Below are 72,089 nucleotides of genomic sequence, written 5' to 3' on the forward strand. Positions count from 1 at the left end.
ACAACATACTAATCACTGTTTTTGACAAGTATTGTTTGTAGATTTTTATATTCGCAACTGAGGACAGTTGCTTTCCAACGGAGAGGTATGTTATAGAAATGATATTTTATGGTTTATTACAGCTGACAGGTAGAAAATACTAGACCCAGCTTGGCCTATGCAAATGTATTTGTATATCATGTACATTTTATTATTCAAGTGCTCTTTTATGAGATTTGGCCAATTATGACCGGCCGGCCAGTTTGTAACCAATTTGACCATTCAAGAAATCTATAAAACAAATACGTGCAAGAGGGAAAGGGTCACTCTTGCACGGGGGGAGATTGCACCCAGTGTTTGTGTCTTTCTTTTCCCTTCTCCTCTCTTCTCTCTCGCCGTGCTAGCGTAGCACTCCGCTCTCGGAGGTGCGCTTGCACGTTCTCCCTCGCTCTATTCTATTTTCTATCTCGCTATGTTCGTGTTGAGATCGATCATGTGCGTATGCGACGATTTAGGTATGTTGATCTATCGTTTTTATGGTATGTATTGTGCTATTATGAGTACTTTGCAGGGCAGCCACGCTCCCGTTTGTAGCAATAACAAACCCATATAGACTAATAGTAAAAGAGTTGAAAGTACACCTTCAAATAAAAACTACAATAAGATAGATATGGAGAAAAACAAAACAATACAGTATCCTCATATAGGTTCACGAACTTATTTCTCTAAAACTAGCTTCCTGCCACCATCGTTATTGTCATTGTTGGCTCCATTGGCTTGTCTTTGTGCAGCAATGCATGTCATCCATACTTCTACCCAAGCATCCACATGTCACTCAAAGGCTGCAAACTCTTGTGGGGTGCGATAACCATGTTCCCCCCAAACCATGATTACATTGTTGTCTATAGCGGTCAATATCCCCTTCGGTTGGATAGGCATTTAATTCAAGGCCATACATGGCATTGATTAGTGAAGTTGTGGCATCATTGGCTGCACGGAAAGCCAACGTGTAGTTGCATGCACTTTGAGCTATGCATAAATTATTCATTGCATACACATTGTTGAGATTGAAGCTAGCATGCACATTGTTGATGGAGTCAACATGGAGGGTGGTGGACCAAGTTGAGGGCCATGCCCACATTCTGCAGGTGGCCCACGTTGATATCGTTGTTCGCAGTTTGCCCTTGGCATGGTAAATGTGTGAATGTGAGAAGACTAAAGGAGAAGCTTGTGTAAAAAAACACAGAGAAACTTGCGAATGAACGAAACTAGTGATTTTTTGGCTATTTATAAAGAACCCTTGGTGACTTTACATCCAAGACCATTCACACCACGTCCTTAGTGATGGCAAGTACACATTGGTTTACTTGCACAAGCGGGCTCCTCAGTGATGAGTGCCAAGTGGTATGCTCTGACACGCCATGACTACCGCGCCATCCGGTAGTAAAAACTCTGCAATTAGGTTGAACACACTAGCAACGAGCTTGGTAAAGAATACATTCCATTGGGTTATGCCACCAATTCCAGCTTCAAGTTTTCAATGTGTGGATAGTTTTGCCCACACAAGCCGCACCCCTCTAAGCCGCTGATCAGGCTCCATTTTGTCGGAGTGTGAGAGAGACCCAATCAAACGATGGATCACGTGAAGGCTCCTGCAATGCATAATACCATGTGTAAGAAGATTAATTGAGTGGTCAACAACTTCAAATTTGAAATTAGATATTAAAGTGTCATAAACTTTCTCAAGATTGATTTTTAAATGTACTAGAGCCACTCTCACACTCACAATTTCTGCCATTTTTACATCAGAGTGAGCCGAAATTGCGTCACATCCAAAATTTAATTAAATTTTAGGCACCATTAAATTTTGAAAAAAGACGCATTGGTTTGTGGTTGCATTTTTTGCCTAGTGGAAAGGAAGCAAGTGGTTTGAGTGGCCTTGTCGAAAGTGGGTGGATGTCCTCGCTTTGCCAAGTAGTGATGGTTATGGTTCGCATCGAACCCCGGGATCTCAAATCACAAGGTGGACTAGGCTTGATTCCGAGCGTCAGTTGGAGTCACCCTGCTCATAATCTGACCCGCCACCTTGTTGTTCGTTCCTTTCACTCTGAAGCTCTTTCGACAACTCCTAAAATTCTTTGATGGTTAGTCATCCTCTCTTCTTACCTTGTCTAGGTCCACCAACTGCAACTTTTGGGCTTGGATGTCCCTTGGCCATGCTAGGGGAAACAACATCGTGTTGGGAGGTTGATTGATGGTGACAGTTCTGCTTTTGCCCTTTCCCCTAACCTTCTTGTGTAATGCTGCAAGTCCAAAAAAATAGTGATGACACTATACCATACCAAACCACATTAGTTTCACAAGAAAAACATAATTTACCGTTGTATTCTTTGGCTTTGTTTTTGGGGAACTCGCCATCAACATAGTCTAAGAACCATGGACAATCTCCCCACGTATCCTTACCATGGAGCTTGTCTATCCAATCATTGGGATAGATCCCACTTTCCTCTCTCTCAGACTCTACCCACATGTTGTTGGGATGCTCAAGGTATGGACTATAAAGACCTTTCTTAAGGGCGCCCAACCACCGTCTATAAATTAAAAGAGAAATAACTCCATCATTCAAAACACACAATTTGAATCATACATCCTAATAAAACTCTATAGTTTAATACTTGTATAGCAAGCATTAAACAATACATTTGAAATGTGATTGCTTCTTTGCACTATGTGTGGCTCGTATGGTTGGTTTCCACCACACAAAAGCCTTGCCAAAGTTCTCTTATCCAAAAGCCTGCATTGCCTCACTAAGAGACATGCCACAATTGTGTGTGGTGCGTGCATGTAGCTTCTTCACCGTGCAGTTCTCGGCCTCTATCTTCTTTGTCAAGCTCAATGGACCCCTACACTCCAAGCATTAGTAATGTTGCAATAGTAGACATGATCCCGTACTCTAATATTACTATGCTCACCTTTCTAGATGCCACAATAAACGTGCATTCTCAACCAGTGCAGAAATGGCTACTCTTGAGTTGGAATAGATGCCTTCATTAATGACACATTGCCCTTGGCCAATATGTCGACCAAATGTTATTTTTTGCAGTTTTTCATTGGACACCATGTTAGATAATTAAATAAAACAAATAGTGCATTCAAAAGCTAGTACTTACTCTACAAGACTAATGTGTGATCGTGCAACCTCGGACACTTTGAATGGGGCCATTTTGCAACCCTTCTCTCCAACCCACAAAAATTTGCATTTTTTGGAAAACTCCGCGCCATTCTTGGGATTGGCTATGAACACTATCTCCAATCCCTTACACACAAAAAAGTTATCGGTCTCTTTTACCACCAAATCATAGCTTGCCTTGTAATCATCTTTGTTTGAAAGATACTCTCTACTCCCCTTGGTCGGAAAATTCTGTGTTTTGAGCCGATATATTGCATCGAGCTCTTCCTACAATACAAATCGCAAAGACAAAGTGATTTTCAAGCAAAACCAGTTGTACTCACCTAATGCATGTGTATTTTATATTTACAATTACCTTCCATAGTAGTTGTGCTAGCAAAGACATAGGTAGTTTTGTCATGCCGCCACGAAGCGCCATCTCAGCTTTCGCCCTATCCTCTTCATTGAAATTTTCCAATAAAGACTATGGGTCAGCAAGCGCTAGCTTTTGCATCATAAAGATGTCACGGGCAATGGTCTAAGGCACATGGACTCATGTAACCCTATTTTAAAATGTAAAATTTTACTAACAACTCATAACTCAAGTGCACCAATAGAATTGTGAAGGAACTTACTTGTTGATCATGCGGAGCACTAACAGAAATTTTTCCATCTCCTTTGGGTGGGGTGGAGATTTCATCTAACTGCTCCCGCAATGCCCAATCTTTCCACGCATGGAGCCGATGATTGTCGTCCCATACAATGAACATTTTTTCCTCCATGTGAGAGAAATGGTATAAGATCTTGCCCGAAAAAAGCTTTAGACACAATGAAACGAGCCATTGTGGGGTGGTAACCTCTTTCAACTATAGAGGTCTTGAGTTCTGCCACATAATCATCGTTCATTCTAATGGTTTGGATTAATTCCGTCACAATCCATGTTATTAGCCATATTCCATTACAATTTACAAAGTAATTCACTTTTTCTCTTATTTGATTCAGAGGACTCTTGAGTGAAATTTTCCCCTCTCCTTTGGGAAGTCATTGGCGAACCAAATATTGCATCCTCTTGGTTTGCATGAGTTGTTAGGTCTACAAGGAGTGGTTTTCTCTAGATAAGACCATCCTAATCCTACTAGTCATTCAAATTATAATTTCCTTTTTCACATATATAAATAGCTCCATCTGTATAAATGAGAGTATTTACTAGTGTATCTATGCTCTCTTGTTAGATTAATGCTATCATGTATCAATTATATCCATTAATATAACTGTGGTGCTTTCCATCCATATCTAGTCTATCATGTTCTCTTAAATCTAGCATGGTATTAGAGCAAATGTGATCCTATTTCTACTTTTAGCATTTGCTAATTTTTGACAACCATACACACCCATGGATGCATAGAGGCTTGCCCTCAACACCCTCTTTAAGCCTTTGCATTATCATCTCGGGGGGGTCACTATATGTAAGACCTACGTATCACGTGTGTTCAAGGACTATTTATAAAACCTCTTAGCTTTGAAATTTTCACTAATAAAAGGAACCCTTTTATTATTCAGTCTGTAAGTTTTTTTTTCAAGATCATTTTTTGGACACACTTTTGTATGTAAGTCTGTGAGAAAATATAGAATAAAATAATCCCTACTGTTGAACCCACGTGGTAGGCATTTTTTATTATAGTGCCCCCCCCCGAGGTTATCATTGTCGGCTCCACAAGGCTCCCAAAAGGTTCACTACTTTCATCATCTTTTGGCTGAAATTTTCACCTCACTTTCAATTACGGCAAGGATCTTCTCTTGACTACATGGAAGGCTCCACCATGGGCCGGACAAAATCGACTACAGCGAGATCCTTAACACAACATTAGGTTCTCTTTTTTTTTTGGGATGTCTGAGTTTGCTACCACTTATTGCCCTTTCTAGAAGTACATCAAAATTTTTAAAATATAAAATATTAAAGATAATAAAAATTACTGTCTTTTTATGTATTTGAGCAATAGACGAAGGATTCTTTCCCACAAGGTTTTTCCTATGACTTGTAGCTATTCATGTAGCTTTTTGTGTTCACAAGTTTTAGACACTACCCATACTACTAGCATGCCCATTTGCATCCAATAAACTGTAATCACTTGGTCATTTATCAAAGTCTGTATTGAGGGGGGTAATTTTTCCCTTTTGGTCTAGGAGACATTTCGTATGGATTTTCTTTGAAGATCATATGTACTCAACCGTTGAGCAAGGAACGCTTGTCTCTAAGCCATGAACACGTACCTTTGAGCCATGTGAACATTTGATCAACCTCTGAGCCATGCACATGCCTTGTGATGGACATCATCTTCTTTAAAATTTGTCTAACAAATTTACATCAGTTTCTTTATCATCAGACAGGGTGTACTTCCCCTTGTGAATCTAGAAAGATTCTTGTAGCACCCACACTTGTGGGTGCTATCCTGTCGTCCCTTCTTCAACAAGAAAGGAGAAATTGTGTTGCGATACCAATGTAACCTTAATAGACTTTTGCATAATTTCTTTTGAATTTTCTTTTGTTTAACCAATTATGTATATTATTTGACATTAGCACACCAAAGCATGTATGACACAACATAAAGGTTGGATTTTTGTAGGCCAACCCCCCCTCGAAAGGAATATTTCATTATGTCTTTGCTCATGATTACATGCATTTAGAAATTGAAATTTGTAGAGCTCTTTGATAATTGCTATGAATTGTAAAGTCTTAAACTCACAATCGCATAATGGCCAAAGATGTACATGGTATCTTTAACCCACTCTAAAAGGCATCCGATTACATGAATGGGTAAAGGCATCCTATTATATGAATGGGTATAGGCCTACCGAGAGTGAGACAGAAGCTTGCATGATATAGATGGCGACTCTTGTCATCAAAAACCATACTAGGAACATAGAAATCCATGGCTCTTCTTTGCAACAAAGAATATATGATCAACAACTACCTGATAGAGTAAGAAGAGAGTGCTTTGCAAACCCGAAGCATACTTAAGGAGAGCATCGTGTAAGAGGAGAACGGACTTACTCTACAACATAGAAAATCCTTGCTCTGTAGCAAATTTTTGAGCAGAACTCCCTCTTATGATCTTGTGATGAAAAAACTTTGAACATGAAAGTTGTTCCTTTTGATGTTTTTGATATGGAAGGTGGGCTTTATGTGTAGAGCGCCCTTCTTTTGTGTTATATTCCCTAGCCACTAATTTGGATAGACAACTTTGCTCCCCTCGCCTATATAAGTGTGCACTAGGATAAGGATATGCGGGAGTAGACCTTGAGGTGGGTGTGGGTTCAAAAGCCAAAATCATGAGTATAAATCATGATACTCCCTGCTACTCTATACCCTCCCTGCTACTCTATACCCTTGACACAACACCGTTGATGATCTAGCCTGCCACCATGAAATAGGAGAACGTGCTACTTTTCATATGGAGTTTTTGCGTGTGGTTGAATGTAACCACGCCATCCAATGACTTGAGAGCCTCCTGCATCCCCTCTATGGTCGATCATCCCCTTCTTCGACAGGAGGCCCCTACTTATGAATGTGTGGAATATAGTTAGCCATTGCCTCGCCTTCAACTTAACAAGGGAGTCAATGATAGTCTATTGAAATATTTATAGGACTTCCAACCTTGATGAAGAAAAAAAGCTAGATCAGCCTAGATTGCGATACGGCTCGAGCTTTCATGGCGAGCTTGGCCAATGAAGGGCACTTGGCTCTTTAATTCCCTCGTGCTTATTTTATTCTGGTTTTCCTTCCTGCTCTTCAACGTTGCGCTTTGCAATCAGGTAGAATGTAGTTCGTCGACAATTGCGCCTAGAGAGAGAGAGAGAGAGAGAGAGAGAGAGAGAGAGAGAGAGAGAGAGAGAGAGAGAGAGAGAGAGAGAGAGAGAGAGAGAGAGAGATTTTTCCTTTTTAACCTGCATCAGGAATCAAGGAAAGTCAGAAATATCCAAGGAGCCATGAGCAGTTCATGCAGAGAATTCTGTTATTAGGAGCAGGCCAGTAGGAGCGGTTGCAAGCAGAGATGGCGGCTATGCTAGTTGGGCAGCCAGTGACATCCTCAGCCGCTGCCCTCTATGTTGGAGACTTGGAACCTACTGTCACAGAGGCACAGCTTTATGAGCTGTTCACACAGGAGACTCCAGTGGCCTCCGTTCGTGTCTGTCGTAATTCAGCCGATCGCAGATCTTTAGGCTATGCATACGTAAATTTTGGTAGTGTCGATGATGGTAAGCTCCTTTTACATATTAATGGGTTGTTTTTTGTTTTTGAAATTGCACAAGGAAACATCTGTGTCTGTTGGGCACTGCTTGACACGAGGATGGCATTTTCGTTTTAAATATACGAAGGAGATTTACAGAAAAAATATAATGGAGGGACATAGCCTCAAAACCACACCTATTGTGCTTTATGAACATGTTACTAGTGAATGCAGTCCCTTAGGTAGGTACACAGCTAACCATCTTTTAGGAGTTTTCATCAGCGGAAGGCTTGGGCATTAAATAGCTTAGTCTATTGAGTAATGTTGAAGCTTGGTTCAGTGTGGTTGTGTGCTTGTGGAGAAGGCCGAATCCAAAGTTTACGCTATTTTAGATTTGTCCACCATATAGATTATTCATGGAGCCCTCGTAAGGAACTGTAGTTTTGAGGCTATATGCCCAAGTTGCCTGCTTAGAAATTGTCAGCTCTTACAAGACCCATCGAGGAGTGCTGTTTCACTAAAATTGTGCCTATTAGTATCACTAGTTGGAACTGTCTTTGTGGATACTTGTGGTTTGACTGTGCGGTAAATGTTTACAACTCACATCCTGCATTGTTTCAAGCTAGAGGAAATCTAGTATAACCATGCGGTGAATGTTTGCAAATCACATGCTGCAATGTTTTGAGCTTCACGAAATCCTTGCTTATGAGTTAATGTTTGTAGGTTTGAATTGAGTGTCTGAAGTCAATAAAAGTACGTATGAACATTATTTGTGAATTTTGAATGTGTTGTTTTACTGTAGTATTCATCAGCTTATCTAATATGTTAGTATCTTTTTATTAAATCCTTTAGATAGCCAAGATACATACTTTAATTGTAATCGGTAAAGAAAAGGATTTTTTAAAAAGTCTTTCAAGCTCCAAAATTTATTTGTCTTCTTGTTTTTTGTTCTGTTTTTCATGCATTAAAGAAAAGAGGTTTTTGACATATGCTGCTTGCTTTTGTTAAGTATAAAGTGCCACCCAAGCTTGATTTAAGAAATGTTTTTACCCAGCTCTTCAAGCATTGGAGAAGCTGAACTATACGGAATTGAATGGCAAGGCCATTCGGATCATGTGGTCACATCGAGATTCCACCGCTCGTAAAAGTGGCATAGGAAACTTATTCGTGAAGGTGGGTACAAGCATGATTATAGGATTGATGTTATAGACTTATAGTCTCCCATTTTTCGTGTAATGCTTATGTTGTGTGATGCTACATGCAGAATCTTCATGAATCCATTGACAATAAAAACCTACATCAGATTTTCAGTCCTTATGGCAAGATTCTTTCGTGCAAAGTTGCAATGCAAGATGGGAAGAGTCGTGGGCATGGTTTTGTAAGTTTTGAAAGAGAGGAAGATGCCATTGCAGCTATTGAACAATTGAATGGGATGACAATTGAAGACAAGAAAGTGTATGTATCCTTGCCTCGAATGTTTAAACTCTCAATGGTGAATTTATATTTGCTAGAGATATTTTTTGTTAATATATTCTTAATTGATTTTTGCATCATGAAAGGCATATGCATAAAGCCATGCTTATTTGAATCGAAATATGTTTTAAAATGCGTACAGATCATTCTATTAGTAAAGAAAATGCTTCTGACCGGCTACTTCTGTCCATGCACTGTTGGAGAACATACTCACTGTATTTTTTGTCAATTTATTCTAATTTATTGTTGCATCATGAAAGGCATATGTAGGCAGAAAGCTATGCGTATATTGATTTGAAATATATTTTGAAATGCATATAGGTTGTTCCTTTAATAAAGAAAACGCTCTGCATGCAACGTTGGAGTACATATCAGTATGAGCGTATATGCATCTAGTTCTTCTAAACCAAATAAACTAGGGTGGATGATGCCTAGGTGCAACCATCATGTCTGAGAGGTGTAGCTCAACCGAATTAGGTTCCAAGATAGATTAACTTGGGTCTCATAAACATGATCTTGAGACTTAGTGTGTGGTCACTAGTTCACAAGAGTACTATACTCTTGAGAAACTTGAATGATTTTGCATTGAGAATGAGGCTTCTTCACATAAGCCATATGCTTGGATACATTGCATGTGAGATTATGTGTTTTCTTATAGAGGCTTGACTTTTAGGCATCATATTTGCTATGAAAGGAAAGACACATATCAAGAGGCATGTCTGTTGATGAAGAGACATGACTCTAGACCAAAAGTTACCTCCTTCGACCAATAGTTGTGACCAGTTGCTATAGAGACATGACCATTTGGTGTAAGGGTGCAATCATTCGATGAAGAGGTGTAGCTGTTGGGCGAAGAGATGTACCCTTTCAAAGACGAGGGTTTCCATTTTGGTCCATCTTTATATGTGCAATAGGATCAAGTGTAAGAAGGTAACACATATGAAGTATACGTCACAATCGTGAGATTCCCTCCCATTTAAAAAGGAGAGCCTGGGTTAAACCAAGCATATCTGATATCGATAGAATTTTGGAAATGAATTAAATCTCCTAAAATTTTCAGTCATTGAGTTATCTAGAACCTTTGTTTTAACTTTTAGTTTTTTTACGAAACCTTTTTGCTTTGATTGCTAAATCCCTGGTCATTGCATCATTTGAAAATCTTGCACTAATTGTAAAACATCCGGCGAAGAGAAAATTTTCACAAGGTATTCTTCTAAGGGGTATGTAATGGGAAGGCACCATGTGCCAACGGAAAACAAACTTTTAAGCACTTCAAAATAACTGAACTAAAGAGATGCATGACACGCGAGACGCGGAGTTCCACCCCAAGAGAGCACTGGCCCCAAACCTTGGCGCCCCTTTCGGTGTTTCTTATTGCTTCAAGGTAGTACCGTACGTACGTACGGATGCAATCCGTACGGTACGTCAGTACAGTACGGATCCGTACCGTACGGATTGCATCCGTACGGTGCAGTATTTTTTTTAAAAAAATTTGGCCAGCGCGTGTGGCGTCCGTTGCAGCGATAGGGTAGCGTTTTATTTTTTCAGTAAAGCTCTTTACAGAGAGTGTGCTTCTGTAAAAGTTGCAGAGCAGGTGCAGAGCAAGTGCAGAGTAGGTCTGTGAGCGCCTTTCTTGCAAAGAAAACACCATGCCTCGCGAAGCCAACCCCCTCTGGAACATTCACACTAATGTCATTGAGATTGTGAAGACTCCAGGGCAATCCGGATCAGGTACACGACGTTGGCAATGCAAGTATTGTGGGATGCAGAAGACCAGTACGGTCACTCGTGTCGTCAGACACTTGACGGCAATAGGATGTACAGCCAATTGTGGAGCATGCAAGAAGGTGCCGCCTGCTGTAAAAGATCAACTGATTGTAGAAAAATTTCCAGCAATGGCAGGAGTAAACAAAGGTATGGGAAAACAATCTACACAAGATGCTCTTCATGATGCCCTTCTCGGAGACCTTGGGGAGACGGACACTCAAGATCAAACGGTGGGAAGTAGTGAACCTAGTGCACAGGCTCAGTCTAACAGGAAGAGGGCTCGTGTCATGCAAGATGTTGAGGATGTGTTTTCTGAGGATGTTAATGATACGGAGGATGTCACAGGGCCTAGGCAGACCACCTTGCCCTCGCGTGTGCATACTCAATCTTGGATCAAGGAGCGACAAAAGGTGGCGGAGATGGAGATTGCTCGCACTCTTATTGAGTGCAACATCTCCTTCAATGTATTGAGGATTGACCAATGGAAAAGGATGGTGAAGGCTATTGCTCAGGTTGGTCCCACAGATACATGGACTGGCTTAGAGTACAAGAAAATGCGCACGACAATGCTTGATGAGCAAAAGGCTTTGATTGACAGGGCTTTGGTTCCAGTGAAGGCAGGATGGAAACAATTTGGGTGCACAATCATTTCAGATGGTTGGAGTGACATACGTCGACGACACATCATCAACATTCTTGTGTCATCTTGCCTTGGCACATATTTTTTGCGAGCCGTGGATCAGACATTGGTCATGATTGCTATGTCATAATGTCATTCTCATTGGTCATGATTGATATGCCATTTTCATGCCGGGATGATTGTAGTGTTGAGTTTTGTATTTGCAGTATTTTAATCATCATTAGTCAATCTTTGGATCTTCATTCTTGTACGATCATTGATGTACATTGTCTCTTACCTTACAATGCTATGTTGCTTTTGAGATTATGGTATCGAGTCTGTCATACTATTACTGAAATCGGGTATTGTGTCCCATGTTCGTATATGGACCATAAATCGGGTATTGTGTCCCATGTTCGTATATGGACCATGGTAGGTCACTTGATTGATGTTTAAATTTTAATGCAGGTAGGCCTTTTCATTTAGCCATATAGATTGATAGTTTATATATTTGTGGGCTTCTTTTGTGAAATTTCAAATGTTTTTCCTAATTTTTAAGGGTTTTTTACCAATAGTGCGTATTTTTACGTACCTTAAACCTCAATCCATACAGGACTGCGTACCTTACATACCGAATACGTACAGTATTTTACGTTTGGTTCCACCTTGTATTGCTTCAACTTAGTACAAGACGGTACTCCTTGCTTTGCACCTCCAGGCGAGGAAACATGCGAGAATGAGCCCTTGGCACATATTTAAAGGCCCTAGGCCATGAAAAGCACTTTACAATGAAAAGCTTCAAACTCGAAAGCATCTGGTCCAAAAGCTTTTGCCTAAAAGTTGCCAGTGTGAAACCAAGAAATCCGTACAGTGCCATGTCATCTTGTCATCGCAAATTAGGAATTGTCCATACAGTCATGCCACGTCATTAGCCGTTGGAAAATTTCAAAATTCGTTTGTGTGGGTCTGCCTTTATTTTACTAGCTTGCGCGACCTGCCTACCGGCGGGTCTCGCCCGCTCTTACTATGACACAAATTAGTTTAATGACACACACGGTATTCATAAGTTGTGCTTGTATGATCTTAATTAGTTTTTTTCATGGTTCACACACACAAAGAAAGCAACATGGTTTTCATTCCAAATAGGGGCCAATAGTTCTGTTACAAAAAAGAGGCTTCTTGATAAGAGAGTAATCATCAGAAACATAAGGGATAAAACATAAGGAATCCCAAGCCCAAAAAGAGATCACCATCAAACCAAACCCATTGTAGAAGGCATCATTTAGGTTTAAAGCGAAGCTTGCGATAGACACGAGTTCGCACCTGTAACACCCAGGGCCCAATGTATCGCACACTTTGTCCAAGCCGCCTTGGAGTATCATCGACAACATACATTCTTACTTTCCAATTCTCTGTTTCAAATCCAAAGGAAGGTAGTGCATTTATGGGCCGTTGATACCCTATCTCTCTAAGAGAGACATGACCCCGTCCTGTTGCCTCATCTAGCTCTAAGGCAACATGATAGTATCCTATGAGTCCTAAATAGCACGTGGACTCATATAGACCTACCAATAGATGGACTCGATAATAGTGTTTTCTACAAAGAAGTAAGAGTATGTTAAGAAAAATCCAAACCTATTGCAAGACGTAAATAATAATAATTCAAAAGCCATACCTTATGAAATCAAAGTCTTCTAAGATATGGACAACATCATTTGCAGGTATGGGTCCCCTCCAAAAAGGTGGATCTATGCTTCATACAACACAGTTAGTATGCTTTACTCATTCAAACTTTAAAGTGAGGCTCATTTTTCTGTAAAGTTTCAATAAATTACCTCGAATATATTTAGATACCCTATCCATTGTGTATTTGACTATAGATCTGCTATGCAAGTGTATGTGATTGCATTGGAGAGACACCCTCGCTTCCCATCCACCAAAAACAAACCAAATATTCTTGGCCCTGTCCAACTTGAGCGTATCCAGCAATCAGCGCATTCCAAGAGACGACATCCTGCACATGAAGCTTCTCGAGCACTTTTTGTGCTTTATGAAGTGCACCACATTGGCATACATGTCGGCCAACGCATTGCCAAGCACGACGTTTTCTTTCAACAACCCCAGGCCAACAATATCATTGTGAACACTTTTGGCCATATGAGCAGGTGCAAGTGTACATGATTGCATCAGAGAGACACCCTCGCTTCACATCCACCAAAAACACCCCAGAGCTTCTTGGCCTTGTCCAAGTTGGTCACTTCAGATGACATCCCGCACAGGTTGCTCCTCAAACACTTTTTGTGCTTTATGAGGTACACCACATTTGGCATGGCATTTCCAAGCACTACATTTTCTTTCAACAATTCATTGTGAATTCTTTTGCATCGACCTGTACATGGCTCTCTCTCTCTCTCTCTCTCTCTCTAGAGTGAGCTGGTAGCCACCCCTCTAAAGCATTGCTTCGATGATGTTTGAGGTTTGTTGGGATTATTCCTGCAATCTAAAAAATTGTTCTCCCTTCTGTTTCGTTCAGTTCTATTGGGATTGTTCTTACAACAATAAAAACTCTCTCTCTCTCTCTCTCTCTCTCTTCCAAAACATGATTTGAGTTCCAAGCTCATGTTCCTCCGACAATAAAAACTTCTCTCTCTCTCTCTCTCTCTCTCTCTCTTCCAAGACATGATTTGAGTTTCAAGCTCATGTTCTCGGAAGTTTCGAATGCTGAGATTTCTACTCACTCTCTCTATGTGGCTAGATGTGTACACAATACATGACGTGTAACAACAAAGTGGGGATTGAATTTTTTTCAGGAAAATTACCAAAATATCCCTCTAATTTGTGCCCAAATACCCCCAAAACTTCAAAAACTACATAAATATCCTTGTATTTATTTTTCTAATCTTTATTCTTTTTTGAGTGACAATTAAGATCTAGTTTGAGTGCTTAGAAGTTAGCATGTAATTAGTCACAAATTACCTCGCAAAAAAGGGCAAATATTATGTCTAAAAATGAAGCAATTCATCTCGAGAGCCTACTTAACAGACTCAAATTCTAGTTTTAGCATCTTGTATTGATAGACAATTAAATCTCCTTAAGAATGTTTTTGTCTTTCGAGAAATTGAATCCCGCGACCATGGGTATTTTGGGAAGTTTGGAAAAATTGTAGGGTATTTTGGGAATTTGTGACAAAATAATGGGGGTGTTCTGGGACGTTTTGAAATTTAAGGGGTATTTTGGGAATTTCAAAGAACTCTGCGGGTCGCTGAAGAGAGAGGCTCCATGCTCTAGCTTGCCATCATCCGTGTTCAGCAGATAGTTGCAGATTGCAACTCGCGGAGACCATCGATGTTTGTCTGAGAGAGAGAGAGAGAGAGAGAGAGAGAGAGAGAGAGAGAGAGAGAGAGAGAGAGAGAGAGAGAGAGAGAGAGAGAGAGAGAGAGAGAGAGGATCCTCTTCTGTCTGCGCATGAAAGAGAGAGAATCACGCCCACTGTCGGCCAGTGCTTTGATGGATAAATGCTTTCAAGAGGCGGCGGCCTTGCTGTGGGAGCGCTTATTTGCGCGCACAATTTCAAAAAGAGTAGCTCGAGGCATGGGTAAGTGTGTAAATGTATGTCTGCATGCATGTGCGCAAAAGCTGTGATCCGAGAGGAAGCACTTGCACTCGCAAAGGGGAGCCCTAGCTTGAGCCCTCAAAGCAAGCTTATTAGTCCCACAGGGGATACATAGGTGTGTAATTATTTAGATTGCCATTACCATAAGTTACAGATTCTGACCCCCATCTCCATAGTAAAGTTCACCCTCTTGGATCTGCACACTGCCTGACTGCGAGAATGGAACATGGAGCAAGCTTGCATTCAACCTCTGGATCTTGTGGTAGAACCTCACATTCATGTCATGCATGTGGTGCTTGCAACTCATCTGCATAGCTAAGGCGGCCACTTGCCTTGTGTGTGCCAGGTAGCCCAAGCCCCTTCATAAACATGGAAAAAGATTTGCGAGGAGGTTCACCAACATTAGCACTTGTTGCGGTCGTTCTTGGCGTAATTGGGTCGGCGCCGGTGCTTGCAACTCATCTGCATCGCTAAGGTGGCCACTTGCCTTGTGTGTGCTAGGTAGCCCAAGCCCCTTCATCATCATGGAAAATGATTTGCGAGGAGGTTCACCAACATCGGCACTTGCTGCGGTCGTTCCTGGTGTAATTGGGTCGGCACCTCTTGTCAGAGTGCCGCCATAGCTAGGGTACCCATCAATGGATCTCCGCTTTTCAATCCAGCAGTAATTGTGATTGAGGTAGGCATGGTTGTTGTAGTGGTTGGTGGCGGGAGAGCAAGACCGATCGGGGGTGGGCATGCCTCTCGATCCCACATTCATATTCATATATCTCACATTCCAGCTACTTGTTGAAGAAGCCCACTTCTGTCATACTATTTTCTGTTGTACATGAATGGCTAGCTTAGTTTATGGAATCGTAGTGCAAGGAGTAACACACACACACACACACACACACACACACACACACAGAGAGAGAGAGAGAGAGAGAGAGAGAGAGAGAGAGAGAGAGAGAGAGAGAGAGAGAGAGAGAGAGAGAGAGAGAGAGAGAGAGAGAGAGAGAGAACCCACCTAGTTGCTCAAAACCTTCTAAATGCCTCAAAGTCCATGCATCATCTGCATCGAACCTTGTTGAATGTTGATTCTTCTGCTCTAGAGTTTAAGACTGCTGCTCTTACGTTGGTTGCTCCTACAACTGCGAGTAGTTTACTCACTGACCGTTGTGCATGAAGACACATGGTCTACCCATGGGCGCAGACTCTCTACATGATGTTCCCATCAACACTAAGTGCTTCTTTGGTCGTTGTTACATGCGGCGCCAAGCCCAGCCTGAATCCCTCCTGTTGAGGCTGTAGAGTTGTCGAGTGGAGATGCCATCCGAGCATATGTTGCATCTCTGCTCCTCATGTGAGGTTGTGCTGTAGAGTCGTTGCTTCCTCGCCCCCATCTCTCTCTCTCCCCCCATCTCCCTATCCACATGCTTCGTACCTGCTACACCTCTCTCTCTCTCTCTCTCTCTCTCTCTCTCTCACACCCCCATCCACATGGTTGGCCATTCAATGACTTCGTACCTGCTTCTCTCTCTCTCTCTCTCTCTCTCTCTCTCTCTCTCTCTCTCTCTCTCTCTCTCTCTCTCTCTCTCTCTCTCTCTCTCTCACACACACACACACACACACACACACACACACACACACACACACACACACACAACCCCGGATCACCCACTATCAAAGTTCTGTGCAATCCTCGCTTGCTGATTCTACTCCCATCGTTAAAAGCATGGACTCTCTCTCTCTCTCTCTCTCTCTCTCTCTCTCTCTCTCTCTCTCTCTCTCTCTCTCTCTTATGAACTCCACTCACACCACGTGACATGTTCATTTGGTCCCATAGGTTATATTTGACCTCCCAGGACGATAATAGAACTATCTATCTATCTATCTCTCGGATGCTCTGGCAGAGAGGATGTATGATGCTTTTGTACCAGTAAAATACATACATACCCAAATCTGGAAGCCCGTTGCCCACTTGCAAGAACCACCGCTCCTGCAGCGCTCCATCGAACCTCGCTAGCCTGAGTCGCTTGCAAGTAACCCACGCAGTCTCATCAGAGTCTCTCTCTCTCTCTCTCTCTCTCTCTCTCTCTCTTTTTGAATGCAAGAAAGGCAACCGTGTCAGGCACCTGGGTCCTGATAGTCGTTGGCAAAGAAGCTTCTCTCTCTCTCTCTCTCTCTCCTCGTACGTGTGTCTGCGGCACTGCGCTCTCTGTCTGTCTCTCTCTCTCTCTCGTACGTGTGTCTGCGGCACTGCTCTTTGGCACACTGTTTTGCTTTGTTGCAGGGGGCACTCACCGAACGTAGGATATGTTGACACGTGGCTAAGGAATTTGCCGGAATTCCTTTCTGCTTAATAGAGTAGTATAGATTATTATAGATCCTAGGCACTTCGGCCCCATTGGATGGGGTCCCATAGGGGTCCCATGAGTTGGTGGGAACTCTTCTTTAAAAATTAGGCCACTTGGTAAGACTTTGCAAGTTGGTAAAACTTTTTCTGCTGCTTCTTCTCTTAAGGTTTGGGCCCCTCGGCCGGGATCTGCAGGTTGGCTCTGCTCTCTTGGTGGCTTGACACGTCAACATTTTGTGACATCCCCCATTCTTGAAAGAAGAGTAACCGTCTTTGATTACAGTATATTTGTAAAACATCTCAAGCTAGCTCAAAATTATTTGAGGGTCATTCCGAGAGACATTCAATTTTCTATATATTGTGAGAGGTTTTGGGATGCTTTGCTACCTGCCTCTTTTTTCAAAAAGATCAGTTTTAAGCAGCAAATTGAGCGATTTTGTTGTGGACTTTCCCAAAGAAATTCAAGATTATTGTTTGCTACAAAAGTTCGAGTCCATACAGCAACTGATAGGACTTGCTAAGCAAATATTTGCATTCGGGTAACCTGACTTAACCGATAGATCAACTGTCAACACCAAGGATCGAACAAAATTCGACAAATGACAACAGAAGAAAAGGGAATTTTCAGAAAAAGAAAGATACTCATCCCCATCTGACAGCGGAATAGAAATTTGAGTACCTTAAAGCGGGAAAGTGATTTCATTGTGGGGAACAAGGACATATATCCGCACGGTGCCCCAGAAAGGCACCCAGTGGACAACCAGAGGATAGGCCATAGAGTTCCAGAGCAGGCAAAGAACGGGGAAGAAAAGGAAAAATGAAAGCAAGACTGGTACCAGATTGTGTAGGGACTGAACCAGATCGGATGGATGAAAGCACTGAACATTGCCGCGCATAGGGCAAAGTATAAGATCAAGAAGCTCTCATCTTCTTTGACGGAGGAGCCAAGGCCAACTTCATTTCACCTAGCGGCTCGACTTGGAATTACGCTCGACAGAAAGGGGCCACAGGCGGAGGCTGTTCTAGCGGCACCCGGACGGGATGTTACCATTACACCTGTCATTGGCAAACTTCGTTTGCATTGTCAGGGGTATCTAGGACACGAGGACTTTTACACCATGCCTTTGGAAGGGTGTGATGTCCTCCTAGGAATCTGTAACAAATTTGGACACTCCAAGTCAAGAATCTACCATGACACCACAAATAATCACTTCAAACAGTTTAAAGTTTACAATTGATTCGACACTGGCCCGGCAGAGATCCGTGCCTAGAGATATTGGCCCCAAAGACTGGCGTCCCTTTCGGTATTTCTTTTTGTATTAATCTGTGTTTAAAGTACAAGAGTGCAGGCAGGCGCTCACACTCAGACTCTACGTCCAGATGAGTTGTGAGAGGCCTACCTGCTTATTTAAAGATTACAAGGGATGCTAAAAGCAGAGCCCCAAAAGCTGACTCAAAAGCTTTTAAAAATAAAGCAAAAAGGAGTCTCTCTCTCTCTCTCTCTCTCTCTCTCTCTCTCAAGCTCTCTTGAGCCCCAAAACAAAGCAAAAGCAAGAGCTCTCTCTCTCATCTTTGAGCTTGCATAGCCAAAAGCAGAAAAGCTGTTGTAAAACTGCTGCCACGGCATCTGTCCGTGAAATGCGCCGCAAATCGCGAAGGTCCGTAGATTAGTCCGATTTGAAGAATGTCCATGAAGTTAGAAGCTTCTTGGGTTTGTGTTCGTACTACAGGCGGTTCATTAAAAGTTTGCAGAGGTTGCTTCCCCTTTGCATATGTTGACTGAGAAAGGAGTCCCTTTCTCGTGGGGACCCACAGAGGTGACTGCCTTTCAGACATTGAAAGAGAAATTGACTACATGACCAGTTTTGACTTTGCCGGACTTGCAGAAGTCATTTGAAGTATATTGTGATGCTTGTGGTCGTAGTCTGGGTGCTGTTTCAATGCAAGAAGGCCATGTCATTGCCTACGAGAGCCGATTGTTCTCAAGGCCGCAATTGACAACACAAATTTATGAGAGTTTTTTTGGCGGTAATCCATGCTCTTACTCAGTGGCAACATTACCTACTCGGAGCGGATTTTACTGTCTTCACAGACCATCAGAGTTTACGCTACTTCTTGTCATATAAGCAGCTATCGGAAAAGCAGACGCGGTGGGCGAACATCTTGTCACAGTTTCACTTCCAGATTGTCCATGTTCAGGGACAAAAGAATTTGGTGGCAGATGCTCTGTCTCGGAAGCCGTTGGTTCTGGCTATTTCTGCGATACATCATAGGAGCTTCGAGGATATGGTCGACCAGTATGCCACAGATACGGATTTTGCAGATATCTTTACACGGATACGGAATGGGGAGAGAGTAACGGGATATACCATTCGGGACAAGGTAGGATCCATACGTACGTACGGATCCGTACGTCCGTACAGTATTGTACGGTACCGTACGGATCCGTACTGTACCAAAAAAAAAAAAACCGAATTTCCCCTTGGCGTTTTCGGATTTAATTTTGCCTTTGTTTTGGGGGTTTGGTCGCCTGGTTATTGAGACAGAGTGAGTTTGGGCGCTTGTTTATTACAAACTATTGACTACAGAGTACTACAGAGAGAGTTTGGGCGCCTGTTTATTGCAGACAGAGCTCTGCAAACTCACCTGCAGAGCAACCTTGTGCGCAGTAAAGGTAAGTGCTCGTCCTCGCGAGTCTCTCCCGTCTCCCTCGCGCATACCTTGTGTGTTTCTCGCGATAGCATCAATGTTTTTGTTCACCAATCTGTAGGTACACCATGCCTCGCAAACCCAACCCAGTCTGGAGCGCACACACCACTGTCATTGCGGTGGTAAATACAGGAGGGCAAGCAGGATCAGGAACACGTACTTGGGCCTGCAAATATTGTGGAAAACAAAAGACAAGTACGATGACGCGTGTGTTGAGGCACCTTACTGGCATTGGCACTACTGGGCAGTGCGGATGACTCGCCTTGGATTGTCTATTTATGACAGCCTTGGATAGTAGAACAGTGAGCTAATATCCTAGAAGTGATACTTATGAATTTATTATCAAGTATGGACCGTATTGTAGGTTTTTGACGTTTTCGAAAAAAACCTTACGAATTTTACGCACCTTACCACTCAATCCATTCGGTACTACGTACAGTACGTACCGAACACGTGCCGTACCTTACGTACCTTTCCACCTTGATTCGGGATGGCTACTTGATGAGGAAAACGATGTTGTGCGTTACACAACTATTGAGGGAAAAGGTTTTAATTGAATGCCACTGTCCACTTTTTATGGGTCATCGCGGCATTGCTACCACCTTGAAAGGTGTGGAGAGATACTTCTTTTGGTCGGGTCTCAAGAAGGATGTGGACTAATAGTCAGTTTCTGCTAAGACAGTCTATGGCCTTTGTCTGTTTTGCAGGCTTAATCGAGGGCTTACAAACCTGTGACATGGCAGCCAATACACACACACACACACACACACACACACACACACACACACACACACACACACACACACACACACACCCTCCCTTGGCATGGATAGTCCCGGAAAAATGGCTGGAACGTTGACGTGGCCCTTTTGTACGGACCCTTGTAGATTGCGGCGTGCTGGAACGTTGACGTGGCCCTTCCGTACGGACCCTCACAGATTGCGGCGTGCTGGAACGTTGACGTGGCCCTTCCGTACGGACCCTCGTAGATTGCGGCGCAAAACGTGGAAACTTGCACGGAATGATGACGTGGCATCAGTGTACGGACGACAGCTTTTTCTCTACGCAAGGGCTGGAAATTATCTATGCTAGAGCTTTTTGGGAGTTGCTTTAGTTCCCAAGATGGCTTGTGAGAGGAATTTGCTTTATTTTTGAAAGCTTTTGGGACTCTGCTTTTGGCATCCCTTGTAAACCTTTAAAAGTGTGGCTTGGGCTCCCACTTCTCAGAGCATTTGGACGCAAAGTCTGAGAGTGAGACCCTCCCACTCCCTTGTACTTTGAGTTGCAGATTAATACAAAAAGAAATACCGAAAGGGGTGCCAGTCTTTGAGGCCAATATCTCTAGGCACAGAACTCCGTCAAGCCGTGTCGAATCAATTGTGAACTGTGAATTGTTTTGAAGTGAATTCCTGTCGTGTTGCGGTAGAATCTTGACTTGGAATGTCAAAGTCTGTTACATCAATGCTTTCCCATGGCGTGTCAGGCATAGGGAGTGGGTGAAGCTTGCCATAAACTTTATGTCTGTCATATTTCACTTTTTGGCATACTAAACACTTACGAACGTATTTTTCAATGTCCGTCCGGAGTATTGGCCAAAAGAAAAACCTTTCGAGAGCAGTAGTAGTAGCAAGAATCCCTCGATGGCCTGCATAGGGAGAATTATGTACTTCTTCCATCACCTTATGTTGTAAAGGTTGAGCTATGCATATAGCTTTTTGATGATAGAGTGTATTATCTTTGATAGAGTAAGGAAAGCCTTGATTGTCTTGCTTGAAGATCGGCCCAGATTGTAGCAAAATATGGATCTTGAGGATACATTTCACCAAGAGATTCTAGTTCCTCATGATAAATAGTTGTCAATGCGGCGACCTTAGGACGTCTGGAGAGGGCATCTTTGACAGTATTCTTGTTTCCAGAAGTGTGCAAAATCTGAAAATGAAACATTGAAAGAAAGTTGACCGATCTCATTTGCTTTTCAGATAACTTTCTCTGTGTGAGAAAGTAGCGAAGACTTTGATGATCTGTCTTAATTACAAAATCAGCTCCTAAAAGATTATTATTTCCCTATGGAAAGAGCGTGAATTATGGCCATTAGCTCTTTCTCGTAAATGGAAGCATGCAATTCTGCATCTTCAAGGCGTAAAGAGGAAGCACTTTTAAATTAATACAATTTTATCGAAGATAAGAAGACCAAGGAATTCAAGGAGGGTGGACAAGCAATAAAATTTGATACCTTTTCAGGTTTTCGATATGCGCACAAGGCCATTGCTCTTATTCAGCAGTTTGACATAGCTTTTTTTGGAGGGTGCTATTCAGAGCACTCCAAGTTTAGAAGGGCAACATCCTATCTGAAAGGAAATGCATAGACATGGTGGTCCAATCTTCTGTTACGAAAAGAAGCACCGACAAAGTGGCTAAAGTTCAAAAAACTTTTGATTTCCTCGTGGCTCACTCAAGAGTGCGAATGTGACGTGAGTACCGCTTGGAATCATCTTCGGATGGCCAAGGCAGATACTTTGGATACTTATTGCGAGAGATTTTAGGATGATTTTCTTTCTGCCTCATCTTTTAAAAAGATCAGCTTTAAGCAGCAAATCAAGCGATTTTGTTGTGGACTGTCCAAAGAGATAGGAGATTACTGCTTGTTTTAGAAATCTCAGTCCATATAGTAGTTGATGGGACATGCTGAGCAAGGGTTTGCTATGCATTCAGGTAACCGATTTATCCAACAAACCAACCTTTGACAAGTGATGATAGAAGAAGAGGAAGGAAAGATGCACGTCCCCGATTGACGAGAAACAGAAAGGCGAATACCTCAAGACGGGAAAGTGCTTTGAATGTGGGGAACAAGGACATATATTTGCACGGTGCCCCAAGAAGGCACAAGAATGAGAACGACCGACATACTAAAATTGAACTGGGCGAGGAGATACTCGCTTCAGAACAGATACATAAAAAGGAAATTGAAAAAGATATTGATGTGCTGATAGTATTTTGCTTTATGACTTTATGAATGAATAACTTTGAAATGGAAATTCTCGAAGATGACTCTGATTTATGTATGAAATTAATGTGTTTGGAAGATCTGGCTATTTGTGAATAGATAACAGGTGAAATCGAGAATGAGATCATGACCAATTTGCATATCAATGTAATCGGGAGCAATGACAGCTCGAGAATGACCCGATCACGATTCGATATAAGAATCATGAATTTTGAATCATGATGATGACTGATGGTAAATGATATGACTGGATACTGTGGTGAGCACATCAAGAGTTCTCGAGGGATGAGATAGCTACACAGCAATAAGATGACTAGATTGAATGATTGAAACACTGTTCAGTATGAATTCAATGTGTGATTGATGAGCTGGAATTCCCGGAAATGAATCTGATTTTTGATTACTCACACGTGTGATTGTGTTTGAGTGCAGGATTGAAAGACGAAATGATTGGAAGACGAAATGACTGCAGCATTTCGGTCTTGAGAAATCTATGGACATGATCGCAATAAGGATTAGCTAATCCGACACCAGTGAGGTCTGGTGTGGATCTAGATGCGATTGCTAAATACGTTGCCAGGAATCATGGTCCTAGATCTTGATGGATTCTATGTGATATGATTTGTAAGTGATGTGAATGTTCAGTGACTGTCGTCTTTGTGCAAGTGCTTGATTTGTGTCGTCTAGTGCGTCGGTACTTGGAGTCAGTAGAGTGTCTACTGAATTGGTTTATGGCTTATGTCTGATTTGTAGGTGTAATAGAGGGCGATTACAATTCTTTTAAGAGGGGGGTATGTCACAAATTGATGACGTGGTTGATGACATGGAAGACAATACGGAACCTCGCAGATTGCGCTGACATGCTGACTTGGCACCAATATGGACCTTTACGTTTTGCGCTCACATGCCATATGACAGGATTTACGGATTTTCGTGATCCACGCTGGTTGCTTTTGGGCCAGTTGCTTTTGGGCCAGTTGCTTTTGAGTTTGCAGCTTTTCATGTAATTGCTTTTGAGTTTGAAGGCCAAGGGCCTATAAATATGAACTTAGGCCCACTCTGCACTCAATTGGCTGACGAGCATCTGAGCATAGAGGATCCTTGTGTTAGAGTTCATATTCCTGTCTGGTGGTAGCTCCGGTGTCTCCCAGGAGCAGATTAGGGAGTGAGGGCTGTTTTGTGGGTGAGCCCGGCCAGTGTGAGGTTGTTCTCTCATTTCGGGTATGTCTAGCCATGTTTAGCTCGAGTTTGGCTTGGTTCCATGGTCTCCAGTTGTCCTGCAGGCTGTGAATAGCATTCCCTAGCCCTGACATATTTTTCCCCCTGTGTCACAAACGAGAGCGCATAACAATATAAATTATACTCAGATAAATAGAATTTATCTCTTATTATTGAAGCCAAAGGATATAGAGAGAAATAGATAGAGAGAGAGAGAGTGAGAAGATCGACACAGTACTGGGGACCAGAAGATGGGCTGGTCCCCCCCCTTAAAGAGAATTCTTTATTAGGGAGAATCTTTTTATAAGCACAAGAACCAGAGAAAACCCCTCCGTTCTAAATCTTTGACTCGATGGTCGTTCCTTCCCGTAAGGGAAATCTGAGAGACAAGCTCTCAATCCTTTTTCCGTCTGTACTCGGAGTTGAGACTCCGCAGACAATTTCCGAATTCCGTTTCCAGAATTCCCAAGCGTAGGCAGAAGCCTTCTCGCTTCTCCTTCGCGATGAAGTACTTGCAAACACACACGCAAACACACGACAACAATTCGTATGGCGAATCCACAATAGGTACCTCTCGCTCTTGCGCGAGAAAAGCGACTTCCGTGCTTTGTAGTCTCGCGATCTCTCGCGTCTTCTGGCGGCAGAGTCTTCTCTTGCTGGCGTTGGCAACCTCCCTTCGGTGAGGGCATGTGGTGCTTTTATAGTTCCTTCACCACGGCACGAATAGCTGCTCGCGAAGAGATCGCGGCCGTTTTTTTTTTTTTTAAATAATTTTTTTTTGTTTTTTGTTTTTTTTTTTCCTGTTCTACCTGAAATAGGGAGAGAGAATTCGCTGGCTGGTTTTGTTGCTTTATTTTCTAAGTGGCTGCCCACTTATTAAGTGGACGGCCGGCATATTTTTAAAATTGGTCTGAACCTGCCCAAAAACTCAATAAAACCTTATAAGTTAAAATCAATGCTTTCACAGCACTTCCCAGGCGTCCCTAGATGCAACCACATGCACGAATGCAATGCAAATATAGATTCCTCGCGGGAAAGTGTTTGCTCTTCTCGGAAAACCCGTTCAAATTTTCCGTTTTTTAAGAAAAGCTTCTCAGAACCCATCTTTATTCTTGTGCTTGCGTCTTTACGCGTATTCCTCTTTCCAGGTCGGATTTCCTCTCGACTATGGATATCCCCTTTCCGATGCACCCGTCACCCACCTTGTGACGCATCAGGAATACCCAGCACCTAGTCCTTTCCTACCGAACTTACGGTACAATCCCCTTCACGATGCTCTATGTCACCCATCCTATGACGCATCAGAGATGTCCGTTCCCGGATGGTCGGATACTTCTTCCCGATGCTCCCTGTCACCCATCCGATGTGACGCATCAGAAGTACCCGTTCTTGGTGGCCTTACAGATATTCTTGTTCACAGTGCTATCGTCATTACTTTGAATGACGCACTAGGAATACTCTGTACTCGGATGTCTCCAGTGAGAAAAACCCTCTCACTTAAATTCCAATAATTCATTTAGAATTATTTTTCCTTGATGTTCCAAGCGAAAAAACCCTCTCACTTATAAATCCAATAATTCATTTAGAATTATTTTTTTGTCAGATAAAGCCAATTTAGCAACATCCTGAGCCTATGTGCATCCAGTGCCCTCTTCACACCTATTCCCTATTTTCCCCATTGACCAAGGTCGTGGGGCTGGAGGTCTGGGTTGGGCAGGCTGATGTTGAGCCTATATAGGCAGACAGGGGGGATCACCTCATTTCAGTGCAGATCAGACCCAATCAGGGGCACCCTCGCTAGGGCGCCCCTGGGGGCAGCCCTTTTGAGGTCAGGCATCGGCAGAGGGGAGGCAGCCAGCGTTTTTGGGCAGCCCCCACATCTGCATTTTTGGTGCAGCCGGCAGCCTTACGTTTTCACCATCAGGCAGCCTAACGTTTTCACCATCAGGCAGCCCAGCGTTTCATAAGCTTACACCAGCGTTTTCCTTGGCAGCCCTCAGCGTTTCTGGTGGGCAGCCCAGTTGTGATCATCTCAAGGCAGCCCATCCTGTGGGCATCTGAGTTCTTCCCTTTGCCAGGAGATGGATCAGTGGTGGAGAGCCCAACCCATGCTATGGCCTGTTAGTGGTCACGGGCCTGTTAGTGGTCACGGGTGCAGGAGCAGTTGGCAGTGTCAGTAGCAGTCGCAGTTGTGTGTCCTCGGGTCTATCCATAGGCATGTCAGTTCTATGTCGGACCACCCTTGGTCACTTGTATGAGCAGATTGTTATCAGCATGGAGAGCCTTTCCCAGATCTCTATCTCTCTCTCTCTCTCTCTCTCTCTCATTCTTAGATGTCCTGTCTCATTCTACCTATGTGATCTCTCTTCTCCACAGGTGTGCCTTGTTCACGTGTTTGGCATTGCAGGTGTTCTAGATCGGAGTCAAGTTACCCACCGGATCATGAGCCAGGTCTTGTCCTCATTGCATCTTCCGCTCCCACCTTTGACATGGTATTAGAGCTCTATGTTGTTACGACCACTTGAGTACTCGGAGATGGTTGATCCGGTGCGGTCTTGGACATAATTGAGAGAGAAGAAGCTTGCTGTTTTTTTTCTGGTTTTCTCCAAGTTTGGGGCAGCTTTGGGTATGTGGAGGCCTTGGATCTTCGTCTGTGTAGCAGTGCTAGACTGCCTTAGTTATCCCAGATGGCGTCATGTTACCGTGCGTTCCCGCAAGGAGAGCAAGCATGCGGTTGTTGGATCCAGAGGGGGAGCTACTCATTTCCGGCTTCTTCTTCGGAGAGAAGTGTTTGGACAGCCGTAGGATCTTCTTCATCCCTTTTTGAGGAGCTTTCTATGACCGTGTTTTCTTCGAGAAAATAGATTTGCAGATTTGCTTTGCCTTTTGCAAATGCACGTCTTTCTTGTAATTGTCGACGGAGCTTCCTATCCTTTGGGTAGCAGGTTGATGATTTAGTTGCACTTTGTTCCAGATTGTGAATTATGGATGACAGAGGAGAAATTCTTCCCGATGTGAAGCAGGGATGTTACATGACTTTTCATTTTCCATCTATGGATGGAAGTTCCAGTTCTGGCTTTAGTAGACTCTTGTTTATCCGGTATGTACCAGTTCAGATACATGTTCCAGTGCATGTGTTGGAGTTTGCTTTGATAGCCAAAGCGGGATACTCCTACCTCCAAAACCACTTCTTGTTTGATTATCTGACTTCCTTGGATGAGGTTTAGAGGTGGAGCATGTGGTGGCAGACCCTTAGCCAACAATGAAAACAATACGAGGAGGTTATGTTGGAGTATGGACCCTTCCTTTCTCCATGTTTTCTCCTTTCCCCAGTAGTAGTGTGGTCCTACGGATTTGGTCACTTCCTTGCCCTCTTGTGAGCTTGTCAGTATCAATTGTGGGACAATTTCCGATCCTTCTCAGCTAGTCTACACCAGTTTGGGACAGGTTTACAACCCTTTATGGGCAGTTTTTCTTGATGATCGACAACAGATTTGTCGAGATCCTTTGGATGACAGGTTTGCACGTAGTGTCGGCAATTAGTGGGGACATCTAGTTCCTACTCCCGCAGTCAGCAACATTTGGATGCTTCTTCCATACATCCCTTTGGAGAGCTCCAATCTTGGGGACAACCCTTCTTTCAGGTGAGCAGATTTGGCCATGGTTGGCTAATAGCAGGTTCTTCCCTTGTAGTTTTTTGTCTAGCTTCTTTGGCATGTTACAAATCAGCCCCAACGTTCTTCACGGGCTTAGTTCCCCGAGCCGGTTCCTTTACTCTTCATTTGAGTATTGGAGTTATGTTGTGTATTGGATATTGATTGCACAGTTTAGTTGTGGGTATGTTCCTTGCAGCACAAGTACAAAGGACAGTTTTATGATGAAGATTTTTTAGGAAGCAAGTTACAACTGTGGTAGTATATGTGCTATTCCGAGTCTGTATGCAGTTCGGCATTTTGTATTGGATTGTACCGACCGGTTTAATCTTGGCAGATGCAAAGATATGGCGGACATTTGGTTTGATCTTAGGGAGTTTGCTTGAGTAGCTAGGTCTTTCTAGACCTCGATGGCTTCTTTGGCAAACATGATCCTCAGACGACGACCTTTCAGGTCTTCCTATTCTTCGCAATCTGAGTCTACCGGTGGTGTGGATTCTCTTTGAGTCTCGAGTTTCATGAGATTCAGGTCTTGTTATGCAATTATAGAGGAAGCAATTTTACTCTACATTGTCTTAGATTTCTTTCTGGTGGTACTTATTCTCTTTTCCCAGGATTGAGCGTGCGGGGGACTTCCTATCTTAAGGAGGAGTTCTCAGCTTTAGCTCTTGAGCTTTCAGTGTCAGTGTTTGCTCTATTCCGACGTGGGTTGGGTCACTTGCTACCTGAGAGCGTACTTTTGAGGATACTTCTCTTTTAGAGGGGGTTTCCAGGTTATTATCTTTAGTCGACTACCGGTGCTCCATTCAGTGGAGTACCACGCATGGTGTCTTTCACTCCTAGGTTTCCCTTGCCCATTTTTTGCGGTTTTGGATGGTGTGCTTGAGCCCACAATGCAATTATTATCTTGGCGGATGTTTTCCCTTAGCCATTTCGGTGATGGCGTCGTGTTTTGGATTTGTGGTGTGACGGTTGCTCTTCACAGTGCACCCGAGCAGTAGTTCGTATGCCTCGTCTTCCAGATTGATCCCTGGAGACTGTACCATACAGGACACACCTACTTTCCTTATCCTTAGATCGGCATGTTCTCTTTTGTACAGGTGGCTAGTGGTCCTTCTCGGACTAGGAACCAGTTACAGTTAGCCATGGCATTCTTCAAAGAGGGGAGACAATCTTCTTGCTTCTTCCAGATTTGGTTCTAGGATCAACAGGTATATCATTATTATTTTCCATTCAGATTCACCTATTCTTGGTGCTCCAGTTACACAGGCAGAGACTGTTGGAGAGTTATGCTAGTTATCCATGGTTCGGATACTTCTCCCTTTAGAGGGGGATATGGAGCCAACTTGGGAGTCGGTTTCCGCGGACTATTTCCTTTCAGTTCTTCTGGTTCCATGTGTAGCAGACAGGATTGACATTCTATTTAGTTGCTTTCTACAACACCCTATTTCTCTCTTGCAGAGCTTGGGAGTAGGATCTTCCATTGATCTTACCGTTTTAGCTGCAGTCTCAGTATTGATGTGTGTTTCCATTCTGCTGGATGTTTTTTTCCCGATTCACTTTGAGAGTGGGGTGATATTTTCTTGGGTGGTGTTCCAGACAGATCGGTTACAATTTCACTCTCAGTTCCGATGAAGTTCCTTAAGATATAGTTTGCAGATCATCATTCTATATGGTGGTTGGTACAGTTCTTTGGTTCCTTATCATTGGACATATAGTTCCATAATAGCCTTGGATTGTTTCCTTCCCTTGGACTTCCCGTTGTAGCTTGGAGTTTTTTTTTGGCATGTGGTATATATGACCGGAGGTGTAGATTTTCGACTCTTTCCTTGAGGGTGGAGTACTTTAGAGTTGGGAAATGATCCTGATACCAGTCTTTTATGCTTTTTACCCTCAGTTCGGATGTTTACTCTTGAAGCGGTAAGCAGCAGTACCTTGTGCAGATGCTATGTGTGTGACTTGTGAGTCGGTTGGCTTGAGGAGATTCTTCATAGAGCTGGATTTACTTTCAGCAGACTACATTATACTTCCCGACGTCTTTCGGGAGTAGCGGTTGGATGGTGTACTGGCCAGGTACTATTCAACCTCGGAGTTCTGTAGCAGACATCCTCGTCCACGAAACCCTCTTTTTACAGTTGCAGATTGCTCACTCCAGCTCCTTGGATCCGTTTTTTGTCCAGGATCTAAGAGGGGGTGTTAGAGTTCATATTCCTGTGCAGTGGACCGTGGTAGCTCCGGTACCTCCCAGGAGAAGATTAGGAGTGAGGGCTGTTTTGTGGCTGTGCCCGACGAGTGTGAGGTTGTTCTCTCATTTCGGGTCATGTCTAGCCATGTTTAGCTCGAGTTTTGGCTTGGTTCCATGGTCTCTAGTTGTGAATAGCATTTCCCAGCCCTGGCATATTTTCCCTCCTGAGCCTATGTGCACCTATTCCCTATTTTCCCCCATTTACCAAGGTCGTGGGGCTAGAGGTCTGGGTTAGGCAGGCTGATATTGAGCCTATATAGGCAGGCAAGGGGTATCACCTCATTTCAGTGCAGATCAGCCCCAGTCAGGGGCACCCTCCCCTGGGGAACCGAGGGCGCAGCCTTTTTGAGGCCAGGCATCCAGTGGGCAGAGGGGAGGCAGCCAGCGTTATTGGTGCAGCCGGCAGCGTGTAGAGGAGGAGGTAGCCTTGCGTTTTTTACCTTCAGGCAGCCTAGCGTTTTCATCAGCTTACACGAGCATTTTCCTTGGCAGCTGTCACAAACTGCTGATGTGTCAATCCAGTAAAGAGCAGAGCCAACTTTCAGATCACGGCCGAGCGGTCTAAATCTTAAGAAGAACAAGCAACAACAGAAGAAAAAGTGCTACCAACTTATGGGGACCCCGTCCGATGGGGCCCAAGTGACAAAGACATTCAAAATAAAGCAAGAGCCACACACACACACACACACACACACACACACACGTGGACTGATGACCTGGCAGCTGTACGAACATTTTTAAAATTTTGCTGACAGTGTTGACGTGGCAGATTTCCGCAAAACCCGTTGATAGTGTTGACGTGGCAGTTGTACGGATTTCCGCAAAACGTGTTGGCAGATTTTGGGCATTGCTTTTGAACCAGATGCTTTTGAGTTTGAAGGCTTTTCATGTAAACTGCTTTTGGGGCCTAGGGCCTTTAAATATGAGGCCATGGGCTCATTCTCTGGCATGCTTCCTGGAGAAGGTGTAGAGTCTGGAGTACCGGCTTGTACTGTGTTGATGCAATATAAAGCAATACCGAAAGGGGCGCCAAGGTTTGGGGCCAATACTCTCTGGATGGAATTCCGCCACTCCGTGTCGCGTGTTCTCTCTTTCTCTCTCTCAGTTCAGTTGTTATTGAAGTGCTAAAAGTCTGTTCAATCTGTTCTTTTCTATTGGCATGTGGTGCCCGTCTTGTGACAGTGGTATCAAAGCATCAGGCGTGTGCTTTTCTGAAAGCATACCGGTCCTACCAAAGAGCAGGCAGAGCAAGGTCGAACTTTCAAAAGTTCATTGGAAATTTTAGCTTCGTGCTCTGACCCCAGACTTATTAGCCACTCCCACCCTTACTTTACCGCGCATCAGGCGCGCTCCCGTCTTCACCGCTCATGTCTTACAGGGCAGAAGCCATAAAGATCACTTGCAAGAGAAGGATCCAAGATTTGTGTTTCGAGCTGCTTTTTCTCTTAGTGCCATGCAGATGTTGATCTCTATAGCTACCAAGCCGCACACCCCAAGGACTTGGTAAGCTTTCGAGAAAATTTTTGCGCGAGTTTATATGGTTTTTGATATCTTCCTTTAGAGTGCAACTTCTAGCAGAGTGGGGTATCCTGAAATGCTTGCCATGTAAACCCTAGCAGATTATAATTTGAAATTTCTAGACATCGTCTCTCAGTAGGTGTCTCTTGTTGAGATTGCTATGTCTTGGGACTACCATTGCCGCCAAAGGAACGCTATTTGTCCAAGAGTTGATGGACGATACTGTGGTCGACTATGGCCTTATGGAAGGAATCTAACCCTAATTTTTGGTGTAGAACAGTATAGAAAGTCAATTGTCAATTGACTTTTCGAGCTCGATTGATGTCGAGATTGTTTTTTTAAGATTGAGTTCTGTTTGAGAACTTGTTTGGTGATCTTGTTTGAAATTTGTTTGAAATGGATGGTATCTGTTTTGAACTTGTTTTGGTGCCGATTTCAAATGTTCGGTGTTTCAAATGATTGGTGTTTTACTCTCGGGTGGACAAGTGAGAAATACTGTTTTGGTATTGTTTGAACCTCGGAACGACGCAAGCCGATGCCTGGGGAGCGTTTCATTGTATGTTTGAAAACCTCAGAACGACGTAGGCCGATCGATGTCTTGGGAGAGTTCTGTTGTATGCTAGAAAACCTCCGAACGATGGAGGCCGATGCCTGGGGAGCGTTTGGTTGTATGCTTGAACCTCCAAGCGACACAGACTGCGGTCTGGGGAGCATTTGGTTGTACAGTTCTCTGCGCTCATGGCCTGGATCTTTTTAGGTTATTTGCAGGGAGAGTGATGAGGTAGTTGTTGAGTAGCTTCATACCGCAGACCGTTTGTCTCGGGGGAGTGCTCAACGGCGCTGTTTGTTGTGTCTTGTAACATTCATATGTAAGCATTTGTGTTGCAGTGTGATGTGTTAACTACTGAATATTCCTAATTGGATGAGATTGCCTGGGTATGTAATCTTAGTGCATCAAAACACCCGTGGAAGATCAGTGCGGTCTGGGTGTGATGGTGTCATGGATGCTTGAGAGTCAGTCGCTGCCTGCATCATCGCCTACATCATCACTAGAATGCTCTAGAAGAATCTAGAAGAACCTAGAAAGTCCTAACCTCCTCAAGCACTAGTATAAATAGGAGTCTTGGGCCACAAGCCCCTCAGTCTTCCCAACACCAGTTGTGAGCCTCCTATGAGGAAATCCCTCTTCTAGTTCTTATGTTCAAGTCTTGTCCTTGCAATCAAGCCTTGTCTTGTACTCAAGTCATGTAATCCAAGTCTTACCTAAGTGTTATGAGTGCGTATAGAGCTAGAAGAGAGCAAGAGGAGGCGCTCACAATGTACAAGAACTTGGACTTAATGATAAGCTTAATATTGATTATAAGATTTAATACTTTATTAAGAGAGCTAGATTGTCATGGATGCTTGAGAGTCAGTCGTTGCTTGCATCATCGCCTACATCATCACTAGAAGGCTCTAGAAGAATCTAGAAGAACCTAGAAAGTGCTAACCTCCTCAAGTAACCTCCTCAAGCACTAGTATAAATAGGGGTCTTGGGCCACTAGCCTCTCAATCTTCCCAACACTAGTTGTGAGCCTCCTATGAGGAAATCCCTCTTCTAGTTCTTATGTTCAAGTCTTGTCCTTGCAATCAAGCCTTGTCTTGTACTCAAGTCATGTAATCCAAGTCTTGTATCTAGCTCTCTTAATAAAGTATTTAATCTTATAGTCAATATTAAGCTTATCATCAAGTCCAAGTTCTTGTACATTGTGAGCGCCTCCTCTTGCTCTATACGCGCTCACAACAGTTTTGATGCCTCCACCCGTCACACCAAGGTGGAACCAAACGTAAAATACTGTACGTATTCGGTACGTAAGGTACGCAGTCCTGTATGGATTGAGGTTTAAGGTACGTAAAAATACGCACTATTGGTAAAAAACGCTTAAAAATTAGGAAAAACATTTGAAATTTCACAAAAGAAGCCCACAAATATATAAACTATCAATCTATATGGCTAAATGAAAAGGCCTACCTGCATTAAACATCGATCAAGTGACCTACCATGGTCCATATACGAACATGGGACACAATACGAACATGGGACACAATACCCGATTTCAGTAATAGTATGACAGACTCGATACCATAATCTCAAAAGCAACATAGCATTGTAAGGTAAGAGACAATGTACATCAATGATCATACAAGGGTGAAGATCCAAAGATTGACTAATGATGATTAAAATACTGCAAATACAAAACTCTACACTACAATCATCCCGGCATGAAAATGGCATATCAATCATGACCAATGAGAATGACATAGCAATCATGACCAATGTCTGATGCCGACTACAAAAGCTCATAAACTAGCAAGGTGCAAATGCCAAAAGTTAAAACTAATACATAGCATGAATAATACTAGAAAAAACCCAATGGAGTCCTCAGTCAAGAGACTCAAGTCTCTCTCTCCCAAGACAACTAGCTTAGAACTCATCATCGGATGAAGATGAGCTCTCTGTAGAGGAGAGAATGTCTCCATGTGACAAGACATTGCCCTCGTCGTCGTACTCTGGCTCCACAACCATAGACACTTGTGGCTGCTCTGCAACATCCTCAAGATCCTCCTCCTCTGTGGCGTGAATGAGACGAACCGCCTCATTTGCACGTACTTGTGCTTTGCGGACAGGAAGCTTTCCTTTGCGAATGCTCTCACGTCGTGCAATATCTGGATCTGGAGCTCGCTCTTGGAGTGGAATGTTGTATGCACGTGCTCGCGATCTAGTCACTCGTCGATCCACACTCTCCAACTCTCTATGAAGTAGTCGAAGAATCTCCTCCTGCTCATCTCTCGTCTGCTGCTCAATGTTCTCTATAGTGGAATCAGGCACCATCTTAACCTGCGTGGGATCTACCTGCTCATAGAAAAAACCGAACGTACGTTACAAAGAGTTCGATCATATCATCATAAGTAAAATCGACGAGTTAACAAAACCACATATTTAATATTACGTGCTTTGGTGTCCCCAAAGCATGGTAGGCTCGCACAAGCTTCATGTTGGCTCTACAGTAAACCAACCTCTCTAGTTGCGCAGTGCTTAGCCTATTGCGTATTTTGGTGTGGATCAATGAGTAGGCACTCCAGTTGCGCTCACAAGCACCCGTAGAGCAATCCTTCAAGTGGGAAATTACAATGATTTAGGGTTTAGTATTTACCTGCAAAAGTGGCAATGGTTTAGGTTTCGTATTTACCTGCGAAAGTAGGCGTAATGCAAGATCCGTAAGCTTGGGAAGACCCTGTCTCCCATAGCTCTGCCACCAAGTCAAAGGAAACTTGGTGGCCTCCTGTCTCAGTGCCACAGGCCGCACAAAGGAAGGACCTAAGCTGTTGATGAAGCTCATCATCTCAGCATCAATCTCCAGTTGTGTGTCCCCGTCATACCTCAACGAGATGTATGAATCGCGTAGTGCAAGCAAATCTCTATCATGGAATAGTTTTGGCTTTTTGTAGAGAGGATGGAGACATGCAGCCATTCCATGTATAGGACGGCTCATGAACATCCACCGACTCTCCACAATAGCCAGTATGTCATCTCGTCTGCACACATCCATCAAAAAAGAAGCATCTCAGTGTAGGAGGTCCGAGCTATCTAAAAAAAAACCATTGCCAACAATTGTCAATGATGCAATCAAGGAAACATACCGCTGCTGAGACAAAGAAGGACACTCTCTAATGTGGCTCTTCATCTGCAAGAATAGATGGTAAACCAGCCCTAGTGTGGACCCCTCCATATCCGTGACACGCAGCAACACGTGAACAGGCTGCAAAGCCACTGTGAGAGATTGCACCTCTGTCCAAAAGCTCTCATCAAGAACACGCCTCTAGATGTACTTAGTGTTCTCCTGCTGGGAATTGTGCATGTCTCTCCATTTGGGATCCACCACTGTTTGCATCAGGGAATCCCTTAGCTTGAAGAGCCTATGGAGCACCAAATACATATAGGAAAACCTGGTTTTTGAAGGCCGTACCATATCCAACTGGCTGTGGCTCCTAAAGATGGCAAGTGCTTGGTGCTTCTTGCGGCAGAAAGTGGTGATCTTTGTTGCATCAGACACAATAGGCAGCACCCAAGGGAGTTTCCCTATCCCCTCCATGAGTAAATCAAGGCAATGTGCAGCACAGGGGGTCCAAACTATGGATGGAAACTCTGCTGAAATCAAGTCACCCATTGCTTTGCAATTTGATGCATTATCAGTGACAACCTGTACCACATTCTCTGCGCCAACGTCTCTAATGGCCTGCCGAATGTGCGTGTAAATGAACTGACCTGTGATATGTTCCCCTGTCTTCCCTGCATCCACGGCTCGCAAAAAATATGTGCCAAGGCAAGATGACACAAGAATGTTGATGATGTGTCGTCGACGTATGTCACTCCAACCATCTGAAATGATTGTGCACCCAAATTGTTTCCATCCTGCCTTCACTGGAACCAAAGCCCTGTCAATCAAAGCCTTTTGCTCATCAAGCATTGTCGTACGCATTTTCTTGTACTCTAAGCCAGTCCATGTATCTGTGGGACCAACCTGAGCAATAGCCTTCACCATCCTTTTCCATTGGTCAGTCCTCAATACATTGAAGGAGATGTTGCACTCAATAAGAGTGCGAGCAATCTCCATCTCCGCCACCTTTTGTCGCTCCTTGATCCAAGATTGAGTATGGACACGCGAGGGCAAGGTGGTCTGCCTAGGCCCTGTGACATCCTCCGTATCATTAACATCCTCAGAAAACACATCCTCAACATCTTGCATGACACGAGCCCTCTTCCTGTTAGAGTGAGCCTGTGCACTAGGTTCACTACTTCCCACCGTTTGATCTTGAGTGTCCGTCTCCCCAAGGTCTCCGAGAAGGGCATCATGAAGAGCATCTTGTGTAGATTGTTTTCCCCTACCTTTCTTTACTCTTGCCATTGCTGGAAATTTTTCTGCAATCAGTTGATCTTTTACAGCAGGCGGCACCTTCTTGCATGCTCCACAATTGGCTGTACATCCTACTGCCGTCAAGTGTCTGACGACACGAGTGACCGTACTGGTCTTCTGCATCCCACAATACTTGCATTGCCAACGTCGTGTACCTGATCCGGATTGCCCACATTAGTGTGAATGTTCCAGAGGGGGTTGGCTTCGCGAGGCATGGTGTTTTCTTTACAAGAAAGGCGTTCACAGACCTGCTCTGCACTTGCTATGCACCTACTCTGCAACTTTTACAGAAGCGCACACTCTCTGTAAAGAGCTTTACTGAAAAAATAAAACGCTACCCTATCGCTGCAACGGACGCCACACGCGCTGGCTAAATTTTTTTAAAAAAAATACTGCACCGTACGGATGCATTCCGTACGGTACGGACGTACCGTACGGATTGCATCCGTACGTACGTACGGTACTACCTTGCCTCACACTCCATTCTTTGCTAATTATGGTCAACATCCCAAACAGGATATCCACAGACACCATCAAGTCAAGAATCCAGTTGCTATTCATCTTACACAACAATTATCTGCAATTCACAAAGAACTTACAATTCATATCAAAGAAGCTTAATCCAAGTATAAGGAAAGTGCAGATCTCCATCGCATGCAGCATCCAAAATACAAAGAAGGGGATAAAGTGTGGCTCCTTCGGCGTGATCTGCGTTCATCTCGTCCCTGTCAAAAGCTTGATTATCGAAGGCTTGGCCCATATAAAATTATCCGTCAAGTCAATCCAGTCACCTATCAACTTCGATTGCCCTCATCCATGAAAACCCATCTGGTCTTTCGTGTTTCAGTCCTAGAACCTTGTCACACATCTAAGATCCCAGGAAGAGCCCTACAACCACCTCCTCCGGTTGAGATTCAAGGACATGACGAATATGAGGTTGAGAAAGTCCTAGATTCTCGAGTTTCGCGTGGCAGGTTACAGTACTTGGTGCATTGGAAAGGCTATGATGTTAGTGAACGAACCTGGGAACCAGCACACAATCTTCAGCATGCATCTCTCAAAGTCCAAGAGTTCCATCAATAGCATCCATTGAAGCCCCAGTCAAGGAACACCACTGCTCCTCGTGGAACTCGTCGCTAGAGGAGGGGGTAATGTCAGGGATGCTTGAGAGTCAGTCGCTGCCTGCATCATCGCCTGTGTCATCGTCTACATCGTCACTAGAAGGCTCTAGAAGAATCTAGAAGAACCTAGAAAGTCCCAACCTCCTCAAGCACTAGTATAAATAGGGGTCTTGGGCCACAAGCCCCTCAGTCTTCCCAACACCAGTTGTGAGCCTCCTATGAGGAAATCCGTGTTCTAGTTCTTATGTTCAAGGCTTGTCCTTGCAATCAAGCCTTGTCTTGTACTCAAGTCATGTAATCTAAGTCTTGTATCTAGCTCTCTTAATAAAGTATTAAATTTTATAATCAATATTAAGCTTATCATCAAGTCCAAGTTCTTGTACATTGTGAGCGCCTCCTCTTGCTCTCTTCTAGCTCTATACGCGCTCATAACAGATGGCTAATTTTACTACGCCGGAATACCGAGTTGCGATCTGGACGAAAGGAGAATTCGACTCCTTAACAAAAGAGCCGAAAGGAGAAGCCCATTCCTTAATAAAAGAGCCGAAAGGAGAAGCCAACTCCTTCACAAAAAGAGCAAACTAATTGTCCCTCATAATGACCCTCGGAAATTTTGAGCTAACTTGAATTGTTTTGCATATATGCTGTAATTGCGAACGATTACTCTCTTACAAGAAGGGGGGATGTCACAAAGTGTTGATGTGTCAATTCAGTAAGGAGCAGAGCCAACTTTCAGATCAAGGCCGAGGGGCCTAAACCCTAAGAAGAACAAGCAACAACCAAAGAAGAAGTCCTACAAACTTATGGGACCCGGTCTGATAGGGCCCAAGTGACACAAAGACATTCAAAATAAAGCAGGACCCACATACACACACACACACACACGCATGTGGATTGATGACGTGGGAGCTGTACGGACATGCCTAAAATTCCGTTGACAGTGCTAACGTGGTAGATTTCCGAAAAACGCGGTGAAAATGCTGATGTGGCAGTTGTACGGATTTTCGCAAAACGCGTTGGTAGATTTTGGGCATTGCTTTTGAGTTTGAAGGCTTTTCATGTAAACTGCTTATCACGTGACACATCCAACCCTCTGTGTCCGTGGACAAGCTACAGCATGACCAGGGTTCAGTTAAGTCAAGTCAGTCTAGAATAGGAAGTGATCTGGCACTTTTGTGAGTCTGTTCGCAGACCGTGCATGTCCAGACACTTAGATTAGATGCATATCCTCTGGTTGCACATAGCATGATCATCAGCATTACCATTAGAATCCATCAGGAGCATTTTCCAGTGCACAGAACCTATTTTCCCTATTTTTGACATTTTTCACTTATTTATTAAGTGACTTTTGTTGGGAACTAGGTAGGGCACTTTCTGGCAGAAGAGGCAGCAGGAACTTGGTGTTCATCAGGTAACTTCTAAGCAAGACTCCCCCCCCTCCCGCGACAACTCTAGCGTTTCCATTCACCAGAAGGCCTAGCGGCATTGCATTAGATCAGCTAGCGTTTTTGCACTTGCAGATTCTCGGCGACTCTAGACAACAGATCAGCCCTAGCGTTAGCAGATACCCACAGAAGTCAACAAGAAGACCAGCGTTTTCAAGTTTCACATAGCCACTCCACAGAACAAGTCCCGAACCTCACAGATCTCACCTTCCTGCAACAGATCCCCGCGGCACGGTCAAATCCCGCGAAGTTTGAAGATTCAGCCTGGAAAACACAGATTTCAGCATCTGCGTTTTCAGCGCGTCGTCGTCGCATTGTCGCCATCGACATCGCCACCGACATAGAGTCCGAACTCAGCAGATAAAGATTTGCAGATTTCAGCCCTTAGCATTTTCAAATTTCAGCTCGTCTCGTCATCGTCCTCATCGTTGTCGACATCGTCGGCAAGTCAAAGCATTGTAGAGATTTGTGCAATCAATAGTAGACCGCTCTCGCCATAGAGAGTGGGGCCTTTGGAGGAGGGTTTGACAACTTGTCTGGTGTCGTATTCTTCTCTCTCTATCTCTCAGTCTCAGCACCTTCATTTGACATTCACAATGTCATTCACTTTGTTTGTGATCAATTGCACTCTCTCACTAAAGGAACGGAAGGCTCTCCCTTCCGAAAGTAAAAGGGACTCTCGAGCACAGTTCAGAGCACTCATCTTGAGCAAAGTTCAACATTCACTTCCGCTGCACCTTACACTACTTTTGGGGCCAAGGGCCTTTAAATATGAGGCCATGGCTCATTCTCTGGCATGCTCTTTGGAGAAGGTGTAGAGTCTAGAGTACCGGCTTGTATTGTGTTGATGCAATATAAAGAAATACCGAAAGGGGCGCCAAGGAATACTCTCTGGGGTGGAATTTTACCACTCCGTGTCACGTGTCGTCTCTCTCTCTTAGTTCAGTTTTTATTGAAGTGCTAAAAGTCTGTTCAGTCTGTTCTTTTCTATTCGCGTGTGATGCTCGTCTTGTGACAGCAGCCCTCAACGTTTCTGGTGGGCAGCCCAGGAGATGTTTACAGATGATGGCAGTAGCCTTTTGGTGACGATCCCTTGCTAGGACAGACATGGGCAGCAGATCCTCTTCTCCTTGTGATCATCTCAAGGCAGCCCATCCCGTGGGCATCTGAGTTCTTCCCTTTGCCAAGAGATGGATCAATGGTGGAGAGCTTAGCCTATGCTATGGCCGTGTTAGTGGTCTTGGTTGCAGGAGCAGTTGGCAGTGTCAGTAGCAGTCGCAGTTGTGTGTGTCCTCGGATCTATCTATAGGCATATCAGTTCTATGCCGGACCACCCTTGGTCAATTGTATGAGCAAATTGTTATCAGCATGGAGAGCCTTCCCAACTCTCTCTCTCTCTCTCTCTCTCTCTCTCTCTCTCTCTCTCAAATGTCATGTCTCATTCTACCTATGCGATCTCTCTTCTCCATAGGTGTGCCTTGTTCATGTGTTTGGCATTGCAGGTGTTCTGGATCGGAGTCGAGGTACCCACCGGATCACGAGCCAGGCCTTGTCCTCATTGCATCTTCCGCTGCCACCTTTGACACCTTGTACTCTGTAACTTTGCTCAAGCATTAATATAAAAATAAATACCGCAAGGGATGCCAGATTTTGGCGCCAATACCTCTGGGCACGGAAGTACGCTGGCCGTGTCGACTCTATTTTAAAAGTTGTGAAGTATTTTAAGTTTTTCTCTCGTGTCGTGCCAGATTTCCGACTTAGGGTATCCAAGTCTGTAACAAGACCCTCATCTAAGAGTGTACAATTTGCTGATGCTCCTGAAAAGGCTGCATAAATGATATGGTTGGGCACATATGATTGATGCTATGAATGAGGGAGTAGACAGCTATATTGGTAGAACTATCAGTCTATTAACTTGCACTATGAATCTGGGCTTTTCCTTGATTCTTTTAGGGGTCTGCGTGGGTGTGTTGAGAATAATTGGTTGTACACAGTATTTGCTAATCTGTCCTATTTAACTTCTGTAATATTTGGTATGCATTTTTCTTACAGGTTTGTTGGGAAGTTTGTAAAAAGAAGCGAGAGAATGCTATCAGGAGCGGACCTCAAATATACTAATTTATATGTCAAAAATATAGATTACGACATCACTGAGAACGAACTGGAAGAGAAATTTTCAGAGTTTGGAAAAATTACCAACCTTATTATCATGAGAGATGAGAATGATAGACCCAAGGGATTTGGATTTGTAAATTTTGACAATCCAGAAGATGCCAAGAGAGCAGTTGATGCTATGAATGGAGCTCAGCTTGGTAAGCTTTAAGGTTTAGCCCACCGTTTGAATAGATCCATTTGAAATTCACACCTGAATGTTTACACGCATCTGCATTGGCTTTGGGGTTTTGCAGGCTCAAAAATACTCTTTGTCGGCAGAGCACAAAAGAGAGCAGAGCGTGAACAATTATTACGGCGGGAATATGAAGAAAAACGACTTGAGTGGATTCAGAAGTTTCAGGTTGGATTCTACACCCTTGATTGTGGTAACAACATTTTTGAGCCCATCTCATGACTTGCTGGTTTTAAACAGGGATCTAATATATATGTTAAAAACCTCACGGATGCCGTTGATGAGGATACTCTTCGATCACATTTTTCATCATATGGTACTATCATGTCGGCAAAGGTTATGAGAAACGAAAAAGGGATTAGCAAGGGTTTTGGATTTGTGTGTTTCTCTTCACCCGAGGAAGCCACAAAGGCAGTAGACGAGTCGCATGGTAAGTGAAGGCAATCATGTCTAGGAGATAAAAAACATAATGAGCGTTTGTGTTTATAACATCCTTTAATGCCTTTTGAATCATAAGACTTGAACGTACTAGCTGAGAGCAATATGTTTCAGGATTCATGATGTTTGGCAAACCAATATATGTTGCCATAGCTCAGCGCAAGGAAGTTCGGCGTGCACAACTTGAGCAGCATTATGCTCAGCAAGTGATGGGGCCAATGGTGCCAGCTCCAATGCCTCCTTTGTACTATGCGACACCTCCTGGGTTGATTTCCACAATGCCCCAAAGACAGGGCATGATGTATCCAGTTGGTGTAAGGCCTGGATGGAGGCCACCGTTGCCTGTGGGCAGACCAGGTTTCCAACCAATGCCCATTCTCCCAATGGTAATAGTCTGCCTTGTGATGCTTGCATTTTGGTTCACTTCATCTATATTTCAATTGCATCAATGAAACATGCAAATCTTGATCACAGGTGCCCCCTGGGCCGCGCCAACGCCAGCAGATGAGGAATCTGGCCAATGGGCCTCCCCAAGTTGGCAGTGTTCCGATGGGGTTACTACAATCACAGCCTCAAGTAAGCTTTGAGAACGAAGCTGGTTGATTTTCAGCCATAGTAATCTAACTACCTCATTTTGTCTCAGCGTACACGACAAGCACAAAAGCAGCCATCTAATGGGTGGGGCCGGGAACAGGAAGTAAGCATGGTGAATCAGCAGGCAGCTCCAGGTGGTTTGGCTACTGGGCAAGCAGACTTGGGAGAGTGGAGTAGTGTGCTTGCGAAGGCCTCGCCACAACAACAAAAGCAAATGCTGGGAGAGCGCCTCTATCCACTTGTCCAAAAACGTCAGGTAGATTCTCTATTGTGGTCATTCTGTTGAGTCACCCTTGATGTTGCAAGATGGCCTCTGATCGAGCGGATTTTGCTTTTTTGCAGCTTCCCCTGGCTGGAAAAATCACAGGCATGCTCTTAGAGATGGACAACAATGAGCTTCTCTTTTTGCTAGACTCAGAAGATGCGTTGGCTTCTAAAGTCGAAGAAGCAGAGATAGTGCTTCTGCAACACTCAAAATCAGCTCAAGAGGGCTGAGTTGGTTACAGTGAGCCGCAGCGAGTTCAGGAGGGAAAAAAAAAATCTCTTTTTCTTTTTTAGTCGATTAACTTACGGAAGCAGAGAATTTTGAACTAGATGGTAGAGTTTGAAGTGAGGAGACACTTTGCTGATTGCTTGGTAAATCATTCTTTGGCATGGAATCCTTAGATTATATTTAATTGGAGCGCTTTACTTGTGTCATGATGAACAAGGTTAGAAAAACCAGGGTCTAACATGATGACGGTGTTTGGTTCTTTAAATTCTTTTCAACTGTTGTATTGGACTTGTGCCACCAAGGTCGCACAGATTCTTCATTCGAGGGGACAAAAGTTGGGAGGGATTCCCTTCGGCATGGCATCATGCCTTATAATGTGCATTTGCTCGTGTCATGTTTAAATGTCTGCTATTGAGTTGTCGCAGCAAAATTGTGATCTCTATCGGCCCTGAAATTTGAAAGGTGACTGCTTTTCATTTCGAAGGCCTGAACAAAACTCCCCTTCTCTTTCTACACAAATTGCGGTATTCTGTTGCATGACCACTTTCTCTTTTTGTAGTATGTCTTCCACCCATTTTTTTTGCCATGCCCTATTGTTCTTTGCGTGTTCTCCTATTGAACTAGGTGTCAAAGCATGCAAGTCCAGTTCTACTCCCTCCGAACAGAACTAAATCTAGAGGTCCAAAAGTAGTCGCTTCAATTGTAAAAGGGGCCGAAAGGGCGTATTAAGTATTTCTTCAAATTTCCTACAATTCCTTTGAAGGGTGGCAATTTCCTCGCCCTGCTCTAGAATGGTAAAACCCCTTGGAAGGGTGTTTTAGCTTTCTAATTTTAGGGCTGACATTCTCTATTATGCCTCTGTGTTTTTTATTGCATGATTTTTCTGAATGCAGAAATTTCAAGCGCTACACCAGAAATACTTACCCCAACCCAAACAGACCTAGCAAGACAAAGTGGGAAAAGCCTAGTTACTGATTATTCAAGCCCGCAACCAAGATTGCGAGTGGATCAGTGTAATTGACCGTCAGCCCGTTTAAGCTAATGTGCTCCTTCAATGGTTATTTATGTTTTATCACCGCTAGACTACTGACATGCTATTTTTATGTCTTTCGGACTCCTTTGTATCTTGCTCGTGTAAGCTAATGTGCTCCTTCGATGGTTATTTGTGTTTTATCACCACTAGACTACGGACATGCTATTTTTGTCTTTCGGACTCCTTTTAAGTTTTGATACCATCCTCAAATCATTTAGCAGTCTAGCCTGCTCCTTTTTATGTTGTATCTTGTCATAACATTTTTAGTCTTTAGGGTTCTTGCCACAATGATGTGGCCTTTTCATGTACTTTCACTCGACTTGAGAGGCCAATATCGGTACTACTGCATGTCCTCCATGCTTATGCTAGCCCTCAGACTAACCTTTGTACTCAGATAATTAATCGTTCTGTTAATTTCAGGCTAGTTACCTTATAGTAGCCCTTAGACTAGCCTCTCTATCAGATAATTAATTATTTTGCTGATTATGTTTTAAAGAAGATATGTATGCTGAGGTGGTTGATCATTGTACTGTGAATGAAAAGCCATTGTCGTTCTTGTTGTTGTGAACAGTATAAGTCTTGGTACAGTGGTAGTGCTTGTATCTAAGAACCCACTATTCAAAGAACTTGCAGGTCCTTATTTCAACTTCTTGCTTGGCACCTTCCTTCCTGTCAATTAGTGTGAGTCTGCTTGGGATCCCTTGGACCGATTCTCAATGGGACAACTACTACATATTGAATTGGCTCACTATTCCCTCCGTGGTGTCTAGGGTTGCCTTACAGTGATGAAATTAGTGACAAAAGCTTCACTATTGAGAGTAGGTTGACCGACTTTCCCGCTTGCTAAAGCCAAAACAAAAAGTACATGAACACCATGAATATAATGATCACAAACATCTAAAGGTACTAGTTTCTTGTGCATATTAACTATATTTGGACCTGGTCTATTATGTATTTCAAGGTCCACTTTAAAGAGCGGTAACTATTAATTTTCAATGAATAAAACACCGTGTCCACAAACTTTCGCAATTCTCTCTAGCGTATTACATGTGTGAGATAAAGGTTCAAATAATTTGTACAGTTAACGCATGCACCATGCTTATATCAATTGTAAGACCACTTTAAGGTATGCATATTATAAACAGAATAACATAAATGCTTGTATACACATGCAGACTCAATCGTGAGGATTATGTGCTAAAATATTGCAGTTTTTGGTTTTGTTCGTATGGTTTCGACAAGTGAATCTAGGAGAATGGCCTATACATGTCACAAGATTGTGGTTGTTAGTTTGAGCCAAGTTTCTGTGAAGGGAACATTACATTCAGAGAAAAATACAAAAAGGAATGTGCCTATAGAACATTAATAATATGGATAAGTAGAATTAGCAATGTGTATTTTGAGTGCTCCAAAACTATCCATATGTAGAAGAGCTTGTATAGAGAACAAGGATGGATTGTATGTGAGTTTAGAAAGTGATTTTATGGTGCTTGTTTTATGTAGTGTTTTCACTATCAGCTATCTCGTTTTCAGAATGTACATTGTAAAAATCGTACGTTTACATGGATATTAAACCGTCGATTGCCATGAAATATTTTCTTCCTTGCCTCCACACCCTTACCCTCTTTCTAATATCTATGACCCCTATCATCACCCTTTCAGTGGATGGTATAAGTAGTCTCCCTTGGGGCTCTTGCCATCTTTAGCTCACCTCTCCACCCCCAAGCTCACCATGGATGTGTATCAAGTAACCCTTTTTTCCCCCCCTTTGTGTCAGTTGTTGCACCACGTTGGCAAGCTCACAAAGACACTATTTGTACTTGAAAGTTCTACCTTCTTTCTATTTGTGGTGTTATATACCTTTAGGTCTTTTAATGCTTTGATCTCCTTCCAAATCCTCTTTGTTTTTATCATGTTTCTTCTCTTTTCTTTCTTGTTGGAGGTTTGTGAGCTTTCTTGTTTATAAACATGAGAAATATAATCTTTATAGAAGTATGGTTTGTTTACGGTTTTTTTGAGAGAACGTCTTAAATTATGGTGAGATTCAACTTGAAACTTTCTCATGAATCTCTTCATATAGTAGCCATTTTTACAAAGCCCCCATAATGCCTTTAGACAGCAACTACTATCGTGTACTCTTCTTTCAATTCAAACACCTAAGAGCTCCCCCTTCGGGGTGCCGTTAGGTGTGAGCTTTGTTGCACCTTGTGTATGTGATAACATCTTCTTTTTATGTGCAAACTTAGTCATGTAAAACTCATGTGTAGACCATGAGAATCCATGTGTATGTCTATGGCAAGCTTACTTGGTAGTCCTGGTTGGGTTCCTTGTGATGTCACCCACTGTTTGTGCAAGATGCTTAGCTCAAGGCTATAAATTGAGTTTGTGCACACACTTCCCAACTAGCTTAGTCATGTACAACCCATGTGTAGACCGTGCGAAAACCATGTGTATGTCTGTGGCAAGATTACTCAATAGTCCTAATTGGGCTCCTTGTGATGCCACCCTATGTTTGAGCAAGATACTTAACTCAAGGCTATAAATTGAGTATGTGCACACACTTCTCAACCAGCTAATAATCTAGTGTTTGTGTTAAGTTTACGCTTTTTTTGCATTGAGTCATTACTGTGTCATTAGTCTCTCTACTTATGATTCCTTTATGAATGGTACATTGGGTTGTTCACCAGAGCCACTTGCACTATCAATTGGTATCAGAGCTTTACTGGTGATTACTATCTCCTATTCACTCTTCTTGGTCTTAATCTATCCCCTGTCTATGATAGACCTTGTATGGATACACTCACACTCGGTTGTCATTCAATTTTATCCCTTTTTCTTAGTAATTAGCTCTTGATTCTTTGATTGTGAGTATATGCATGGACCACTACTCGCATCAAGATGGTTGAGTGCTAATTGAGAGAGGTTAGCATAGAATTTATCATTAAATATACCTTCTCTCTTTATTTTTAGGTGTGTTTTGACTTGATTATCTGTCATTCTCAAAAACTTCCTGTTGATTAAGAAAATGTGGGCATTAATATCCCTTTATACAAGAAGCTCTTAAGCTTAAGAATTAGAGGTGATTAACCTCCCTTAATCATTATATTAAGTGTGTGCACTTGCCTGGTCTATAAGTGACACGGGTAGTAAGTGAAGGGATCCACGCCTAGAAGCGCTCATGAGGGGCGCGAGGAATCTTGGACATCCAATTGCTGAGCAAGACAGATCATTTTTTGCATTCACCCCACATTCAAGTGCCGATAGCAAGAGTGATCTACTATGTCTGTGTGTGTGTGTGTGTGGTAGTCTCCATCAATAATAGCTTTGTGTGATTTGTAAGTTGGAGTGCCCTATGTCGATTGTTGAGCCTCACCTCTGTCTGCAAACCTATACTTACGCTGGCAGCTCTCTCTCTCTCTCTCTCTCTCTCTCTGTGCTTCGCCATAGCACCTGAAGGCTGGAGATGTCGAGCTGTCATGTAAGGGGACGCTCAACTGCGGGGGAGGGATAGCGGGATGATGATCAGAGCACATGTAGCTAGCTGCGTGGCAACTGCAACTAATGCATGCACTAAGCACGGAAGCTAGAGCTGCTAGCTGTTGGGTCAGGGACAGCCATCTCCCTCTTTCTCTCTCTCTCTCTCATTGTATATTGAGGCAAGCATGGGGATCTCCCCCTCCCCCGCCCAAAAAACAAAGAAGAAACAGAAACGAGAATCTCAGTTGAGGCGAGCGAAGCGGAAGGCATCAGGCGAGGTGGAGAGTAGGCGAGGAAGGGGCGTACACAGCCCCTACGATTGCTCGAGGACTACCCTACTCCTGCTTATTCTACCCGTGCCCTGCAGGCGGGAAGTCCACCCACGGTCAAGAACTAATTCCGGCCAGGGGTCTCATCCGGGTTTAGTCCTAGGTCAATCCAGGGTTTGCGTTTATAAAATTAAGTGAAAATGGCGATACTTTCAAACGTGTGCGGGTGGGTGTAGTGGTTAGCTCATGCTTCGAAAAGCATTGGCGCGTGAAGCTATGGGTTCCATTTCAAGCTCCTCATCCGTGCCTCCATTTTTGGACGCTCCCACCTACCTCGAGACGTCCGCCATACTTCTTCGCCGTCGATCCCCTTACTCGCGCTTTCAAACGTGTGCGGGTGGGTGTAGTGGTTAGCTCATGCTTCAAAAAGCATTGGCGCGTGAAGCTATGGGTTCCATTCCAAGCTCCTCATCCGTGCCTCCATTTTTGGACGCTCCCACCTACCTCGAGACGTCCGCCATACTTCTTCGCCGTCGATCCCCTTACTCGCTCTCCGTGTCACTTAGTGTCGTGGATCTGTCGCCCCAGATTCAACCTCAAGGTCCTGGCTCTGACCCGACCTTTTGTGCTCGTGCTTTGGAATTGGAGCTGATCTCTTGAGACAGCTAATTTCAGTGTTGAAAGATTTCAGCTACGAGTGTGGGAAGATTTCAGACAGCATACTGGATAGGAATCAGAGACTAAACTGAAATGTGGATACTGAAATAAGAATCAGACTTATGTACTGGAAATAAGGTTCAGATTCAGATTCAGATGCAGAAGACTGGACGAGAAGTAAGTATAACTGAATATATGCCATGATTGGAATTATAGATCAAAATTACAACGAATATGATTACAGAGAGAAAGTACAGCCGACAATACTATCAATGATGCTTAAGTACAATTATAGCCAAAGCGCTAACCGAAGTGATAACAATTGTCAACCCGACAACAATGTAATGGGCCCTATTTATACACTTCGGGTTTACTGTAATAATTACTCTAGTAATTACTAAGTAATTCGCTGCCCATCTTCTAAGAAGACGTTCCCACATAGTTATTATTCAGCCGTCTATATCCTTCCCTTCTTTCTTGAATTTTGGCAAGATTCCAAAATTTCTGAAAAATTCCCCTGTTTGAATCTGATGTGAGACTGAAAAATCCATCGTCTGGTTCTGATGTTGGGATGCCAGCTTGACCACTGAGAGAATGGCCATTCAAAGATTACAAGTAGGAGTTCAAGAAGGACCAGGGATTGCGAGAGGCAGTTGAAAAGGCCAAGGTGGAGCTCTCACCAGTCCAAGGTGGAGCTATCATCTCTCCCTGCCTGCTGAAAAGAAAAGTCGCCACTGAATTTTGAGATGGAACTACCCAGTATCCTTCCATTGGATTGTCTTTCTTTTGCCTCCGGGACGGTGCCTGAGAAGTCCCAGCACCAGCATTCTCCTTCTGAATCAGTCGTTAAATGGCCTCCTGCTCAAGCTGATCCCACCGGTCGGTGGTCATCTCTACCTCATAAGGCGTGAGAGAATGATAGGTTTTGGTGTCAGGATCATAGAGTGTACGCCTGCCCTTACTCAGTCTGGTTCTGGCCCGCTTATGACAATGCGAAGCAGTATGGATCCATCCTTCTGGAAGAGGCTGATTAGTTTTGACTTGAGCTTCGAAAAGAATCTCAGCCATCTCCCTGTACTGTGGTGCTAGACCCGGCTTTGCTGCAATGTCTTTTTCAGGCAATTTGGAAGATTCGACCGTAAGTTGTAGCAACTGATTAGTAATTTTGGTCAATCCTCTGACTTGAATCTTCCACTGGCCCATACACAACTGGATCCTATGCAGCTCCTCTTTCATTGCCTGAATGTCATTGATTTGGAGAGCATCATTGAGCAACATCTGCCAAGTCTTCCATTCTACAGTTGACCGCTCATACCAATCCTGAAGCTCATCAGTAATTTTGAAGTATGTGAGACGATCAAGTGGTTCTTGATGTTGAGGATACAACGCTGGAAAGAATCTTGGGAGCTCGGTTTCTCTTGCTGGAACAACATACAAGAGAACTGGAGAATCAGACACAAATTCTAAAAAATTGAGAATAGCCTGGTTCTCTTGCTGCATCATCTTTCTGGTGACTCTCACTAGCTGGAACAATGTTCTGAGAGCAGTTGCCTGTGCTCCTACTGACATTCGTGTTTGAGGTCCTCTGCTAGTGGCTGTCTGGTCCTCAAGAATGGCTTTGACTCTCTGATCCAAAACACCTCTGGCAGCTTGCATTTGTACCAAAACTTCCTTGAGTTGTACCCTAACATCCTTCATACAGCGGTAAGTTGGTTTGTTACCCAGCAGAAGTTCCAGTTCCAGAGCTAGGGAACGACAATCTGCAGTAGACTGGCTTTGCCAGTGCGGGTTTACTACTCTTTCATCAACATTGAGTATCCATTCAGGAACTCGTTCCAACAGCTGGACTGTACTGGGATGTGCAAGTAGTCCACAAGCTTCTTTATCATGGAAAGCTGGTGATTTCCAATGTTCTACCATTTCCCTTGCTCCCACATATAGTCTTTGAAATCTTTCCAAGTCAATCCAAAGAGTATCATCCTCCAGATACTGTCTGGTGATGGAGGCCTGTTGATGTCTCAGTTGCCTATTCAGGGTAATGAGCTGTAGTGAATGCTGATGATCAGCACAACTGGTCCCTCATCCTGTACTTTCATTTTCCCTTTAGCATCTCTGCTGAGATGGGACTGATCAGTTGGCTGATTCCCAGTGTTACTGGGCTGCTGCTCTTCAGTCTGCTGATCACCCGACTGGTGCTCCTATCCTTCCCGCTGGCCCTCATTCTGGTCTGGCTGTGAACTGACCTTCTTCGTTTGGCCCTGTCCCTCCAGTGCCAGATCCTGGAGGTGGAGATGGTGGTGGGGCATCATCATCATCCTTTGTATGTCCAACTTCTTGATCATCCTCCTCCTAACCAGCTTCATCTTTTTCGTCTTCTTCATCCTCATTCGGGGAAGTCTGCTGCTCAATATAATCCATTATAGCTTGGTTCATCAGAGCATTATTGAACTCACCCACCTTGTCTTGCAAATCGCTCTGCATACTTTCCATCAAGGACTTTAAATTATCTAAGTTGAAAACAGTATTGCCTGAGGGATTTAAAATTTGAGACAAGCTATTGTAGATGTATCTTTCAGTCAGTGAAGCCTTCAGAGCTGTATGGTGTAGTAGCAGCTTTCTGAATTTCGTCCGCTTCATCCTGAGCATTGTTTCAGCTCGCTCAACAGCTCTCAGTGCTTCATTCCTTTGACTTTTGATGATCATGATTTCAGACTTAGCCTTAGCTATCTTTTTGTTTAACAACTCATGAGTCCTTTCTAATTGGGCTTCCAGTACCCTGTGTTGTATGTTCTTCACTTCCTGGGCTTTCTGAAGCATTGCAATCTGCTGCTGTGCCTCTGCCAAGTCAGCTTTGAGTTTTTTGACTTCTTCTTCTGATCCAGCAGCCTCCACCAGTTGTCCCATACAACTGACGATGGTATTCCAAGAAGACTGTATAAGGACTGAACATCTGTCCTTGAATGTGGTTGGATCAGAATCAATAGGCTCATATATTGCCACTGGAGCCACGTAGGGTAGAGTTGCATAATCAGCTTTGCTGAGCATAAGATGCCCTCTCAATTTTTGAGTCTGCATTTGTTGCAACTTATTCTGTTTTACTAGTTTTGCAGAGGGTTTCCAGTATTTATAGGAACTCCACCAGGCCGAGTCGAGAACGCTGGACCTTTCCCTTTGTCCAGTTGACTCTTGCCTTTGTCCCCCGACTGGTCTGTTATCTTCTCAACAGTTGACTGGTTTGACATAATCTTTCCCAGACCCAGTAGCAACTGTACTTTTTACAACTGACTGGTCAGCCCCCACAGTCGTCTGAGCAGATTGCTGCTCAGTCTGACTCACTTCAGCTTTCTCAGTGCTTACTGCCTTGACCTGGCTTTCTATTTGTTTCAAAAATTCACTGCTTTTAGTCAGTGTAGTTTTTGGCTTCTTTGAACTGCCAGCTTCATTTGTAGTTGCTTTCCTTTTCAGGTTGGTGGAAATGGTTTGACTATCTGTTTCCTCGTCGTTTGAGGACAGTTCAATTCTCTTTGGTTCAGAAATTGGCTTCTCACTCCAAGCCTGCTTTACCTGCTCATTAACATCTGCAGCAGCAGTAGCCCAATACAGGAATTGCCAAACATACCAGGCCTTGAAAACAGTTTGAGATTTTAGCTTGGTAGTCTATTGGAGTACATTATGCGAGAGTATTTGACAAAGGTTGATATGGACTTGTGGATCCAGTATCTTGGCCAACAGTATCTTGTGGATCCAATATCTTGGCCAACAGCATAGCAAACAATTTTTCGGATACATACGTTGGGTTGTTCTTAAGGCTTACTGCTTCAACTACAAACATGTAAAAGCAGCGGAGGCTTCCAGTCCTGCTACTACTGGAACTCCTTGAGCACTGACCTTGCGCTTTTGTCTAGCCGTTTCATCCTCCTTAAGAGCGATACTTATTTGCTGCGTAGTTGTCATCGAAGGTTTGGGCTCATTGGGCATCCGGAATGCAAATGCAATGGCTTCTGGTGTTACTGACACCTTCCTACTATTTACCATGGCACTGCCACTTTCAACATCAAAGGAATCAAGAACTTGCTTGATGATATCTGAATCAAAAGCAATCCTTGTTGCTTGCAGTACAACTCGAAGATCCCATAGTTGTAGCAGAGTCATTGCTTGGTCAGTAAATACATAACGCTGGATTTTACTGTATGGGAGAATAGGAAGGCTTGCCTTTGCCTCAGCAACTATAGCTTGGGTTTCCTCAAGAGACTCCTGCATCTTCTCTAAGCGTTTCTTTCTACCCATACACTGTGAGGTCGATGATGATGAAACAGGCGAAGGAGAAGATGACTAACTTGTCGTGTCGAAGCGTTTCCTGGTGTCGCTGGCAAGACTATCTGACAGTCAACTGTCTCGTCAGAGGTCGAACTTTGCGGCTGTAGTGAAGAAACCTCGGAGCTCGGCGATGGCGAATGGTTGACAGGAGGGAAGCATCGCGCAGGAGATTTATGGGGAAAAATGCTAACTCTCCTGACTGTTATACGTGTTCGCGCCATAAAAGCTCCACCACTCGCCGCGAGTCCTAGACTTGTGTGCGCCGTTGCTGTCGTGGCAAACATGCATTGGACAAGACTGCGACCCAAAGACTGCGACCCATCCTTGTAATAATTACCATTGACATGCCATTTGACCGTTGGCCACTTAAAAATTGGAAAGTGTGTCCATACTGGTTCTGAACTGATTTCGAATCTGGCTGGACCATACTGGTACTGATTCTAAGGTCAGCATGATCTGGTTCTTCCGGTACTGGTTCTGAAACTGGAACTGGTTGCACATGAAAAAGTCCAAAAATATCCGATTCCAGTATCTCTTGATCAGCAACCTCCAGTTCCTTAGTACCTTGTTCGACCCAGTTTCTCTGGTCTTTGAATAATAAAGCCTAAGGACTGGTTTACTGGTAATGGCTTTTTTCAAATTCTGGAAACTCTCCTCACACTCAGCAGTCCAGTTGAACTTACTGGTCTTCTTTGTTAGCTCATATAGTGGTATTGCTTGAGAAGCAAACTTATGTACAAATCTTCTATAGAAATTCACATAACCCAAGAAAGAACTCAACTCTGAAGCAGTTCTGGGTGCTTTAGCTTGCTGGACACACTGTATTTTGTCATTGGCCATCTCTATTCCATTGCGGGAAACCACATGTCCTAATAGCTGTCCCTTCCATACTAGAAAAACAGGTTTGAATGGATTCAAACAAATCCTCTTCTCCTGACAGCGTTTAAAAACCATCTCTAGGAATAGAAGGTGCTGGTCCTCATCTGAATAGACAGTAAAGTCATCCATGAAAATGGCGAGGAACCGATGAAGAAATTCATTAAACATCTCCATCATACACTGCTGAAAAGTAGCTGGTGCATTGCACAGGTCAAAAGGCATCACCAGATACATGAAAGCTCCCCACTTAGTGATGAAAGTGGTTTTAGCTCTATCTTTAGGAACGATCTGTAACTGGTTATAGCCGCTATAACCATCCATGAAGCTATACATCTCATATCCTACGATCTCATCAAGCAACATGTCAGTGAAAGGTAAGGGAAATGGATCCTTAATAGTCTGGGCATTTAGTTTCCTATAGTCGACACAAACTCTTAATTTCCCATTCTTTTTAGGAACGACGACTATGGGAAATAGCCAATCACTACTTCCTACTTCCGTAATGAACCCAGCCTTGAGAAGATTATCAATCTCCTCCTTGACCTTCTTTGCATCATTGGGGTTCATCTGGTACCCTTGCAATCTTACTGGCCTAGCATCCAGTTTCAGTGGTATTCGGTGCTGACAGACTTCAGGATCTACTCCCTTCAAATCTGTATGTTCCCAGGCAAAAACATCTTTATAGTTTTGGAACATTTTCCGTGCCTTTCCTTCATTGCTGGTTTAAGGTGCTTGTTAACCTTGATCTCCTGGGATTTTCCTCTGATCCCAAGTTTCGCTCTTCTACTTCCTGATCGTCTAGAAGCAACCAGTTTGGTCCGCCTCCTTTTCGTTTGGTCGATTCTTCACCGTAGTCCCAGAATGGTCCATTCATTTCTGAATCATTATTTTGATCAAGTGGGTACTCTTCAGAACATACTGATTCCTCTACTATACCAGTATCAGCTGGTTCCTCCATCCTTCCAGTTAGCTGAACTGTTCTTTCCCCTGCATCGACTTCGGTAAACTGATCAGGAAATTGTCTCTTCTGCTTGTCAGCCTGCTCTTTGTTCATCAAGACTGCATTCAAGTCGATTTCTGCCAAAGGGAATATATTCATAGCCGCTAGCATTCGCTCAATTTTCTCAGCTCTGTACTTCTGACACAACTCCTTCGGCCTCAGTTCCTTTTTCGAACTCTTGGTGTTGTTGGTCTGGATTTGGATTCTGCCACCACTGGCCCCTTCTATGGTCAAAGTTTGGTTTGCATAGTCATGAATAGCATGTGCTGTTCTTAACCATGGGCGCCCTAGTAGCATTCCATATGCTCCCTGCACATCTAGGATTAGGAAACTGGTTTTGAATTTCTCCCTCCCAACTCTTATCTGCATGTTTTCAATCATACCCGTCGCTTGTACGACTCAATGATCTGCCATTATTACTTTGAATGGTGCTGGTTTCATATTAGTGGTACCCATTCTTTGCTGAAGATGGGCTCTCATTATGTTGACTCCTACCTCTCCATCCAGAATAACGCTTGAGAGGGGTTCCCACTACTTCCTAACCTTGTAGTCTACTTGAATAAGTGGAACTTCATCATCTCTGACAGCCGTCAGGTCCACTGTTCTGGCCTCTGCTTCAGTCTTCCTGCGCTGTCTGATAAAGTTGGCCACCTCAGGCAATGTCTTTCTTATATCCTCTAGCTCTACAGCCAGCTTCTGGATTCTATCACAATTTTTCACATGAATTTCTTCTCACTCTTGGTCAGACTGATTGTCAGAGCTTGAAGAACTGGTATCTTCATACTGCCACTCTTCTTTTGCAGTGCTTCTACTCTTTCCATCCACTCCCATTTCATCAGCTAGTCCATGTACCACAACCAGCATTGTCTCTTTCATGGCCGGTACTGACTGATCTTTATCAGTCGATTAGGCTTGTATTCTCTGAATGACTCTAGCTTCGAAACTTTCCGGCTGCTCTGGAAGCTTCTTAGCTAAATCCTCCGTGATTTTAGCTGCTAGTCATTAGAAAAAATATGAACCCTCTAGGGACCCTTTGGGATTAAGGTTAATTAGAGGCCAGCCAATGAGAAGAGGGTGGTGGACACACTCTATGCCCTCAAAAATGTAGGGGGACAAAGTAGTCTTACACTTCTTAAATGGACTCTTACCTAGTGAGAAGGGGTGTGGGGGGGGGGGGGTTGGGTGGGCCATATGGAACCTCCAACTTCCCTCCTTTTTGATCCGGTTATGAAAAAATCCCAAAAATTTGAAATTTTTCAAAATTTTCAAAACTCAAATTTCATCTTCTTAAACCCCCCCTAAAACTATTTTATGGTCAAAAAAGCATTTTTTGACCTCAAAAAGTCAAAACGTGCACCCAAAAACCCTAAAATTCAAAATTTTTAAAAAACTTTTGAAAAATATTTTTTTGCTATCGAGAGCTCCCCCAAAAGTAGTTCTTAGGCAAAAAGTGATTTTCTCTCTCTAGAACCCCCCTTTTCCAGCCCCTCCTTGGTTGCAACCATCACACTCATCCTCTACTCCAACACTCTCTCTCTCTACACCATCTCCATTACTGCAGCAAGGAAGCTCCTCTCTCCTCCCCTACCACCTTCCATTGCCACACCAAGCAAAGGTTATCCACCTTCTCCTCCCATTGCCACACCAAGCAAGGGTTATCCACCTTCTCCTCCCATTGCCACAAGGGTTATCCACCTTCTCATATCACTTTATCCTCTGTACATTGTAGCAACAAGCAAGGTCCTTCTCCTCCTCCTAGTTTTCTTTGCTCAACCATGGCCAACTCTACTTCGCAAAGGCGGCCAAAGGATGAGGTCACAACACTTGCATGCCACAACACTAGAGGTGTAGATGATGAGTGGGTGCCACAAGAGTTCACCAAAGGTGCTTGGGTATACATGCAACCATCTGCTATTGGCCCTCATCGTGTGCGGAATCGTGCAAACTTGGATCTTCATTGGAAAGGAAAGCTCCTTGGCTTCAAGAACTGCAAAGACAAGGGGACCGTAGCCATTGTGCAACATGTTTTCTCAATGTCAACCATGCATTTGCAACAACCACCTCGATTTCCAACACATTGTAAGTACATGTTTTGAGAATACAAAGCTAGGTGTGAAATCACAGTGTAATGTTATTATGGATTCATACTTAAGATTTGTCATGCATTTATAGTCATATTTCCATCCACGTTGGTGGAGGAGCAGCCACTACATAGTCTCTCTGACACATTCAATGTTATACATGCGGATATTGGAGCAATAATGTTCCCACATCTTTGCCCAACCAAACTGCTTCAAAGAAGGATTTTCTTCTATTCTCACTCCTATATTGTCCCTACTTCTACACAAGCGTTTGGAACGCTTGAACCTATCAAAGTAACTTCTTTATTAAGTATGGAGTGGCCGGTGCCAGATTTGTGGTCGGTAGCATCTTTCAAGCAAAAGATGATAATGGATGTCCAAAACTCTTTGAAATACTCTAAAGCTTCTAGGTCTGTGGCCTTGAGTTGGTGTTTGCCTATTCATTGTTTTGTGCACATTTTTAAAGAGTTTGGATTTGTGGAGACTACCACAATGCTTGTATGTAAAGATGCGCATTACGAGGAATTAGGAAGGCCTTTAGAAGAGGACTGGGGTTTTGTGGAGGGCATGCACAACGGGGACCGGTACCGTTGTAAGGTTGGAGCTTCAGGTATTGGAATGCGCTATTTGAAATCCCGCACCTCCTTGTACATACGATTTCACTATGATCGTTGGATGTTCAAGCTTGGAGTGTGGACTCCCTTACAGAGTGTAGACGGCGCTATTGCAAGCTTTGACATTGTAGTGAAGATGCCCAACGATGCTTTGGAGGAAGTCCAAGTGAACAAGCATTGGACTCTCAGTAATGTTCGAGAACATTTGGTTATTATGGGTTTTGAGGCCCTTCAACAAGCAGAATTTCATTTACAAGGTCACAAGGTGAGAATCCTTCCACCACATTTTCAATACATCATGGTTTGTCGATCATTGGATGCTTATTGTAATGAATGTCCGCAAATTGGGAAGAGAATGGAAGACAAACTGAAGGTCGAGGAGGACTGGGGGATGGATGGAACTATGCTATCGATCTTATAACTTTGTAACTCTTGCAATTTTCAAACTGATCCCCGCTGTAATCAACATGATTTGCTTCGGCAAATCATGCCTTTGAATATAATTTTTGCATTGGGATGAGAAATCATTTTTTGGTGAAAGTGCCTTTTTTTTTAATGTCTTGAAAAAAGGGTCCATTATAAAAGGGGGGCCACCTAACGCATTCACTATTTTCACTTTTGCAACTCTTGAGCTCCTCCACTCTCTGTCTACACCCCAGGCTAGACATGGATGCTTCCACAGCCTCTGCATCTGCAGCCACATCCACCCCTTTGTCACGCTTCATCCTCTTCCTCGAGGACACCAAATACAAAGGGAAGTTGGACCTCCACACCTTTTTTACTCGTATCCCTGACCTTGATGCCACAGTTGCCCTTCACATGGATGCATTTGCCGAGATTTTTGCGTTCATGGAGGAGCACATCATAAAATATTCTGTATCTATCCTCCCACATGTAGGGATCTGGGTGCCTTGCGATCTTTTGCGCTATATACACAAAGGTGATCGCCCATTCTCCAAGCGGTTGCAACGATTCCAAGAAATGGCAACCGATGCAGGCCATTACTTGGACGAGCAAGCCCCAGGGGTGTCAACGCTCAAGAAGCGCAAGTTGGGGGTGGAGTACCTTTCTCGGCTCGCAACATTTATCTTCTTGGTGAGCGAGGAACCTGATTTGGAGGAGCTTCGCTTACCACAGCTTCAGGTTGGGTCCTTTATCAAGGACACCAAGGAGCAGCAGGTTATCCCCATGAACCCTACAGCGGAAGGAAAGGCACACCGGCTCGGGTACCCTAGGGGTCTTGAGGAACTGGTTGAGAAATCCATAGTTGCGGCTGGCCCTAGTGACACTCCAGTGCCACTATCACTGACGGATGTGGCTATCCCAGAGGTAGAAATAAGCCGCTTCTCCTCAGTGTTAGTGGATGGGGAGGAGTATGTGTTCCTGCATGATTTGGAGAAAGCATTTGGCATGCGCATGGATGAATGCTTGAGCGTGCTATGCAACAACACCAAATGTCCCTTAGACAATACGCAAGATGCCCTAGAAAGCAAGCTCTTGCTAGATGGGGACTCTGTTGCTGACACTATTGCAGTTGTATGTGCGGAGGTCCTCGCAGCAGAGCAGTTGCACGTGGCTGATGAAGAATTCCAAGCCACGCAAGCCAAGGTTGAGGCTTCTAGGATGCCTATGCCATTATGAAACCTCCCATCTGATGATCCAAATGTCGTATCTGTGGTGCATGGGAGCATTGACTTGGATGCAAAGGGCAACAGGGAGGAGGACGACAAGGAGCAGGAGGTAAACTGTATCCTAAATTTCATGTTACTATTTTATCCTTCATTGTATTTTTTCTCAACCTTCATCAATTTATGACAGGATGTCGTGGAGGTTGATGATTTTGCTGCAAGGACGGGTGGCAAGCGGACGGGCTTTGGACCTCAAGCTTCCCTTGCGCATTACCTAGGACAACTCCCCCCTGACGATGTGGCCATTATCCATAATGAATTTACTCCCCAAGCCCATTTTATCACTTGGTCATTAAAAGCTTTGAGCAAGTTTTTGTGTTTGAGCACCATTGCTCAAACTGCGCATCAAGTGTTCCTAGTGCGTAGATCCCTTGTATGCACAACGTTTGGCACTGGCTTTCGTGCTAAAGTGCTTGCCCAGATAGGGATACATGCTTCCATTGGCTCAACTGACCCAAAGGCCATAGCGCACTCCCTCTTGACTGGGGAGTTGCCTTACGCGCAAAATAGGCGCCAGGAAATGGTCAAAAAAATTATGAACTCCTCAGATACACGATGTAAAATCACCGTTTTGGAAGTAATAAAAAATATTTGAAATTGTCTCTCTATCTTGGAAATTCTTTTGAATGTGATTTGTCAATCTTGAAAATTGTTTTGATAAGTGACTTTGTAATTTCAAGTTCTGTATGTAGTTTCAGTTAATTTAGGTATTTTATGTTCCCTAGGGGGTAGATAAGCCTACCAAGGGCCAAAAAAAGCCTGGCCACAAGGACGCGCAAATGGCCCATCCATCAGTTTTGGATGGGCCATTTGCGCGCCCTTATGGCCAGGCTTTATTTTGCCCCTTTTAGGCTTATCTACCCCCTAGGATACTTACAAAGCACAAATTTATTGAAATGAATTGGTTTTGCATCATTAATTTAGATGCACCCTTTCTATGGAAATTCCAACATATATTCACACTCAAGGACACTAGAAAAGGTGAAATCAATTATGAAATGAAGTTTCCAGCACACTATCACCTGCTTTAGCTCTACCTAGTACACCCTTGCACCACTCCATTTCTGCACTTCAATAGCAATCTTGGATTGTCGCGCACACTCCATTGTGAGCTTACGAGCAAATGTTGTGCGAAAAAACCAATTGAACATCTCCTCCAAATAATTGGATTGCACCATTCCACCACCATATCGAGTATTTTTGAAGTACACTCCCCTTGCTCAATAATGGGACTTCTCCATGCCTTGAGTGCTAAAAATTTCAAGCGATCCATACTTGTGCATAAAAAATGCACCATGCGCAAACAATATATGCTGTTCACATGAGTAAACGATATACATTATTAAATAAAAACAATCCCTTGTAATGAATACACCATGTAAAATGACTTACCATGTAATGTGTGATGTTATTTTCACCCCAAGAAAGGGTGAAGACCTTCGTAAAATCTGCCAAGGCTTCTTGAAATGATTGGCGTTGTTCTTCTGTTGTGCTGTTAAGGCCCATAAGCTTGACCATTTTATCAAAATGTGCCCAAACTTGCTTGTGCTTGTTTGCAAGCTCGCCATTTGAATCATTGTCGGTAGTAGCTTTGCATAACTCCTTCCAAAGCTCCCAAAGGTTACCTGCCTGCTGGTTGGAGCTGTTTTGAGCTTCATATCGACTTGGCTTTCCTTGGGAAACTTTCTTCAAAAAGTGTCTAGCTTTTTGTCCACTCATTGACACTTGTTGAGCAATTTCATGGGCCTCCCCTATGTTCTTTGCAGCAACGACAGACACATTTCCACCGTGACAGCCAATGGAATTCAAGAGTACCTCCACTCTTTCGATCGCTTCCTGGGACTTTTCCAATGGTTTCATCGTGAAAGCATAGTCAATGTGGAGCTTCAATAGCCTATCAAAAATGCGCATGAATGCGTGTAATGTACAAAAATGTACATTTGATAGAGGAAATCGAAAGATTGGATTCCAAGCGTGGTCCTTTTGATCACGGTCTGGGGCATTGAGCATGGGACATCTCAGAATAGACGCTTCCCATTCTCTACCTTCATCTCCGACATCACGACAATCTAACCCTTGTTCTCCATGCCCTTGCCATGGAAGCATGGATCTGGCCTTTGCGGTGCTCTTATGTGATTTTTTTCCATTAGGTTTGTACCCTCGAGTGAAAAATGGACAAGGCATGAGAGAAGAAGCCCCTTGTTTGCAGCCAAGCAAACACTTTATGGTCTTCAAATCCCCACCTAATTGCCACTCCACATCATAACTACCAAAACCCTCAATCTCCAACTTCTGACCTGCAATTTGGGAGTGTATTACTTCTGTGATCCATGGAGTTCTCTCAAAAATCCATGAAAGTACTCCATTGGTCTCCATGGGCACCTCAATAGCACCCAACCACCAAATGTCTTTCTCTGATTGCACGCTAAAAGATGGGGTGGGAGATGGCTCGACTGAATCCCTTCGCTTGGTTTGCAGAAGGGCCTCGTTCATTAGAGTGACACTTAGCCTCTCTAACCTTCGGCCTTTCACTATTTGACACTCATCGAGTTTCAGCACAAAAGCGACTTTTGTGCCAAGCACTACAAAATAAATAGTGCTAAGACGTTAAACTTCAGAGTCTATGATAAGAATAATACCAAAGAAAAAAGTAAAGTGTGTCACCTTCTTCAGGTAACTCGTAAAATCTAAGCATGGCTTATTTCTTACCTTTTCCCCTTGTCTTTGTTGCGCATGAGGCATAAAGGGAAGTTGGCATTGTGTCCTCAATGTGTAGGTATGTCCCAATGCAGGAGAACACATCTTCGTTTGTGGCCTTCTTTGCGAGCTTGACCTTGTGAGGAACGGGAAATAGGTTTTCCACAATGCCATGTTCTTTGAGGGCATCCTTTAGGATTTGGAAAATAGCATGATCTGCTTTGGTGCTGATTCCAGCCTCATCACAAGCTTGTTGAACGTCATCATCACTGACCACATTTCTTAATTTACGCATAAGGTCCTTGGTGACTGCATCCTTAATGTGCTTACCTCTAGGTGATTGTAAGATAGAAATCACGTCCTGGGTATTGAGACAACTAGTGAGAAGGTTGACTCGATCATCTTGGCTTGTTCCACCGCATGCCTCTTGGATGAAGTTTCTAGAAACAAATAAACATAAATGTTAGAAAATAGTGTGAAGTAAGAATGCATCATGCAAGTAAAGAACAAATAACCTTGTGGCTGTAACTCGTCGTTTGCGTGCTCCTCCCGAATGTGCAAGAGTTTCAATGGATGAATACGTGCGTTTGCGTTCCCTTGCACCAAGGGGTGTTTCTTTCAAGTATGTGATGGTGTTGGTAAGCTTCTGGATGTGGGACTCCTTTTCTTGCATTTGTTGTTCAAGATTTTTAACTACCCTCTCCGAAGAGGCAACACTCTCTTGTAATGCCATCGTCTTGAGGTGAAGAGCTTGACATTCGTGCATCCACATATGTAAAGAAGCACCTGCACCCATACACAACCGCTTGCAATAGCCTAACAAACCTCCTTCTCCCCTCCCAAGAAATTGAAGAAATGTGGAAAGGCTATTAAACGGTGGATGGAAGCGGCTTATAGGATCGTAAGTGTACAAATGGCCATCCACCCAAATGTCAACATTGGTCTCACAAGCAGTGCGACGTTCCTGTGATGACCTTTGATCACCTTCACTAGTGGTCTTCGGTGCAAATGCCATGGGTAAGCGAATATGTATGCTTTTGGTGTGCGGAGTACATGGTGGTGGAAGCAAACCATTTGTAATGTCCGTGAGCACCATGGAAGCTGTTGCGTGAGGAAGAAAATGATGAAAAGATAGAGGGGGAAGGGTAGAGAGGTTGAGGAAGATGGGAGGAGAGAAGGAGGGAGGGGGGGGAGGGAGAGATTGGGGAGGAGGAGGAAGGTAGGGGCAGGGAGGGAGAGGGAGAGGGAGAGAGAGAGAGGAGGGAGGAGGAAGAGAGAACAAAATGTTTATTACTTTTTGGGGGAAAAGAGTTTTGAAAAAATGGACTTTCTAAGCTTGTGGGTTAAAAAATGGGTCAAAAAATGATTTTTGGATATGTATATATGTTGGGAGGGAGTTTTAAGTTAGAAACAAGTAAAAATGAATTTTTTTAAAAAAAGTCAAATTTTGTCTCTTTGTGACCCACGTTTTTGCTGATGTGGACACACCCCTATGCTTCCTTCACTTTAAAAAAAGCTAGAGAGAGAAAGTAACCCTTTAGGTCCACATCCTACATTTGTCTAAAAAAAAGTCTAGAAAAGCCTACTCAAAACTACCTTCTTCAATGCCCTTGCCCCCTAAACCCCACACAACATTAGCCTTAATCCCTAAAAATTAGGATTCCTTACAAGGCCCATGCAAGGTTCATATTTCTCCTCATGTTCCCGCTGCTCTTGCCACTAATCTACCACCTTTTCTTTACCTTTGGCCTTCCAAACTCCCCTTCGTTTAGCCCACTTGCTGCTGTTAGGATTGATTGGTACTTCTGAAATGTCTGGAATTTCTTTAATGACTACTCCCTTGGTCTTGGTAACCACCCTGACTGGAACTGGCTCTGGTGCCTTAGCCTCAGTAGTAGTCGTTACCGGTGTATCTGGACATTGGCCTGCAAAATGACCATACTTCCGACAAGTATAGCAATTCATGCTCCTGTTCTGGAAGTTGCCTCTTCCTCTTCCTCTTCCCATTCCTGGTTGGTATCTGACACGTCCTTGACCAATACCACTGATACCTGGTCTCTCCTCTTGAGCTACTTTGACTGGTTCTACCTTCATGGGTTCAATGTAGGCAACCACTGACAGATCCTTTCCTTTAGTAAAATGGTGAATTCTGATGCCACAATTATTCCATAGGTGACCAAAGGCCTTGAAGTAGGTACATTGTGGACATTCAGTGGAGATGTGGTCCTTGGATTTGCATCTTGAACACCAAGTTTCCATCTTTCGGACTGGCTGTCTTGTGTGGCTAATTTCTGCAATCTGCCTAGTCATCTCTTCAATTTTCTTGGTCCATGATCCCTTCTTTGATTTCTCCTTTGTTCGTTCATTGGAGCTGCTCTCGGAGCTACTGGAAAATTCACTGGAATCAGAAGTTTCACTGCTACTGGTCCTTCGCTTCTTGTGGCTCTTCTCCTTCTTAGCCTGCTGTTCCAACTTTAATGCCCTTTGGACCAGATCATTGAATTTTTTTTGTACGGGCTGGTACTTCTTGTTCCCATATGGATCATCCTTTTCCCCCCCTTTGAATATTGGAAAGGAAATCTTGAGAGAAGCTGTGTAGTCATTTCGATTACTGCTGATCCCACCACTTCTCTTCTTGACTTCAGAATGACGCTTGGGAGACTTCTTGCAATTATCAGTGTCAGCATCCCAATCAATCTCTGTCTCTGTCTCAGTATCAGTGTCTTCCCTGTTTTGTCTGCTAGACGTATGGTGACTTCCCTTTCTGCCCTTGGTATGCTCATCTCTCTGGCGAGACTGAGAACTCTTGGAACTCTTTGCCTTCCGTGCTTCCCGTTCTGCCCGTCGGCGTCGAGAATGAATGGAGTGCTGCGAGTCCTGCGCCTCATCAGCTTGACTTTGCTTCTCTTGAGCCTCAGTATCGATCATTTTCTCTTGCTTGGGGTCAGACTCTCTTCCTGACTCCTCAGTAATGGGGTCCACACGAATGGTAGATTTCCGACCACGATTGGATTTTGGTGCCATTACTGAAAACTTCAACTGGGAGAAGAGTCTTTCAGTCAACGAGCTTCAGCTTGAGCCACCGTGATCGCCAAAATGGAATTGGAGCTGATCTCTTGAGACAGCTAATTCCAGTGTTGAAAGATTTCAGCTACGAGTGTGGGAAGATTTCAGACAGCAGACTGGACAGGAATCAGAGACTAGACTGAAATGTGGATACTGAAATAAGAATCAGACTTATGTAATGGAAATAAGGTTCAGATTCAGATTCAAATTTAGAAGACTGGACGAGAAGTAAGTATAACTGAAATATATGCCATGATTGGAATTATAGATCAAGATTACAGAGAATATGATTACAGAGAGAAAGTACAGCCGACAATACTGCCAATGATGCTCAAGTATAATTATAGCCAAAGCGCAAACCCAAGTGATAACAATTGCTAACCCGATAACAATGTAATGGGCCCTATTTATACACTTCGGGTTTAGTATAGTAATTACTCTAGTAATTACTAAGTAATTCGCTGCCCATCTTCTAAGAAGACGTTCCCACATAGTTACTATTCAGCCGTCTACATGCTTACTGCAAGCTTCATTTTTCTTGCTAAGATTTGAACCCCTTACTATTTAGGTTCCTTTCCACGGTAGGCCTTGCTTAGCAAGAGTCCAGACTACAAAATGAGCATTTGATAGAAAGCATTAAAGTTCCAAACCCTTCAAGCACTTCAAGGCTCTAAAGCATTGCATCAAGCATTCCAAGGACCTGATCAACCCTCAAGTAATACCAAGTGTTTTGAAAAGCTCAAGCCCAATTTTTACACGTGTTTCTCATTTGCATTTGTACAAACATGCATTTCAATTTTTGCATGTAGGGTATAATGAGCATTATTGATCAAAGAGCATGTTTTATGTTATGTATGCCAAATCCATTCTCCAAAGATGTACGAGGACTAGACATTGCCTCTTACAAAGATGGTAAGACCTTCCTCCACATAAACACAAGCACACATGAGCACGGGCACACAAAATGCAATGTATGTGTACTTTACATCAATAGCCAAGAAGATTGCACCTTTAACATGATGGACAAATGAAAATCGACATCGACATGAAGATCATTTCATAAAGATGAAGACAACGAATGATGACATGAAGACAACAACATCAATATGAAAATGGTGAAAGGGGTAACAACGACAACTTCTTTTCTTCAATGAATTAAAACTTTATGACATGAATATTTTGTCTGTACCTTGTGAGCCAAGGATGAGTACTACCGAACCATAGGCCATGAATCTGTTATTAGAACCGTTATGGTGAATCGATCATGTACTACGCCTAGATGTATCAGTAGAGTCTAGGAGTACACTATGACATGAAATTATGACATCTTTGTATTTTGCCCCAAGTATTGGCTTAGGGGGGCGATTGTTAGGGTAAGCCCACACTCGTGGCACCACATGGGAAAGATCCCTTGTCTACTACGATGGATGAGATGATGATGTGGTCCAATAGAAAAAGGATGTAGCTCTCTAGCTAATGATTGTAAAGGACCAAGCATATATCTGAAGCTATTTTCAATGAATCAATTGTTATTTGAGTCCTATCATAGTGTCTATACTCTCTCTCTCTCTCTCTATGCTCTTGCTTTTGGCATAAGCTAACTCTAATCACCATCTCTCTAACCCTAATCCTAACACCATGGTTATGCTAAGGCTTCACCCTCCATAACCTAATGCTAATCATTGGTGATTAGGGAGTACACTTTTGCATCAACTAACCCATCAGGTTGCCTAACATAGCCTAGTAGATTGAAACGTTCCCATGATTTAGTAGTGATAGCAAGATCTCTTGTTGATAAATAGGGTTCACGGTTGTGTGTGTGTGTGTGTGTGTGGAGAGAGAGAGAGAGAGAGAGAGAGAGAGAGAGAGAGAGAGAGAGAGAGAGAGAGAGAGAGAGAGAGAGAGAGAGAGAGAGAGAGAGAGAGAAGCAGGGAAGGCGAGATGGGCACATAGGATAAGGGACTAGTGATATATATAAGTAGGAATCTTCTAGCTAATATATTTTTTTAAAGTTGAGCCAGTATGTCCGTACCTACTACCTAGTATGTATGTATGTAGGCTTCTTGCAGTCAAGAGAAACCTCCTCTTGATTAAAGTAGTTTACCACATTTGACTACTAGAATTGGCACCAAAATCTCTTATACTTAAAGCCGTGTTCCTTTCAAAGGTTACAATGCCGATTCGCACTCAATAGACTATATAAACTTCACATCGTTCTGGGTCAATTCATATAATAGAAGAGGTTGGAATACAAACATATGAATGAATCTCCGATAAAAGTTAATGTATCCCAAAAAAGATATGAATTTAGACACACTTGTAGGTGCTTTAACATGTTGGACACTTTAGATCTTATTCAGAACAATGCCCCAAATGTAGATCAAATAGGTATAAAGAGGACACACAAGGGAAATTTGTCCCTGCAAAGATTCTATGACACTTTCTAATCATTCCAAGGATAAAGTATATGTCAGGTGCAAGTTTATAGCAACTTTGATGACATGGCATCAAAACACCAGATCCAGATGATGTGATGTGGATGCCTGCTGATTCTCTTAACACTATGACATTTGGAGCACATTACCGCTCAGAGAAACGCACAAAAACAAAGGAAAAGTTCAAGTCAAAAAATCTGGGAGGCAGTTATGCTGGAGTCAATGCTCGCGGTAATGGTCCTCCAACAATGCGCGCGGTAATCGGCCCGCCTATATTTCCGCGGGCCTTACCGCAAGCATTACCGCGACCATTACCGCGGACGCGAGTATTTTAAAAAAAAAGCAGATGACCATTTGGATGGTCCTTGGTAGGACCCATCCAAATGGTCATTTGCCTTTTTTTTCCTATACATTTAATAAATAAAAAAACAAAAATTTCATTGCACAAAAACTTTGGGCCAAAATCAAATGTTTAATTATATTGGAGAAACTGTTCATTACAAAATTTCCCATATAGGCGATGCATGGCGGCTATACAACTGTGGCCAAAAGAAGACTTTGGGCCAAAATCAAGTGTTTAATTATATTGGATATTACAAAATTGCCCAAATAGGCGATACATAGGGGCTATACAACTGTGGCCAAAAGAAGACGGGCCCAAAAACACTTGGAGGATTGAGCTACTCAGATCCTGGGACCTCTCGAGGGACTCCCTAACTCTAGAAAAGAAAAAAACAACAAAATCTTTAAATAATACAAATGGATCCATAATTTTGCATGCACTCATTTTTAAAAAAAATTTCACACTTACAGGCTGTAGTGTACGACATGCATTTTTTCAAATTCTTCGCGATTGATTTTGTTGTTTTCATATAGCCATCACCATGTCTGATATTTGGAGTGGCTCTCTCTGTATCTCTGGATCTCTCGGCTTGGGCGGGTCATAGTAATATTTTGCTGTATATCAATTAAAAAATATCACAAACCTAACCTTATTACCACAAATTAAATCAATTCAAATAAAAATACACGCACTCACAAATTTATCTTTCTATGCTGCTTTTCTGCCCGAGCCGTAATGCGTGGGCGTTTGCTGCGCCCTCGCCTCCACCTGATGAGTGTGCGCCCTAGCACCTGCCGCTCTCTCGTCCTCCAGCTCGCCCTGGGCTTTCTCCCACTCCTCGTCGTGAACATTTCAAGGGCGATAGTTGTGACCCTCAGATTCAAATGTTCGCTTTGCCGCCCTCTGCACACTGGACTTCTTATTTTTCAAGAAATTCTTGATGTACTCCTCGAGCTAGTGCCTGGAGAACTCTTCCACTTCCGGATTAGGGAACCACATGAGCAATGTCGTGTGAATGTACGTCAAGTCGGCTGGGTCCTGATCTTTGAAAGATTTAACGCAATCTTGGTATGTTGAGTGGATCAGCTGGTTAAGGTGCCCTTGAAATTTCCTCCCCAAAGAGGAACCTAGATCCACCTCCCCCCCTCGATGTATATAATAGTAGTAGCCACGAGCGTTTGGGGCGGGCGCATCGCGGTCTTCATCCTCATGTGGAGCTCCAAGGGGTGAGCGAGGAGGTCGGGGTGTAAGAGGAGGTGAATCTGTAGCACTGCCCCCTCCACCACCAAAGCAGCACGAGCCACTACCTCGACAAGAGCGTGAGCCACCACTAAGGGAAGAGCGCTAGCCACCTGAAGAGCGCTGGCCCGAGCTTGAACTGCTTGGTGGTGTAGGCGATGGATAACTCCATGGTGCGGGCGTGGATCGCACACTCTGCACACTGTGCATTGTGGGAGGCACACTCTGCACGATCGGAGTGCCGGCACCGAGTGTCGCAAGCGGTGAGAGCCCATAGGTAGCCAACTGTGCGGGTGTATACCGCCCTAGAAGACTCTGCTGCGAGGATAGCCACTTTGCCTGGGCGCGGTATGCCCTCTCGAGGTCGGGGTCGTGTACTGCATCTCGGAACCATCGAAAGCCGAAGGTGGACCATTGGGGTCTCAATCAACATCATCGCACACCCACATGGAGGTATGTTTTGGTATGCTTGTAACACATGCTAATGCTTAGTGTGTGCTTGGGCAAGCATTAGTGCGAAAACACACTACTGCATGGCCAAACACACTCTAATGCAAGCGTTAGTGTGTGCTTGTAACTCATGCAGACACTAATGCTTGCATTAGTGTTAGTGTGAAAACACACTAATGCATGCCCAAGCACACACTAATGCAAGCGTTAGTGTGTGCTTGTAACTCATGCACACACTAATGCTTGCATTAGTGTGTGCTTATGTACAAATTAGTGTGTGAAAACAAACTAATGTGTGTGTGTATGCATTGGTGTGTTTTCACACACTAATTTGAAAACAAACTAATGTGTGTGTGTATGCTTGCATTAGTGTGTGTGTGCATGCATTAGTGTGTGTGTGTATGCTTGCATTAGTGTGTGAAAACAAACTAATGTGTGTGTGTATGCTTGCATTAGTGTGTGTGTGCATGCATTGGTGTGTTTTCACACACTAATTTGTGCATAAGCACACACTAATGCAAGCATTAGTGTGTGCAATTTTTTCACACACCAATGCTCACAATAGTGTGTGCTAGTGCATGCATTAGTGTGTAGACACACTAATTTGTGCACAAACACACAATAATGCAAGCATTAGTGTGTGCTAGAGAGGTATGCACACACTAACGCTTGCATTAGTGTGTGCTTGGGAACAAAATAATTTGTGCACAATCACACACTAATGCAAGCATTAGTGTGTGCATGCATTATACACACACACACACACACACTAATGCTTGCATTAGTGCGTGTGTGTGTATAATGCAAGCATTAGTGTGTGTGTGTGTGTGTGTGTGTGTGTGTATAATGCATGCACACACTAATGCTTGCATTAGTGTGTGTATGTGTGTATAATGCATGCACACACTAATGCGGGCATTAGTGTGTGATTGTATAATGCATGTACACATTAATGCGGGCATTAGTGTGTGCTTGGGCACAAATTAGTGTGTGGAAACACACTAATTCATGCACACACTAAAGGCTTGCATTAGTGTGTGTGTGTATAATGCATGCACACACTAATGCTTGCATTAGTGTGTTAATAGACTAATGCATGCACAAGCCTTGCATTAGTGTGTGCTTGTAACACATGCACACACTAATGCGGGCATTAGTGTGTGAATATTGTGCACAAAATAGTGTGTGAAAACACATTAATTTGTGCACAATCACACACTAATGCAAGCATTAGTGTGTGTGTATAATGCTTGCACACACTAATGCAAGCATTAGTATGTGCTTGTAACGCACGCACGCACTAATGTGGGCATTAGTGTGTATAATGCATGCACAAACCAATGCTTGCACTAGTGTGTGATTGTGCACAAATTAGTGTGTGTGCGTGTGTGCATGTGTGTGTATGCGTTTGTGTGTGTGTGTGTGTGTAGAAGAACGAGAAGAAAGAGAGAGAGTTCGAGCACTTACAGTCGTGACCTCGATCGCTTGGATATGGTGGGGATGGAGATGAAAAGAGTAATAGAGCTTGGAGATGGAGAGGGAGAAGGAGAGAGAGCTTGGAGATGGAGAGGGAAACATGTCCGCATAGAGGAGGAGCTCGTTTTTGAATTTTTGACATTCAATTTCACGGGGGCACTTAGGTGCCCCCTTTATATAAAAACATTTGCTTGAAATTTTACGGTGCTTATTATCGCGTCTGCTCCCGCGTGTTTTACCGCATGTATTACCACGAAAATCTCCGATGAGACATTAAGTTTATGCCAAGTGGATGATCTCTTGTACCCACCTCTTTACCTTACAGTCCCCTCTATCTTTAATGAGTGTCAGTCATGTCAGTACCAACATTCTTGATTCTTCTTTTTCTTATTTTATTTTTTCTTATTTAGTGTGTGGTCGAGTGTGCAGGTCGATTGGGATGACGTGGGTCCGCCAGTTGGCGCGGAACGAACTCGATGGTTGAGCGAGCGACTACCATGTCCATGTACGCGATGTAAGCATGCGATTGCACGGCTTCGTCGTATATGCTTGGCTCACGTGGATGATTATGGACTATGGGACGATCCGAGAAAACGCACTCGAATGGAAACTAGCGATCCGAGGGTTTTGGCATCCATTGATGTCACTCCCCATTGGAGTGTGATCGGGGGCGGAGGCGGGAGGAGGACGGAAGAGCGATTGCGCCAGGAAGCAGTCATGGGAGGGGGGTCACACCCGCCGTCCGATGTGGGTGGGTGAGCGCATGCGCATCCTGCATCCACCACATATGGGGATCTCCCCACCACCTTGCCCCACATGGAGGTGGACGAAGATCATTTGCACAATATCGTTGAGGATCCTCTTGCACGTGAGGCGGCGAATGAGTGTGAGCCTGAGTGTGCATGTGAAGAAGCCGCCCAAAAAACCAAAGATTCATTGCTAGAGGCAACACACACCGCTCTTTACGAGGGATGCTCCTACTCGATATTACGAGCATCTCTTGATATCTTGAATATTCAAGCAATGTTTGGATGGAGCAATGCAGAGGTCGATGCACTATTGAGGTACGTTTAAGTGTAATAAGTGGTTTTTTTCGTGGTTATACGCAATAACGAGTTTTCTTTAATAATGTCATAGGCTATTAGGCAAGATGATGCCTAAAGGCAATCATCTTCTAGAAAATCGAAGGAAGGCACGGCAGGTGGTGACAGGGCTTGGGATAGACTATGATCGCATACAAGCATGTGTCAATGATTGCTTGCTGTTCCGCAATGAAAATGTAGGGCTTGATGCTTGCCCCGAGTGTGGAGAATCAAGGTACAAAGAGGGAATGCAAGGAACCACAATACCTCGCAAGGTTCTTAGTCATTTTCCCCTCATTTCCCGCATCAAGCACATATTCAGCACCAAAGGAACAAGCGAGCTTCTTGCATGGCATATG

General features: G+C 43.6%; 2 protein-coding genes and 1 pseudogene across 2 annotated transcripts; 1 reads left to right on the forward strand and 2 right to left on the reverse strand.

The window, feature by feature from the left end:
- Positions 1-6,801: 6,801 nt before the first annotated feature.
- LOC147454324 (uncharacterized) lies at positions 6,802-43,308 on the forward strand. Its single transcript, XM_086516327.1, has 11 exons — positions 6,802-6,961; positions 7,103-7,405; positions 8,432-8,550; positions 8,642-8,832; positions 41,108-41,367; positions 41,464-41,570; positions 41,643-41,832; positions 41,955-42,226; positions 42,315-42,416; positions 42,484-42,690; positions 42,777-43,308. The coding sequence occupies exons 2-11, from the start codon at positions 7,201-7,203 to the stop codon at positions 42,927-42,929; spliced, it is 1,806 nt and encodes a 601-aa protein (XP_086372453.1). The 5' UTR covers positions 6,802-6,961; positions 7,103-7,200; the 3' UTR covers positions 42,930-43,308.
- LOC147454325 (uncharacterized) lies at positions 33,991-34,584 on the reverse strand. The gene is made up of 2 exons (XM_086516328.1): positions 34,525-34,584; positions 33,991-34,427 (listed from the first exon to the last, which is right to left on the reverse strand). Exons 1-2 carry the CDS (start codon positions 34,567-34,569, stop codon positions 33,999-34,001), a joined length of 474 nt encoding a protein of 157 aa, XP_086372454.1. The 5' UTR covers positions 34,570-34,584; the 3' UTR covers positions 33,991-33,998.
- Positions 34,711-36,612, reverse strand: LOC147454326 (uncharacterized; annotated as a pseudogene).
- Positions 43,309-72,089: the final 28,781 nt, after the last annotated feature.

Source organism: Adiantum capillus-veneris, chromosome 7, assembly GCF_014529385.1.
Source record: "Adiantum capillus-veneris isolate H3 chromosome 7, ASM1452938v2, whole genome shotgun sequence".
In the NCBI taxonomy this organism is placed as follows: Eukaryota; Viridiplantae; Streptophyta; class Polypodiopsida; order Polypodiales; family Pteridaceae; genus Adiantum; species Adiantum capillus-veneris.

Bases quoted from the DNA above. Each gene is read 5' to 3' on its own strand.
- LOC147454325 (XM_086516328.1), bottom strand. From the start codon at position 34,569: ATGAAGCTTGTGCGAGCCTACCATGCTTTGGGGACACCAAAGCAC. The intron at 34,428-34,524 runs GTAATATTAAAT...TTCTATGAGCAG, and splicing joins CTTTGGGGACACCAAAGCAC to GTAGATCCCACGCAGGTTAA.
- LOC147454324 (XM_086516327.1), top strand. From the start codon at position 7,201: ATGGCGGCTATGCTAGTTGGGCAGCCAGTGACATCCTCAGCCGCTGCC. The intron at 41,368-41,463 runs GTAAGCTTTAAG...GGGGTTTTGCAG, and splicing joins TATGAATGGAGCTCAGCTTG to GCTCAAAAATACTCTTTGTC. The intron at 42,227-42,314 runs GTAATAGTCTGC...TCTTGATCACAG, and splicing joins CAATGCCCATTCTCCCAATG to GTGCCCCCTGGGCCGCGCCA.